Source organism: Lathyrus oleraceus, chromosome 2 (assembly GCF_024323335.1).
Source record: "Lathyrus oleraceus cultivar Zhongwan6 chromosome 2, CAAS_Psat_ZW6_1.0, whole genome shotgun sequence".
In the NCBI taxonomy this organism is placed as follows: domain Eukaryota; kingdom Viridiplantae; phylum Streptophyta; class Magnoliopsida; order Fabales; family Fabaceae; genus Lathyrus; species Lathyrus oleraceus.
In genome coordinates, this window is record NC_066580.1 from 486,062,234 (window position 1) to 486,134,322 (window position 72,089).

The 72,089-nt window shown below is 37.2% G+C and overlaps 2 protein-coding genes and 1 pseudogene across 4 annotated transcripts; all 3 read right to left on the reverse strand.

Annotated features, from left to right (window-relative positions):
* Positions 1 to 10,245: 10,245 nt before the first annotated feature.
* LOC127120774 (probable membrane-associated kinase regulator 2) lies at positions 10,246 to 12,113 on the reverse strand. The gene is made up of 2 exons (XM_051051315.1): positions 10,727 to 12,113; positions 10,246 to 10,599 (listed from the first exon to the last, which is right to left on the reverse strand). Exons 1-2 carry the CDS (start codon positions 11,802 to 11,804, stop codon positions 10,550 to 10,552), a joined length of 1,128 nt encoding a protein of 375 aa, XP_050907272.1. The 5' UTR covers positions 11,805 to 12,113; the 3' UTR covers positions 10,246 to 10,549.
* Positions 12,114 to 37,021: 24,908 nt separating this feature from the next.
* On the reverse strand, positions 37,022 to 43,326 carry LOC127120775 (uncharacterized). Of its 3 annotated transcripts, none has more exons than XM_051051318.1 (16): positions 42,842 to 43,326; positions 42,099 to 42,220; positions 41,908 to 41,996; positions 41,791 to 41,826; positions 41,574 to 41,667; positions 41,208 to 41,250; positions 41,008 to 41,108; positions 40,546 to 40,610; positions 39,929 to 40,425; positions 39,770 to 39,857; positions 39,473 to 39,661; positions 38,794 to 39,362; positions 38,347 to 38,485; positions 38,154 to 38,222; positions 37,938 to 38,069; positions 37,022 to 37,661 (listed from the first exon to the last, which is right to left on the reverse strand). In XM_051051318.1, the coding sequence occupies exons 1-16, from the start codon at positions 43,051 to 43,053 to the stop codon at positions 37,548 to 37,550; spliced, it is 2,559 nt and encodes an 852-aa protein (XP_050907275.1). In that variant the 5' UTR covers positions 43,054 to 43,326; the 3' UTR covers positions 37,022 to 37,547. The 3 variants fall into 3 exon arrangements, with proteins under 3 accessions (XP_050907275.1, XP_050907273.1, XP_050907274.1); XM_051051316.1 differs by having other exon boundaries at positions 41,208 to 41,256; XM_051051317.1 differs by having other exon boundaries at positions 39,473 to 39,658; positions 41,208 to 41,256; positions 42,842 to 43,325.
* Positions 43,327 to 63,420: 20,094 nt separating this feature from the next.
* LOC127124395 (uncharacterized) lies at positions 63,421 to 63,520 on the reverse strand (annotated as a pseudogene).
* Between the last annotated feature and the right edge of the window lie 8,569 nt (positions 63,521 to 72,089).

The following is a 72,089-nucleotide window of genomic DNA, read 5'->3' on the forward strand; positions in this document are numbered from 1 at the left end:
AAATTTCTCCATTTAGTGATCCTTACGAATGGGCATGATCAGTGATAGAATCGTTACCTCTTGTGGCGATTCAAACCTTTGGTGCGGATCTCTGATAATGATCAAAACCTTTGATACAGATCCACGGGGCGATCACGAACGTTGAACGATGACAACGTCTCTACTCAGTCCACACGAACGGATTCCTTCAATCGCAGTGCTAGCTGTTATGAATGAAGGCTTTGAGTGAGAGAAAGAGGGAAACAAAATTCCAAGTCTCTACTTGAATTTCTGTCTGAGTGGATTGGAGTGACAATGCTTCTACCCAAGGGGTTCTATTTATAGAACCACTTGTGTGGGCTTCAAGCTAAAAAGCCCACTTAAGTGTATTTTGCCCATATCTCATAATATGCCAAAATCACTTAAGTATTTGGTACCTTACCATATTTCGTTTCCACTTAAGTGCACCGTACCTTACAATGTTCCTTAGTTACTCTATTTCTCATCAATCTGTCCTTTGTGTGCGACCCTATAGGTTTTCGCGACGTTGGCAATTATATTAAATCACGCATTTAACATAATAAACAGTGAGCGGTATCTAGCAACACATCACTGCTACCCAAGCCACGAAAATGTCATGTGATCTGACAAAACCTCCTGTGATAATAATTATGTGTATAATTACCCCTTTGCCCTTATGTCTATATTGAACACAAGGTATAGACCGTGTCACACTTGTCCAGTTCAATATTGGGCCCATAGACATTTATCCTGTTACGCAGGATTGGCAAATTCCATCTAGGACACTCATGTCCCTCAGCATGCTTCGTGGAGTACCCATCAACTGTCTTTATGGTTATCCAGTTACGGACAACGTTGGATCAACAATAAAGCACTCGACTCTACATCTAGGATCCATAGTGGTTTCAGGTCGAAGAGTGGTATACACCATTATCACCATGAGAATAACTTATGACACTTTGCATAACTTTCTATATAGTATTCTCATAGCGGGTCAATCCGGTATAAATATTACTCCTAATATTCATACCTATGTTTAAGACTTGACAACTTTTTATCCATGATCCATGAGATGTGATCATCAGTCTACAAACATAATAGTCTTAATGCTTTAATGTTATCCCACTTCACACTAAAGCTCGACTACGGATACTTTAAGAATAATGTCCTTATGTTTAATGTGTTCTCATGATTAAGTCACACTTAATACATTAAACGGACTATCTATTCCAGGGACTTTATTAATCAACCATAATAAAGAAAATGCCTTTAAATAATTCGATACAAGTACCAAAAGTATTGGCCTCTAGGGCTTACACCAACAGACAGTTCAACAGGCTGTTGAAAAAGATGGATATAAGATCCAAGGCTAATGTCAAGAACATCTCATCTGACATCAGTAAATCCAACAATGCTGGAAGAAGAGAAAGGTCAGATGATATGCCCAAAGAAGGAAAAGAAGTAAAGTGTTATGAATGTGATGGGTATGGACACATCAGAACTGAATGTGGAACCTACCTCAAGAAGTAGAAGATGAGTCTTATTGCCACTTGGTCTGATGAGAGTGAAATAGGAGAATCTGCAAATTTGGTAACTGCCTTGACTGGAAGATGGGGTTTTGATGAAGACTCAAGTGATGATGAAGTAACCTTTGAAGAGTTGGCCACTACCTACAGAAAGTTGTGTCACAAAAGTGTAGAGTTGTGTAAACAGGTTGAAAGCCAGAAGAAGGAAATAATTCAACTTGAGAATGAAAAGGTAGAACACTTGAAAACCATCTTCAAATTAAAAACAGAAGCAGTGGTTCTGAATGCCAAGCTAGATGAAAGTCAACAAGTTGAAAGCCAGAAGATAGTGCAGTTGGAGAATGAGAAGGCAGACCATGTGGAAACCATCTCCAAGTTAAAATCTGAAGCTATGTTCTTGAATTCTAAACTAGAAGAGATGACCAAGTATGTAAGAATGTTAAACAATGGATCTGACTCCCTAGACAATATTCTCCAAACTGGAAAAATAACAGGAGATAAATCTGGCATTGGGTATAATTAATCTAAGCCTGAGTGTAGTTACACTAGTTGCAAACCTCAAGCCAAATCTAAATGCAGCCATAGTAAAAGCAAACATGTGATGTCACCTCATATGTCACAACATCAGAAGAGAAGACAACAGAAAGGGAAACACCAAAGATGAAGATGCCATTACTGTGGGAAATTTGGTCACCTGAAGCCCTTCTGCTATAAGCTGTATGGTTATCCTAGCCCTGTTCATCATCAGACTCACTATCAACCCAGACCCAAACAGCACAAGCCTGTCAACAAGAAGCAATGGGTTCTTAAGACTAATGTTACAAGTCTAATAGCTCACATTCCCCTCAGAGTCTCAGCCAAAGAAGAGTGGTATTTTGATAGTGGATGTTCCAGACACATGACTGTAAACAAAGACCTGATAACTGGACTTCATCCTCATGCCATAAGCTATGTAACCTTTGGTGATGGAGCAAAGGGTGAAATCAAGGGGATAGGCAAGCTTGATTGTCCTGGAGTGCCTAAACTTGACAAGGTCTTACTGGTTAAGGGCTTGACTGCAAATCTCATAAGCATCAGTCAACTATGTGATCAAGGTCTGAATGTTAACTTCACCAAAACTGAATGTCTGATTACTAACAAAGACAGTGAAGTGATTATGAAAGGAATCAGGACCAAAGACAATTGTTACATGTGGAGCTCTTAACTTGATTATTCCTTAAAATGTACCTCAGTCAAGGAGAAAGGGATGAAGATGATTATATCTGCTAGAGAAACTCCCAAATTAAAAGTCTGTGGGAAATGTCAGACAAGGATGTCACACCAGAAACTCAGACTTAACATCACTTCCAAAGGAGAAAAGCTCATGATGGCTCAAATAGATAGGAAGTTGGATCAGATGGTTGAACATGTTGATAGTCATATACAGTCTGAAGTTCGAAAGAGCTTTGTTGGACTTGGGCTACCAGTCAAGCAGATAGAAGGGCCTATGTGTCTATCTCAAAGCAAAAGTGCCAAGAACAATGTTGAGAAGATTGGGATGGAGAGTGAAAAGACACCTGCTCCTACACATTTGACAGATGAAAATGGTGGTTATGTTGAATATATATCAGATGGAAGTAGCTGTTCTCAACAGGGTTGGTTGAAACTACTGATGATTGCTTACAATGTCACACACGATGTCATGACACTGTACTATGACAACCTGAATGCTACAACTATGTCCAAAAATCCTATTCAGCACAGTTGGACCAGACACATTAATTTCTGTCATCACTCCATTAGAGAATTTGTGGAAGACAAACTCATAGCTCTAAAGCATGAAATACAATTAGCTGACAAATTTGCAAGGGATTTGGATGATAATCAACTTGAATATGTAAGAGGGAAATTGGGGATTTGGATTATTGTGAAGTTATGGCAATTAATGTGGAGTGGAAAAGGTAATAAAAATATTGTCTGCCCAATTAAAAGAAAGAGCCACATTAATGATGAATCATTACCTAGTATTGGAACTAGTATCTATGTCATTTCCACATGCTACCTAAACACAACCATTTCCATCTTCATTCAACTTCTCAACAAACCTCTACTAGGGTAAAAAGATTTTTCTCAAAAGTTCAACAACATGTCTCAACATCCCTCATCCTCTGGTTCAAAACCCACTCATCATGCAAGGATTCCCTCCATGGAGTTTCTAGATGAAGACGTGTTGGACGTTACTCCTCTCTGTGTGATACCAGGTGACGCCCCAGGTCCTTCTTCCATGGCTGGAAGTAAGCAAGGTAACATCCTTGATAAATCTCCTCATCCAGATGACATGCACTATGCTGATCATGCCATTAGGAACCTAGTAACTAGGATTCTAAATGAAGGGCATGCAGTCAAGGGTGTTTCTACCCCTCTGTCTAGAAGGGACCCCTCACCTGAGGTGGAACCCCAAGCTGAGAAAGATGATGACTCATCTAGATCAGAGAAAGAAGGGACTGCTGAAGGATTATGTTCTCTAGGTAAAACCTTACCTAGTAAGAAACCAGCAGATGAGTCTCATAAAACTGCTGAGGATGTTATTGATCTGGAGGAAGAAAGTTCTAAGGAAGAAGATGACACCTTGGTTCATCATGTAAAACCAAGTGTTGCTAGGAAGTTGAAAACCAGAAAAGGGAAGACTGTGGCTGAAATGATGACAGGCAGAACTATGAAGAAGACTGCTGGTATAGGACCCTCAAAATCATGGGGTAAAGTTGAGGTTAAAAAGAGGAAGGTAAGAGAAAGCTCTGACTCTGAAGAGGATGTCGAAGACGATGTCCCAGACATCTTCCCTGCTAAAAGGCAGGCTGTTAAAAAGTCCCCAGCCAAAGTGGGAGCTGTGCACTTATACAATATCTCTTTTCATCTAGAAGATGGTGCTGCAAAATGGAAGTTTGTCATTCAGAGGAGGGTAGCTGTTGAAAGAGAGCTGGGAAAGGAGGCTGTTGAGGTGAAGGAAGTCATGGAATTAATTAAGGCTGTTGGTCTTATGAAAACTGTTGTTGGTTTACCCTAATGTTATGAGGGGTTAGTAAAAGAATTTGTTGTGAATATCCTTGAGGATATTTCTGAAAAGAGTAGCATGGAATTCTGCAAAGTTTTTGTAAGAGGTAGATGTGTGAGATTCTCCCCAACCATAATCAACAAGTTCATAGGATGAGGAACTGATGGAGGAGTGGATTTAGAGGCTACAGACAATGAAGTCTGTAGGACTATTACTGTTGGCCAAGTTAAGGAATAGCCTAGTAGAAATCACCTATCAGCTGGCAAGTTAACTGTCAAATATGCCATCTTACATAAGATTGGTTCAGCCAACTGGGTGCCCACTAATCATATCTCTACCATCTCTATTGGTCTTGGAAGAATCATTTATGCTATTGGAACCAGGATAAACTTTGACTTTGGAAGGTTTATGTTTGATCAAATTGTCAGACATGCCTCCACTAATGCAGTGAAGTTGCCCATTGCCTTCCCATCTATCATCTGTGGAATCATCTTGAGCCAGCAACCAGGCATTCTCAACACAAGTGACATTCCAAGCAGAAGAAAGTCTCCACTATCCATTCACTACAAGTTGTTTGAGGGAAGTCATGTCAATGACGTTGTCATGACATCTGCCAGAAAGGAGCCTGCATCTCAAGGTAGCCTGATTGATCAATTAAAGGAAACCTGCAAGGAACTGGATAATGGTATAAGGGTTGCCAAGGAAAGAAAATAGGCTTTGGAGGTTCTTATTGGTAGCTTAGAGAATGAAGAGATGGAGAAGACTGGTGAGACCAAGGATTCAGATGCCAATACCTCAAGTGAGAGGTCCAATGCTCAATCTAGTGGCAACTCTGATTTTGAAGGTGAAGATGATACTTCTTCCTCTGATTAAATGGTAATGGTTCCCCCTGCGTTGGAGACTGTGTAGTGTGGGATGTGATGAAGACTGGGTTGGATTGGCTGTTCTGTGTGCTGTTATGAAGACTAGTTCCCCTGCTGTTTTGATGCTGAAGAATTTTCTTTTGGTCTTAATGTGTGTAATTTGTGGCAGTCCTTACTGATGCCTTTATGTAATGTTTTGGGCTCTTAATGAGTTCCATGGATTTCTCATTATCTCAGCTATCACAGCTATGTATAATGTTGGTTTGTATCTCCTAACATTTATGTTTTAACATTTTATATGTTATCACATCTGTTGTGACATTCTCTGCTAGGCTAATTGACATTTATTTTGTCTAATTGGTCACCTTTGGTCAATTTTGACTAAAAAGGGGGAGAAGTGTTGATGTGGAAGTAGTTAAAGATGAGGAGTTGTGTGGAGATGTATGTGCTGATGTAGCTGAACAGATGAACAACTATTATTGAAGGAGATGTATGTGCTGATGTAGCTGAACAGATGAACAACTATTATTGAAGGAGATGTATGTGCTGATGTAGCTGAACAGATGAACAACTATTATTGAAGGAGATGTATGTTTGATAAAGGAGATGTGTTTGATGTAAGACAGAATGTTGTTCTGTTTATAGATGTCAAAGGGGATGTCTGATGTGATGCACATGTGATGTTGAAGCAGATGTCAGAATGATATTCTGATTGTTACAGGTGTTGTGGTTACAGGTGCTGTTATTACCAAAGGAGATGTTTGTGATGCACAGATTTAGGGGGAGAAGAAGTACCCTTGTGCATTTGTGTGTTTTACTAGTTGCATCTATAACTAGTAATTCTGTTTGTGTAGCACAAATTTAGGGGGAGAAGTAGCACCCTTGTGCTTGTGTGTATTACTAGTAGTTATAGCTAGTAATTGTGTTTGCTTCTGCTGTTGCTTAAACTGCTGTTATGTTGTTTAACTGCTGATGTGTTTTCTCTTGTGAACAAAATGGACAGATATATGTTTTAGCCAAAATTTGCCAAATGGGGAGTTTGTTGGTTCTAAGTGTTGGCAACAATTTTGGTAAAACAAAGAGTGTTCACAAGATGTTGCATGTGATGTCTTAACATAAGATATATGTGTACCTGCTGGAGTTTAAATGGAAAACATAATTATGCAGGATTGTTTCAGAATGTCATACACCATGTCATGGCATCTGATATTGTGTACCTGTTAGAGTTTTAAAAATATAATTATGCAGGGTTGTTTCATGATGTCATACACAATGTCATGGCATCTGATATGGTTGTACCTGCTGGAAATTATAAATGGATTTATGGAATTATGCAGGATTGTTCCAGGATGTCAGACCCAATGTCATGACATCTTGTACACAGAACATTCAGAGTGAATGTTATGTGTTTTGTGATTGCACATTTAATGGCAATCTATGTATGATTGAAGATCTGATTTGCAGGCGCATTCAATCATTGATTACAACCTGATTTACTTATTTTCCAAGGAGATATAACCAGTTGTCATAAGAAGATTTAATTGGAAAATAGTTTTAGGGTTTTCAAGATGTCCAAGCCCAGCTGAATGCTTCTATAAATAGGACATGGAAAACCTGATTTGGAACACAACCAATACTGAGCGAAATACTAAGAGAAAGCTAGGGTTTGTGTCTTGTTTAGTCGTGAGACTTGTAAGCCATTCAAGTCATCCATAGATGATTGAATTGGTCTGATTTGTGGTTGTAATTTGTCACTCAAAGCTTTTAAGCAAGAGTGTGTGTCTACTTGATCAAAGTTGTTAAGCAAGATCAAGTGTGTGTCTTCTTGATCATAGCTGTTAAGCAAGATCAAGAGTGTGTCTACTTGATTAAAACTGTGAAGTAAAATCAAGTGTGTGTTATTGAAAAGTGTTTTCTTTTCACAAGGAATTGTTGTTTAAAATCACATGTGTGATTGTAGGGAAGTGAGTGGGTTCTCATATCTAAGAGTGCTTAGGTAGAAATTGCACGGGTAGAGATTAGGTGAGAAAGACTGTAACTTGTTGAAGTGTACGAAGAGTCTTTGAACTGATTCTATTTTAGTGAATTTCCTTCCTGGCTTGGTAGCCCCCAGATGTAGGTGAGTTGGACCGAACTGGGTTAACAATTGCTTGTGTCTCTTGCATTACTATTCTCTATCTTTATCCTGTTTGCATTACTCAGATATTAGTGTCGTGACATTACCTTCGACATCTCATATCTGATACCAGAATTTCACGAATCATATAACTTCCAACAAATAAAAATATTCTTTTCTCCTCCATTGAATACTTCAGTATAACCAAGTGAATGTTGTTACAGAACCAAGTTGGGAGTTTTCAAGATCCTTTAGTAGAACAAAGATTCAGACAAGGGAGTTTTAGTAGGGTTGAGTGAAGATTGTTGTGGAGCGCAAGCTTGGAGTAGAACTCTGGGTCTAGCAAGGAAATTGGCTCAAGATCAAGTGAAGATCTTGTGAATTCGATAACTTTTAGTGTTTTGTCTTAATAGAAAGGAAATCTAGATTTAGACTTGTGTTTACATAGCATTTTGCCTTAAAGTGTTTCATGTTGTCTGATTATCCGTTGTAACAAAAACTCTTATATGTTAATTTTCAAAATAGTGGAAGACTTAATGAATTTTTAGTGGTCCACCATTGAAGACTGAACTAAGTCTAGAGTGAGGACGAATGCTCTATCTCACCTGATATACAAATCTCTCTTTCTCTATCTCTTTTACATTTGCATGACTTAGGACTTATTAATTTCTAGAATCTCATATTGATAGATTTTTATCTGCATATAATGATTTATTGTGTAAGTGTAGGTCTGTCATAGATATAGTAATTTGAATCTTCTTTCTAGAGATTATGTATGTATGAACTCTTAATGTCATATTGTTTGTTTGATTAATCAAATTTAATTTGAACCTTGTGTGTATATTGAATTATGTTAATCGATGCATTTCTTGTTTAAATAACTTCATCTTTCTCAATCATTATTATTTATGATAATCAGAGTTAATTGTGAAATATGTTCAAAGGTATCTTTTATAAAATTATGTTCTCTCTTTCGCTTCCGTCTGTAAACATCATTTCTATTTGAAAAACTATATTCTCTCTTTCACTTCCGTCTGTAAACATCATTTCTATTTATAAAAGTCAGATTTTTTTTTTTAAATTGAAATTTTTTAATAAAAGGATCCATTGATTTTCGAAGATCAACACTCAATCCACTTCTCTTATTAGACTTACAAGCTTCATACCATTTAATCCTTGGTCCTCATGAGAGTGGTCATAATCTTTTGATTCATTGTAGAGACTTCAATTTAACCATGATTCAACCTTAACAACAAAATGTATATGGCGAGTAAATTGGGGCAGATCAACTACTGTTTGCAGAATTTACAAAATTCAACTCTCTCTTCTGGGGTTGTCAACTAAAAAACCTGTTTGTCACAAAGGATCAATTTGCCACTTTCAACGTGCGTTATTAGACTAATATGACCGACGCAAAATCTATGTATATCTCTTTAAATCCTTTTTGTATGATTCTTAACACAACTACTCATGATTTTCTAAGAATTTGTTATAACTACAACAATAATTAAGTTAAAACCGCATTAGGATACAATATCACATGTTGAAAACGTTCATGTTCAATATTGGAGATATTTTACATCAACCATCAACTATCCTAACATCACAACAACCATGAGAAAACAATACAGTGTAGGTTAAATCACTAATAAACCAAAAACACAATCAATTCAACTATCAAAAGTCACATTATGTCCTCATCTTCTCAATCATTCCCCATCACTTATACTCAAACGTGCTTCACTTTAAGACTATATGAAGTATAACATGTTCTGGATTTATTGTATAATTAATCTTCAATAATGAATGGGTTTTCATATAGGTCTAAAACTTCAACAAATGGGCCCCAAAAAACCAACATGTAATTTTTGTGGGACCAAGTCCAAATGTGACACAAAAAGACAAATTGAATATCCTAAGTTGTCTCGGGCACAAAGTATCATTGCACCGAAATTAATAATATCTCCAATCTTTAATAGTAATAAAAATAAGAAAAAAATCACTTTTTATCCAATGTATTTGAACTTTATAGTGGATGAGATGCATTGATTATTTAATGAGTCTAAAAAATAATTTTCTCTTATAAATAAGATCAGAAAAAATTCATTGATTCAAGAAAGAATCAATGGTCCAGATACATTAATTTTTCAATTAACCTAAGAAATACTATTGGTATTTTTTTTATATTAAACACCAAGAGTAATTAATTAATCAAAGAAAAAGAAAAACAACATTTTTTCACTTTCACCAATGACACATGTGATGATGGCACTCTTGCATTTTCCACTCCAATGTAAAATTCCATTTCAAACCTCTTAGGTCAGATACACTTTTTTCTCTCTTTCATCTATCCAAAAAGAAAACCACACTTTCACTGCTGATGTCTCCATCTTTCTTTCCCACTTCTCTGACCACATTTTCACTTTCTCTTAAGTAACTATGATTCTCCATATTATTAATAAAAAGTTTTAACTTTATCAAATCAACACCAATTATTATTTATACTTGAATAAAACTTCCTCCATTATCTTGTTTCTCTCTCTACCAACATCATGACCAACTAACAATGTCCAAAAAAACCAATAAACCTAATAAAAAAACATATGAAATTAATGAATTGAATGATGCTACCAAAACAATTTCCACTTATAGTTTATTATGTACTTACACTATTGAATATTGGGCTATAGGTAACACTACACATAGATATGAAAAAACAAAAGAAGAATAGGAACCGTACATTAAAATTAAATTACATTACATAACCGAAAAGATATGATTCTTCCTTCACTTTATTGAAAAGAAGAGCTTTACAATTTACACTACCAAGGTAAACTAAAAAAAGAAGCATTCAACAAAAGAAAGAGCTTTTTCTTCATGCTACATGCCCATAACTCTCTACTTTGACTATTTCTCTCCACAATGTTGTGCAAAATCTAAATCTAAATCTTCTAAAGAAAATGCTAAAGGCTAAAACATTTTCCTTTATCTTCAACCTGAAAGACATTTCTCACTAGATTTTCCTTGACAATTCTTGTGATAGTTGAGAAGAAGATTCACACTCTATTTCAACAAAAAAAAAAATCTCTTTTTAATTCATTTCTACAAAAATTTATTTAAAAATAATAATTACAAGTATTAAGTTTATAAAAAAAAAAAGAAAAAAAAAAGATGAATCTGTTTTATTTACCTCTGGAGGCATTGAAGGATCTTTTGCAGTGTAAAATGGCTCCTTGAATCCCATCTTGTTGCTGTAACAGTGAATCATCACGGCGTTTAGACGACACTAACGCCGGCGGTGAAGCTGCCACTGCCGCTGACGCTGAACGGCTCTTTCCTAAATGTTTGTACACAACTCTAAGCCCTGCCGGAATATTCCCCTGTTTCAGGCTCTGATTCTGAGTACTCTTTGCACTGTTTTCTTCACTTTCAGGAACGGTTTCCCCTTCCTTTGCCACTTCACCTTCAACCTTGTTGTCAGTAGAAGCAGAACCAAACTTTCCTTCTTTTTCACCATGACTGTACCTACGAGAAACTCTAATGTATAGAGGCTTCACCATTTTTAAATACTTGTGCATAACTACTTCCTTGGAGAAACGTTTCTCTTCCAAAGGTGATAATGCTTGATGTTCTACTTTCTGGTTCGATTGGGTTTTGTTGTTGTTGACGTTTCCTTTGGAACTGTTGTCTCTAGTGAAAAGTGAAACAATAGGAACTTCTTCAATTTTGAATTTGATTCTATTTGGTTTTTGTTTCTTCTGTGTTATCACAGAATCGGTTTTTGGTTTCTTAAGTCCAGACATGAAGACGCGAAACTTTGTTGCAGATTTAAGCAATGAAGCAGTGAACTGAGGTTTGGAGTTAGGTTCGGAAGGGTTGTTGAGAAGGAAAGAAGAAGGTTTCAACTCAACTATCTGTATATCCTCCGAAGGAGACAGTGAAAGATTTGCATCATTTCGTTCTTTGCTTGAAGGGGAAAGTGTTATCTTAAACTCACCACCACCGTCAGATTCTTCATCTTCGTCTTCATGTGATTCGTTGTTAGGGTTTGTTTGTTCAGAAAGATGATCTTCTTCGTCTGGTGCAGTAAACTCTAAGTCGAAAAAAGGACCTTCGTCTTCGTTGTCGTCGTTATCATCGTCGCTTTCAGTGGTTGCGTTATCGTTTTGAGATACGGCGGAGAGGATGGTGGTGGTGGTTTCAGAGGAAGGAGAGAGTCCAACAAGACCAGCAGCTCGCCAGTATTTGAGTAAGGTAAAAGCTTCCATAGTTGGGAGAGCCAGTATAGTAAAATGGGTATGCAATAGTGAAAGAGAGAGAGAGAGAGAGAAGAAAGGGTTTAGTTGATTACGAAAGTAAATAGAATTGAATAATGGAAGAGTATGGTGTGTTTTGTCTGTTAGTTTGGTTGCAGGATAGTCATGTGAAAGAGGTCAGATAAATACGGAGAGAGTAAATATTGCAGAGAGAAGCAGAGGAGAGTAGAGAGAGTAGTGTGTAGTGTAGCTTTCATTATTGTGAAAATTCAATGCCTCTAAACAAAACGCTATTTTTTCCGTGAGAGGAATCTGACATCTGTTTTATGCACTCCAACAAAAGAAAATACAAATCCTATACTTATGAACACGTTACTTTCTGCATTTCTTTACTTGTACTGTATTTTTATATGGGTGTTTACATATTTTGATACTATTATAAATAAATATTCAATTTTATTAATATCAAAATAAATTGTCAAGTTTAAATGTTAATTAAAACGATGATGGCAGTGGATTTGAGTTCATAGTTCTTTGACTTGCGGAATATAATAAAGTGAATCTCTTTGCCTATGGAGGTAAAAAAAAAATTATATATTGTAAACATTAGTGATGGATCCATCAATTTTAAAGGTCGTGATATTTACGGATAATTTGAGTTTGAACAATTTTTTCATAACTTTCAAACAATTACGTGGGAGTAAATAGAGGATTAGTTCTTCTTTATAAATTGGAGAGAGAATTTCCTCCTTTTTAAGAAAATCAAAATTCGTTTCTAATTGGCATATCATATGTTTTATATCGACAAGATGGGTCAAACAATAGACATACGTTTAGGTTAAGCAACGCAAGCCACAATCAGGTGACTTGAAGTCGCGCTCGTCCAATTATTTTAACGACCATTTCACAAATTTTTTGGGTTGCTTAGACCATGAGTTGCTCCTTTTTAGATCCAAAGCAATTATCACACTCCACGACCTCTCAAGCATGAGGCTTGTAATTGTGAAATGATTAAATTGGACATGTAATGATTTCTCAAAAGCATACGACGATGAGTCCCTCAAGTCCTACTCAGGGAGAGTTCCTCCGGCATTGTTTGGGGCAAGTCCCTTAAGCATTGTTTATGGAGGATTTCTCAAGCATTGCTCTGAATGAGTCCCACAAGCGTTTCTTGGGAAAGTACCTCAAGCGTTTTCTTTGAGAAACATGTGCGACATTTAATGCTTAAGCATGATGACTTTTGTCTTGGGAGTGTACAGACATTATGAACTAGGTATTACTTATGGCAGAGATTGTCTTACTTTCTAACTGTAGGCACACACATATGTAAGGGCAATGTTAGCCTACGTGAAGCAAATTTCTCATCCACGCTATCATCATGTTTTCTATATCCTTCCAAAGTAATTTTTTCTCCGCGTTTTCTATATCCTCCCAAAGCAAATTTTTTATTGGTTCTCCAATTTCAACCCCACCTTCCATTTTTTATCTTCCCAAGTGAAAGTATTGAATTTCTCCTTTTCTCTCGTCCTTTATTTTTTTCAGAATGTAATTTATTAGGGATTTAGATGAGAGTGACAATGCTATTGAGCCCTTAATAATATGGAGCATGTAAAGAGGTAGAGACACCGTGTTATAAACGTTAAGCGTCCTAATGGGACAAGGGATTACAAACTTTTTGAATTAGGGATGTTTGGAAATTATGATAGTAGTTTTGATTCTAGTAGTGATCATGACCACTTTTCCCATATTCTTTCCTAAAAAAATCAGGACCATTGATGGTGTCTAGCTCTTTAAAACGCTTGGGATTTGAAGATTATAAGATTGTCTATACAATCCAGGAAAAACGGATTCCTATTGTAAGGACATAAACATGTCCGATTCGGGCGACAAGTTCGACGAAAATTTAGAGCCTTATTCTCAAGAAGAACGGGTTAACTTAGTTGCATATGTCAGCCTGTCAAATGAGTTTTTCAGCCTACACATCCATGTTGTTCATGAATTGGGGGCATTTATTCCTTTTACACTCTTCGAGTATGAGGTCCTTATGACCATAAATGTCGTCCTTTCTCACATATCCCCCAACAGACAAGCCTTTATAAAATTGTTCGAGATGATTTATGGTCGCTTGAAAGTCACACCCACTATAAGTGTTTTCCTTTCCTTCTATGGTACTAAGGCAACAACCAAAAGAGGTTGGGTGACACTCAACGCCTTTCTACGAATGGCCCTCTTCACCTCCACTAGAATAAATTCAAGAACTAGAAGAGTATGTTCATAAGGGTGAAGGGGTGAGATAACACTTCTATGGTGATATTCAGAGATGAAGGCGACTATATCTTTCCTCTATATTGGTCTGACAACTTTATGGCCATAAACGACTTCAATCATGATTATTTGATTGTCATATAGATGGAAATAGTTGAGATCTTGGAAGAATTCACCATTGTGAACTCCCGGGAAATAGTGGAACTTGACCGCTATGATGACTAGGAGAAGAAAATTGATGATCACTTGCGTAAGTTTATTTTTGTTTAGGCGTTTATGATCATGTTGTTTTCTCGATCTAATATTCATTATTATTTGGCATAATTAGTCACTAAGTCCTTTAACTTAATTTAATGTTTCGCTTTAGTCCCTTAATAAAAAAACATTACACTTTGGTCCCTTAAAATTAGTTCTGTTAGCATTATTGGTCCCTTCCGTTAATTTTTCTAAAAAAAACGTTAAATGTTACCAACCTGGCATGACAACTCAGCAAAATTATGATATTTTTCATGACTTCTTTATTATGATCATCTTTAACATAAATGATGAGATTTTTCATTACTTTTCTATCAAAATATCTTTCATAATTAAATTTTACCATTACTCCTCAATTTATCATCATCTCCAACCCATAATTATTATTTTTTTATGAAATTTGATTTGGTCACATTATCATATTTTTTTCAATCCAGAATATTTCTTAACAAATTTCTTCATCCATTAAAATCATCTATTGTCTTCCACCAATTAAGAACCACAATAAATCCATAATAAATCAAGAATTTATCATTGTTCTTCATAAACTCTAAGAATAAAAAAAACTATGATCCATCTTTTTTTCACATTGTTTACGCTGAAAAATGGTAAACAACCGCTGATCTTCGACTACGGGTTACTTGCTGGATCAACCAGTGAATCCTAGGACATAGTGCCAAATAGCCGTTTAGTTTTTTGTTTCTCTTGTTTTCATGTGATCATTTTCGATCGAAATGAGTTTTCAAACACTACTTGTAAGAAAAAAGGTTAAATGTCGACTTCGACTAACAAAACAGTTTAAAGGAAATGATAGGAAAAAACTGGAAATGTTGAATAAAGTGATTCAAATGACACTGAAGTTAAATGAAATGACTAGAAACTTTGAATTTAAAATAAAGAAATGGTAATTCATTTGATCTTACATTCTCTCAATAATTCGCCTATTTCTCTATACGCTGATACTTTGAGTTTTTACTGACATTTTTGTAATACAATGAACACCTCTAATTCAACATAATGAATTCCTATATATACAAATATGAAATAACTACTCCTAACGTTTATATCTTCAGACTCCACCACGTAAAGTCCTGCATGCAGCACGTTTCTGTGATTTCTCCATGTGTCTCTTTAGAAGGAAACCTGCAGGCATTTATTGATATTTGAACGTAACATTACGCGTCCAAATAATCACCATGCCGACCACTTTGCCATTATCACGAGGACTGAGCAGTCGATATTTCCACATGGTTGAAATATCTCTTATACCATTCGTAAAATTTACCAAGTCCAGATCCTGGTCGAACCAAAACGTCTTCGACTCTGCCCCTATTTGTCGAGGGTTTTCTCCTGTCGAAAATCTCAGTTAACAAATTACCCCAAAAAAAGGTCTCTTTCGACGTTTCTAGGAGATATGGGCATTTTTTATCTTTCCAAACGCTAGTCACCTAGTGGACTGATGTCACATTCATCATGACATTTTTCTCAACGTCACCTCAAAAACGTGCATTTCCCACTTCCCATATCACTACTCATCATGGTGTTGAATTTGTAGGGTAGTGTAGCTACGTGTAGTCACTCACCTCGGTTTCTTATCTATGGAAACACCATGTGCTACCTTTCTTGCTTCAACTGCTAAGTTGAGAAGACTTAATAGTCTCAACTTTTTCTACTATAAATACCTCAACTTCACCTTTTCACCGTCTTTCCAACATTTTCCATGAACTTTGCTTTGAAACGGTTTCTTTTCTCCAAAATCTTCCAAAAAAACTCACAGTTCACCAACAATGGCACCTCCGAATAAGAATATCAAAGCCTTCAAGGAACCTGTTCCGCTAGCCTACACGTTGCACAATGCCACAGTGATTAGGAATAAAGAGTATGTTCTAGAACCTCCTAACTTCAAATCTACAAATATCGGTTACTCATTCCTTTATCAATTTCTGGAGAAAAAAAACATGCTTTCATGGGTCCTATGCTTGACCCTGTAGAGGGTCTTACTAAGTCTACAGACTTCTTTCCTGCTTACCATGGGACGAAACCCATAGTTAGTGTTAAATAACCTATGAGCTTAGAGTACCAAACCAATGCTCTACGAGTTTTTCGCTCAGCTCCCCCAACCAAAAATGATGACTATATCTCATGGCTAGATAAGATAGAAGCGAAAATGAGTGAAATCTGGAAATAAATGGGTATCTTCGACCTAATCCAACTGTCGAGGATTGGCCCTTCGTACTTCCAAATCCTCTTGGTCGCTTCCTTTTACTATTGGGAGAGTACGACTAACACCTTTCAACTTCCTGATGGCGATAGCTTCGATCCTAATGAGCAGGACGAAGATAACATTGAATTCAACAGTAATCATGCTGGCTTCACAAGGTACACTAAGGATTACCATGTCACTGAAACCACCGAAGCCACTACTGAAGAGCATATCTCCTTCTTGGCTTTATGGCTCTCTAGATGCGTGTTTTATTGCAAATAACTGAAGGTGGAAAAGAGATATTTAACCTTTGCCAACCAGCTACATGAAGGAAACAATGTATGTCTAAGCCAACTGATATTAGGATCTTTATATGCATCCCTAGGAGATGCCACTGAAGCCTTAAGAAACATCAAACCAAAAGATAACATATCACTTGTTGGACCATTTTGGTTACTTCAGTTGTAGCTTAACTCCACCTTTGAAACTTTGTTAAAAACCAAATTCCCTGACAATACAGATCCCATCATTAGCGATCGACGGGTCGAAGGCACCCGATTCCATCTTTTAACTCCCTCCGACAAAATCAGGTCAGATCGAGAACCTTTCTGCCTCTACGCCGTGATGTTTTCCAAACATTATAGTTTTACTGAAAACATGGCCCCTTTCTCAAAGAGGACCCATGGACTAGAGTGGTTTAGTCGACCACTTCCAGGCAAAGGCCAAAAGGAGAAAGAATCCAAGAAGATTTGGGCATCAGTTCTAATGTTGCGACTCCTTTCTATCTGTCTTGAACCATCCAAGGATCATATGAGGATCCTCAACTATCAACCTAACTTGGTGTCCCGACAATTTGGTATCACCCAAACCATTCCTCGACCATTCTATCAAAAGAATAGTGAGATGTGTCTTAGCATCATCGATTATTCTTAAGATGACTACCTCTAGAGGCTAGTTAGGCATGTTTACCGTCAACCTACTCTTATCCTCTTTGGCTTTGAGCCCACTTACTATTTAACTCAAGACTTTAACAATTGGTAGAGAGCCTATCATGGCAAAGAATTTATGGATGCTGCGATCATAAAAATGAGAGTCTGAAGTCTGCGCAACGAGTAACTCCGACTATTCTGGATTTATACAGTTTCAAAGGCCACCTTCATGTCGACATTAGACATGTCAGGGTCGAAACTCCCATACACGAGGGTGAGAGAAGCAGAGAATCTCTCCAACATCTTCTTTGTCTTCTACTTTCCATTCTTTAACCTAATATTTGGTTATGTTTGATCCCATCCGTCGAACACAGGAAAATGACGAGGGACATTGCCAACGCTCAATTGGCACTCACCCAGTTGAAGGTTGAGGCAACCTTTTCCCATCCTGCTTAGGTATGTATTCCGATGTCGAACACAATTGTTCGACATTTAATATCTTATGCCTTTTTATTAATCTGACCTTGTTTTCCCTGCCTTCCTGGCATACAAGTTGCTGATACCGTTGTAAAGGGAGGATCTGTCGCAACAGCTACTAAACCTGTTGCAGCGGACAACTCATCCCCACAGCCTCCTCCACACGAGAAGAAGACCAAGGGCACCGGTGCAAAGAAAATCCCAGCTAGTCCCAAAGTGGCTCTGACTCCCAAAGCAAGCTTAGGAAAGAAAACTACTGCTGGTAAAGCTGTGAAAGCGACTCCATTCGCTAGGAAATTAGCATCAAATGAGAGCGCCAACTCTAGTCCTGAAGGAGAGACTTCAAAGGTAATTTTAACCTCTATATATTACTCATATTTTCTATATGTCAAATATTTACAAATATTTTTCCTTAAGGACAAACCGGCAGCGTAACATGCACTTGCATCGACTGCTAAACCAACACTAACCAAAAGTTCGCCAGCACATCAACCCTCTATCACCGCAATTTCTGGAGACGAAGTTGACAAGCCCTTAGAGGTTGAAGACAACACTTCTCACCAATCAACCGATAAAGCATCTCTTGTTGATTCTTCTTCTTCGACATCAATTGATGAAGAAAAAATCTACATGGACATGGACGAGGTTTCTCCAGAAATAACTTTAGATAAGGGAGTTCCTCAATAGACAAACCCTCATGTAAATCCTCAACCCTTATAAGAGATCTAGACACAAGATAACATTGTTGATGTTTCCAAAAGTGTCGAATATCCTACTATCGTAACTGCTCCTAGCATGGAAAAGAATAATCCCGACGCATTAACCGCCAAGAATAAAACTCTGCTAGCCAATCCTTTGTACCAAGAAGAAATGGATGCACTGAACAAAAATTGATCCCAAGGCCTATGTGAGAATGATGCTTAGGAGTCGCTGCAACTCCATTACAGATGCTCCAATTCTTCGACCGTATTTGGCAGTGCAACTGGGCCTGAGCCTATTTCCGATACTCTGAAGCAACTAAAATCCCTTGTCGAGGATGTCAACCTTTTTGAAGCTTTGGAAAAGGACTTCATATATGGAAGTAGCGTTAAAACTCTTATGAAGAAAATGGACGTTCCTGATGCTCCTGCCGAAGTGGTCAACTTTATAGTTACTTTTGGCCCTCCTTTTGACCATATTTAGGCCGACTTTCAATGCAAGCATGATGCCAAGACCAAGATGGCGCCCATAGCGACCGAGAGATCTAAATCATGGAATTCATCCAGTGAATCCGACCAGCATGCAAAAGAACTTGAAGAGAGCCTTCGCCAGGAAAACAATGTTATCACTACCCTGGATACTTGCTAGCTGGAAGAAAGAAATATAAGCTTTTCAGAAAAAGGTGCAAGCCGATGAGGCAGAAAAAACCAACCTCCGGAGAGTCATCCAAATCTAACTGGACGAAGAGACTCAAAGAGGTATTCAATACTTGGAAACAGTTGTCGCTCTAGATAACGAGCTTTCAACCTATGCTTCAATTATTTCTCAAGTTGATCGTCGACTCAACTCTGCCAAAGTTCAATACGAGTGACTCAAACCTAATTTCCCTTTCTATGATAGTAGCTTAATTTGATTTTTATTGATTTGTCTTTCGCCGCTTGTGGTGATGTTTTGATGTTAAAACAATAATGTATTCCTTTCATGGCACTTTGACAATGTTAAAGGCTATCGATTCTCTAAAGCCTTATTGATTTCATGAAATTTACTTATTATTCTGCATCTATGTGTATTTCCTGCAGAATAGGCCAATACCACTTTAAGTATTATCCATTTATTCATAGGGTTCGACTCTCAAGATTCAACTCTTCTATCTCATATGCATTGTTCGAGAATGTTTGCAGAATTTTAAAAGGTCTTTCCTAATTTTGGGACCATATTCCTAATAACCTATCTCTTCGATCCATAGGCAATATGACCTTCCAAACTAAGTCACCATCATTAAAAGTTTTGGACTTAACTTTTTTGTTGTAAGCTTTAGCAACCCTCTCCTTTTGTCTTATTAAGACATCTAGAGCCGCTAGCCTATCCTCATCTAACTAAGTCATCTCGTTAAACATCATTTCCCAATAACACTCGGTTGGGATCTCAGATTTCCTTTGAATCCTGACCGACTGCAGGTAGATTTCCAATGGCAATATTGCTCATGCCCATAAACAAGTCGAAAAGGTGTATAATTGGTTGACTCTTTAGGAGTATTTCGACATGCCGATAGAACTTGGTTTAAAGTTTTATGCCAATTCTTTGTCTTTTGTCCCGCGTGCTTCTTAATCAGACCAAACAATATCTTATTGGTCGCTTCGACCTGACCGTTGGCCTGAGCACAATATGATATCGAGGTTACAAGTTTGAAACCCATAACAGAGGCGAACTCCACCATTTTATGCCTTGTAAAAACTGAGCCTTAGTCAGTGGTAGTGTCAGGTATCCCAAATTTGTATATGATATGGTTTTGGATGAAACTTATCACCTCCTCTTGGTCGACATTAGGTAAAGGGACAACCTTTATCCACTTAGTGAAATAATCTACTCCTACTAAAATATACATATGCCCTTTTGTCGGTGAGGGTTTGATTTCACCAATTATGTCTAAAGCCCACCCTCTGAAATGTCATGGCTTTACTATTGAATGCAACTCACTAGCAATACATGAATGCTTCTGACACTCTTGGCAACCTTTAGCGAAGTATATGCAATATTTCAACATAATTGGCCAGTATACACCTAGTCGACACAACAACCACTTCATCTTATGACCATCCTGATACGAACCACATGATCCCTTATGTACGTCAGATATTGCTAAGTAAGCTTCATTTTCTCCTAGGCATTTAAGGAAATGTCCTTCAGGATCATTTTTTAGTAACTCATTACCCATCACTACATAGCTCAAAGCTCTATACTTAATCTTTCTATCGGTTGTTCCTGTTGGGTTTTGCAAGTATCCAACTATGGGTTTTCACCAGTCTTTATCTGACATTAAGTTAATGGCTAAAACTTCATAGTTCATACCTCTTTCAATTTCCAAATCCTCCAGATCTTGTGAATCTTCGTGTTCTTATGCCCCCTGATGTTTTGACATTGACAAAGTGTCTAGAACGTTTTCTTCTGAGACTAACTTTTCTTTAATCTCAACTAAATCTTCCAACCTCTCCCTCTAAATTTTATACCCAGAGGCTATTTAAGCCAAATCATTAGCCTCATGATTCTCCAATTGAGGTATATGATCGACCGATACATGGTCAAATCGTTTCAAAAGATTATTAGCTTTGACAAAGTATAACATCAAGTTATCTTTAATGCATTTGTACTCCTTCTTTAACTTTCAAATTACCAGCTTAAAGTCTCCTTTTATTTCGACTTCTCTTACCCCTAAGTCCAATAAAATTTGAAGGCATGTTATCAAGGCTTCATATTTGACTTCATTATTAGAACATGCCCCCTGAATTTTGTATTTGAACTTGATGGGTATATTCCATGGGGAAAGGATATAGGTGCCTATTTTGGAGTCATCTTTATGTTTGGAACCATCAAAGTATAACTTTCATGGTCTGGTCCCTACATATGCCTCCATTCTCTTGACCACTGAATGGTCGACAATGAAGTCTGCAACAATTTGTCCCTTTACTACTTTCAAAAGACAATATGTTAATGAATATTCAGTGAGCGCTAAATCCCACTTCCCATATTCGACTATGCAGAATGGGCTTTGATAGCATGTGCTTAATAATATCAAAATGAGAATAAACATAAACTTCGACTGGCTTAATGTAATGCTTCAATTTAGTAAACGAGAAGTAAAGGCACAAACATAATTTCTCAATTGAGTTATACCTAGTTTTCACATCTATAAGGATTCGACTGAGGTAATATATGTCTCTTTTGCCGCCATTATCATCCTCTTGTGCTAACATACTGCGTATTGTCAAATCCGACGTGGTTATGTACAATTTCATGCTCCTATTTATACTTGGAGGTAACAGTACTGAAGGCTTCCTTAAATATTGCTTGCTATTGTCAAAATCCAATTGATGTTCGACCCCTTAATTAAGTTGCTATCTTTCTTGAGTCGAAGGAGTGGCGAGAATGACCTGATTTTACCACTTAGGTTGGAGATAAATCTTCTTAAGAAATTGATTTTTCCTAACAAAGATTGGAGTTTTTTCTCTGCCGAAGGAGGCTTGAGATCTATAGTTGGTTTTGTCTTGTTCTAATTGATCTCTATGCCTTTTCTGTGCACCACAAATCCTAAGAAATCCCATGGCCGTTATTATGAACTTGCTCTTGAGCAACCTTTCAATTTCTCCCTTGATCTTCGACATTATTTCTTGCATGAATCTCCTTGGTAGTTGCTTCACCGACTTCTTCCCCGACCGAATTGGTAGTTTTAATTCTACCATCTCTCAACTTAAACATGTCATCTCATTGTAGTCTCATGCAAAGCAGTCTTTGTATTCTTTGAGCAACTCAACCAACTGCTTCTTCATGTTCGAATTAATCTTGGCATTAATGTATGTTGGTCGTTTCACTGCTCCTTCACCCAAATCTATTTCTTCTATAGGATCTTGGGTTTGAATTTTTTTATTAGTTTCAAGCGGGTCTTTATCAAACCCCAAAGGCTCGTTGGCATATATATAGTCGAGCCTCCGACTTTTTGAAGTTGTTGTCCGGCCCATAGGGCCATCTCCGATGTTTTTGGAGCTTTCAACATTGGCCTCAAAAGTCATATCCTGAGCAATTTCAGCCTCTAGGGCTGATTTTATTCTGTTTTCAGCCATGTAGGCCAAAATCCGAGCCAATTATTTTGACTCAGCAATCATCTTCATTGACCATTGTCCACCCTATAGGAGGCAGACTTCTATCTTCGGCGGACTTTCTCTCTACCTGCTCTTTGTTCCAGATAAACCCATAATTTTGGTGTAAGTTCAAAGAGTAAGTAGAGTGTTTCTTATAGGTATGCACCTCCTCTGCAGCATAACACGGTGGTATCTTCACCAGATTCTTATCAAAATGTCTCTTTTCGACCTTGCCTATTTTAGCTCTGTAATAACTCTAGTCGGCCTCTATATTCTCAACAATTCCATCCTTTCTCCATATGGCAACCCTTTGGTGCAGCGTTGAACGCACTGCTCCAAACCCATGGATCCACTCACGTCCAAGCAAAAAATTGTAGTTCGCGTTGGACTTGATGACCATAAACAAAGTTGGCCTGGATGTCAAACCAACTGATAGATCCACCTGGATCACGTCTAGGATATTGCTGGTTTTGCCCTCATAGTTGGACAACACCATGTTATGGGACCTGAGATCTTCGTCAGTTTTCCCCATCTTCTTAAAAATTGAATACGGCATCAAGTTGACCGCCCCACCCCCATTGACAAACACCTTGTTAACAACCTTGGAGTCCACCTTTCCCCTAATGAAGAGTGGCTTCAGATGATACATCATGCTAGGATCAGGCCTCTCAAAAACTGCATGATATTCTACGACCATGCCATTATTCATGACATAGTAACAAAAAGGCTTCTGGTTGGCAGTCTCGTCTTGAACAAAATATTCCCCGACCTTAGAAAATTTCGACACCCGATCAGATTTGGCCGACAACGCCGACATTATTCCACAATTAATCTAAAGGTCATCTTCAGATTCGTCGCCGAAGTTATCCTCGACAATCACGTCATCTGACCCTGGAGTGTACTTTGGCTCTTTCTGTCTAGGTCGGAGAGAATAGAAAGGCACATAGGCATCCTCATAATGAATAGAAATATTAGGATCTTCATCTTCAGGGTGTGGAGTGTAATGAGGCTCCTCCCCCTCGAGCTGAGGGGTGTAATCTACAGCTTCACCCTATGACTGATGGGAGTGTTCAGGAGTTGCTTCTCTAACCATGAGTCCTTCTTTGATTGTGGGAGGTTTCGAAGTCATTTTTGGGATGTACTACAGTCGTTCCTCTTTGTTGAATCCCTTAGAGTATAGTTTCCCATTAGGCCTCGATGCTGGCGCTTTGCGCTTCACCGCTTAGACCTCACGCTCATTTGTCGCAACTTCTCTTTTAGCCTTCTTCCTCCTCTGGTGACACCTCCACTTCATACGCGTCATAGGGTTCTTGCCTTTGTAGGTCAGAGGGACCTAGAATTTTCCCTTAGTCTCTTTCTGGGCCTTGTCATTGGGCATTCTTGCCTTGGGATTGACCTCCTTCCATTTCAAATGATTCACCCCCTTTTTGTCGAGGGGCTTCACCCACTTATCTTTGGGTGCGCTAGTAGGTGGTCTGAAGTTTTTATTTTGAGGCTGTTGAAACTACCGTGTATATTCCTTGTTGCTACGGGATATGCCTCTATTGTTAGGACCAAATCTAGTTGTTCGACCTCCTCCCCGTCCACGTCTGAGGTTAACCCATCGAGTGCTTTCTAGTTTCTTTGTCGCTTCTTCGTCGAACACAACTCTATAACATGGGCACATCATGGTTTTAGAGTCATTGAGCTTGCAACATTCAAGGAAGTCAATTAATTCCTCTTCAAACTTGGATAGACCTTTTGGCAGTCATAATCAACAATGGTGGAGATCTTCTCTCTCTTGTCGACATCCATGTTAGAGTCGTAAGCAGCTTCCACCATCAATATCTCTATGGGCTCAACATAACGGGCCTCCTCCATCTGCACGGGGTCTGAGTCAACTTTCATCGATGAATTTGGCTTCTCGCCAAAATTCAATCTTCCATCATTCAGAGCTTTCTGGACCAGATCCTAAAAAGCACACATTGAGAAGTTTTATGACCCAGAAAGTTATGATACTTACAAAAACCTTTCTTATTCCTTTGCTCAAAAGGAGGAATTTTCAAACCAGGGGGTACTAAAATTTGACCATATTTGACTAACAAATCAAAATTTTCATCATATTTTGTAATGTCGAAAGTGTAATATCTGGTGGCGAACTTTTCATTTTTGTTACTTTCGACAGGATTTTTCCCTTTCGATGGTTTTAGCAATTTACAGACATAAGGAGGTCCAAGATTCAATTCAACCACATTTACCTCACCTTCTTCAGAATAATCATCACCTATGTCAGGGACATGATCGTCCGCCTCTATGTAAGCAACTCTTTCTTTTTTTATGGAATTTACTTGTTCTGGATTTCTCAGCTTTTAGGCGCTTAACCTGGAGAACCCTATCTGCAAGTTGGGTCATGTCTCTCAGGTACTGAGTATCTAATTTCTTTCTAATTGAGTAGTCTAAACCGCCAGCCATTTCGACCAACTTATGCTCAGGCACCTGGGTGAAGCACCTCGACTTTAAAAGTCTGAACATATTCAAACGGTAATCTATCGACTCAGGGACTTTGCGCCTAACACTTGCCAACTCTTTCATAATAATTTTCGATTGTCCCATATAAAATTGTTCATGGAATAACCTTTCTAACTGACTCCATGATTGGATAGAATGGGGAGGGAGAGTGGTGAACCAAGTAAAGGCATTTTTTGTTAGAGAATTTGGGAAGTATTTAATTTAAAATTCTCATTATTCGCTATGCCGCCTGCCTCGGTTTGATATCGTGCGACATGTTTGACTGTCGATTCGTTAATGTCTCCAGTGAACTTGGTGAACTTCGGGACTTTCCATCCCTTGGGTAACTCTGACTGTCGAATGTATTATGACAAAGGATATATGAAATTTGGCCGATGGAGTCCCACATTAAGGTCATTCTTGGCCAAAATTTGTTCGACCATATTTGTCATGTTGTTTTGTCCTACAAAATTATTTTTGTTAGACGTACCTAAGTACTTGGTCAGCATTCTGATTTATCTGCACAATTAGAGGCCTAGGGTTGGTATGTTTTATTTGTTCTACTTCTTCCCCATTAAGGGGGGGATCTTGCTGCAACCCTTGGTTGTGGCTCACAGTGGTCTATGCTAACTCATTCTTAGGAGTTTTGACCACTATAACATTGAATATTTGTGGATCATGTCGCCTTTGCACCAGGGGTGTGCCAAAGAAATCAACGATACACCTCATTTGACTTGCCAAGATCTCATATGTTTGGTTTGTATTTGCAATCAACGGGTTACAAGTAGTTCCCATTTGTTGGGTGAGAGTATTCACTAACTCAAAATTACTCTCGTTCATTTTTTGCCTCATAGCCATCATAGAGGTCGTATTCAAATATGATGTATTTTGGGGGATGTAATTTATCCCTCCTGGTCTAGCCATATTATTAATGGTCGATGCTGAGGCATTATAAGGGTTGTACAATGGCGTCTTGGACATCACGTTGTCACTAAAGGTTGACATACTTGGTTGTAAGTTTGCCATCGCAGATGTTGGCATACCATAAGGGTAATCTCTGCTAGGTGGTGGCATCGAGAAACCAAATAAAGGTCTCACAATCGCGAGTTTATTAAGAGAGTTCCCTGAATGCGGTGGGGGTGTAGCCCCCTGCGATGACATCGTTGCGATTGCCGCTGTTGATACCACCAGAGCAGTCGTTCTAACCGGTGTTGAGAGAACTGGCTCCTCAACCGTCGAGACAGTCGGTTGTTGTGTTACACTTTGGGAATTATTTTGGGGATTAACGTTATCTATGGGAGGACGAGACATTCTAGACAAAGCTTTACCACTCCTTAATTGCATACAAAATACCCATAAAGTATTCTTTAAAGAAAAAGGAAAAACAGAATACTATTTAACAAAGGAAAACAACAAGGAAACTGCAAGAATTAGGAACTTAGCACATGTCCCACCGGATGTGCCAATTATTTTATGTTGAAAAATGGTAAACAACCGCTGGTCTCCGACTACGGGTTACTTGCATGATCAACTAGTGAATCCTAGGACATGGTGTCAAATAATCGTTTAGTTTTTTGTTTCTCTTTTTTTCATGTGATCATTTTTGACTTGTTCGAAATGAGTTTTCAAACACTTGTAAGAAAAAGGTTAAAATATTGACTTAGACTAACTGAATGTTTAAAGGAAATGATAGTAAAAAATTGGAAATGTTGAATAAAGTGATTTAAATAACACCGAAGTAAAATGAAATGACTAGAAACTTTGCATTGAAAATAAAGAAATGGTAATTCATTTGATCTTACATTCTCTCAACAATTCTTTTGTTTCTCTATATGCTGGTACTTTGAGTTTTTAGTGAGATTTTTGTAATACAATGAACACCCCGAATTCAACATAATGAACTCCTATATATACAAGTATGAAATAACTTCTCCTAACGTTTCTATCTTCAGACTCCGCCACATAAAGTCTTGCATGCAACACGTTTCTGTGCTTTCTCCATGTGTCTCTTCAGAAGCAAACCTGCAGGCATTTATTGATATTTGAACGTAACATTACATGCCCAAATAAACACTATGTCGACCACTTTTCCACTATCGCGAGGACTGAGCGGTCGATACTTCCACATGGTTGAAATATCTCTTATAACATCCGAAATTTTTACCAAGTCCAGATCCTGGTCGAACTAAGACGTTTTCGACTCTACCCCTATTTGCTGAGGTTTTACTCCTGTCGAAAATCTCAACTAACACATGCATTTTGAAAGAAGCAAAAACTAAAAAATAAAAAAATCTCTCTTCCACACTTAGACCACCACCACCCTCAAATCCCTCAGGCCACCTTCACAGAAATCAATCCTTCCTTTTTCCTCAACCCAAAAACTTTTCACCTCGAAATCCGTATACAACAATACCAAACACAACAAACACTCGGTAACAGACAACAAAAAGCAACATTAGAGAATAAAAAGCGACACCATTATCGGACCAACACTATACAACCTCCAAGTTTCACTACCACCACACCAAATCACAACTCAGGAAATAACAACATCACAAATCTGAAAAGAAACGAACCAAAAAAAGAAGAGGAGAAGATTTTTTTCCAGATTCCATAATCACTTTCGACACCTTCTCTTACACGCGAAAACCGTACTAGCGCCGAAAATAGAGACCCACCCCCGTCGCGCGTTTTACGGACTCCCTCAACACCTCTCAGTCGCATCTTAGTCTTCTTCGCCACTCCAAGTATAATAATCACATCATTTCACATTCCAACAGTTGTTCTGTTTTTTTTAAATAAAAAAATAAAAAATAATTGAAGATTTGTTGTACTATGTTAGGGAGAGAAGAAGAAAGAAGGAGAAAGAGAAGAAAGAAGGAGAAAGAGAAAGAAGGTGACATCTATAGGTTTCATTAGAGAGCCATTAGGGTTTTTTCCAAATAATGAATATAAATGAAAATAAGTGAAGAAAATATGAAATATATTAAGAAAATGTGAAATATATTAAAAATGAAAATAAGTGAATTAATAAAATTAAAAAATTCCAAACAAAAAATCATGTTAGATTTTAAAAAGATAATAGTAGTGCCACGTAGACAAGTTAACATTTTTTTGTAAAAAAATTAACGAAAGAGACTGCTTAGGCTAACGACACTGTTTTAAAGGACTGCATTATAACATTTTTTAATTAAGGGATCAAAGTGAAACAATAAATTAAGTTAATGAACCAAAAGATAAATTAAGTCTTATTACTTTTATTTTTGCAGAGAAAATGGCTCATATAAGTGTTTCCGAGTGGAAAGCACTTCACGCGAAGAAGAAGAATGGTCAAGGCGAAAACTGGCTAGATTACCCTAAAAACCATTATGGTGTTCTTTTGATCAAGGGAGAAAAGAGGCATGCAGAGAGGGAGACAATCCTTTATCCCCGACCTATCATGACTTTAAAAATGGGAAAGGTTAATACAATTTCCTCCCCCTACCCAAGCCACAAAATAGATGTGTTTAACCTTTAAAACCATCATTCTAGAGGACCATGGCGGAAAAGATCATGAAGGATCACCCGTAAGGGTAGACATCTGTAAGGCTTCTCTAAAGGGTGCAAAGCCGCTTGTAAGAACAAGATTTGGTTTTGCATCTGACCTTTAGTTTTGACGATAACAATGTATTATTTCTTAGAGAACAATTTTATACATAAATGGTTTTTATCTAGTGTGTAACTTTTGTTAACAGGTTCTGACTCTGAAGCATTAACGTTTGACGCCATCAAATTCTAGAATCAACATACTCTGACTCTGAAGAGATACAAGTGTTTTACAAGATGTTGTCAATTTCTAGAAAGCTCTTAGACAACGGTTCTGATGAACATTTGTGTTAAAGCTTCTGACTATGACTCTAATTGAAGAGCCTCTGAAGGATTGTCATCCTTCAAGGTTATGTGCTCAAGTTTCGAAGATTCTGAAGAGCAAGATTTGAAGACTCTGAATACCAAGTTCTGAGGAACTGTGTCAAGACTCTGCAGACCAAGATTCTGAAGATTTTGACAACTAGTCTCTTGATCCTTCTAAGCATGCTTCAACATCATTTCATCATAAGCCTTTGAAGATTAGAAGATAAGATCAAAAGGTTTTGCATCAGAAAAATAGTACATAGTACACGATCATCATTCCCTCCACTATGCTGATTTTGTGGGATAAGGACAATACTATTGTACCATTTTGTCTCATATATGCAAACCGTTACACAAAGAGACAACTACAATTTGCTATTCCAATTATACCCTCCAACGAATCTTTTAACTGCCTAAAAAAGAGACTTGGAAGAATTGAAGAAGTCACTAGCGCTTACACTATTGAACATACACATGCTCTCTGATATAGTAAATATTTTATTTGTATAGTATTTGTAAACACACAAGAGTTGTTGATCATTATTGTGTGAGATATTCATTGTATTTAACGTGTGTTAATATACTTTCTTGGAAGCATTCTTTGTAAACACAAACTTGTAAATCTCAAAGTTGTTTGAGTGGTTTCCTTGAGTGACTAGGTTTTAGTCATATACTCAAGAAGACAAAGATGGTTTGTCTTTGTGGTGTATGTAATCCGGTTTTGATTGTAGTGGATTAAATCCTTATTGAGAAGGTGAAATCACCTTGGTAGGGTGGACTAGAGGTAACTTTGTTAACAGCGAACCAGTATAAAAATAACTTTGTTATTTTTCTTGTTCGTGTTATTGGTTTATTGAGTTGGTTTTGAAAAAGTTTTTGTTTTTAGAAACCAAATTCAAACCTCTATTTCTTGTGTTTCTTGCCACCTTCAACGCTCTCCCTCTAGAACGAGGATTTTTACTTTAAAAATTAAATGGACCATCACTTCAACTTTATTGCTGACTTCCCTAATGATCAATGGATAACGAGTCAATTATAGATTACGCATATGTCTAGTTAGGTGGATGAGGCGCTCACTGAGGTCCAAGAATGAATTGTGGGTTTTAGAAAAAATGTTGTTTGAAAAACTTTTATAAATATTTTAAGAGTTTAAAACCATTTTAAAAAATGTTTATAAGTTTAGCAACAAAAATTAAGAATGTAGAAAATATAATGCAGAAAATAAATAGTTAAAGGATAGAGAAGTAACACCAGAAACTATAGAGGTTCAGTCAAAAAGAAAAGACATGATGATCTCCCTGAGATTTGTTATTGAGAGTAACTAGTAAATCCTAATAGCTTTTAGTAGGTTGAACTTTCGAACCCCCTTATACAAGAAAAAATGAAGTTTTTGGCTAACTTCCAACCAAACAACGGAATAAAGCGGTTAGTCTTCCTTCCAAACGGCAGATTAAATCGGTTGGTTTTCTTTCCAAACAGAAACTTGAAGCGGTTAGTCACCAAGCTAAACCGAGATTTTACACAGACTTATCTCGAACCTAGTTGAGCTTTTTAACTAGACTAAACTCACTAATCAAACTAAGTTTTTTATCGGGCTGACCACTAACATATGTGATTTTATATTGGGCTTATCTCGAACCTAAGCACACTTTTAACCGGGATGAGCTTACGAACTAAATCTGAGTTTTTACCAAGATAATCATGAACCAATAAACGATATTATACAAGGCTAAGCTCGAATCGATGAAAGTTTATAAGAAGGTTGAGCTTACGAACCAAAACGACGACTTATACTCTAAATCCCCAAATCAAAGCTTTTAAAGGGTTTATCTTTGAACCCAAATAAAAAATCCCTTATGGATAAGTTGTTCAACCAAGATAAATATAATTCTTGATAAATTTACAACAATACCCCTTCATAATACAAAATTTCTCACTATACAAAAGAACTTTCTGAAAAGTGCTACGACTAAAAACATGTGAGAGAAAGTTTAAAAATATTTTAGTGAGATAGATGAGTGAGATAGTCAACTCACATTTCTTGATGTAAAAATAAGAAGTGAGTGACCTCTATTTATAGACTAGAGAATGGTACAAAAAAGGAATTTTACTTGGGCCAAAATTAATGAGCCAGTGGATTGACATCTTATTTCAATCGGTTGGATGACCTAAAAATAATCGATTAGAAAAGTAAAAAAGGAAAGAAAAGATCCAGAGAGGATGTCGTTCATTAAGACGTTGTCCCAAACAATTAATGACAACTTTTGCACAAAACCAATCAATTGGGTATAAGTTTCAATCGACTAGAGATATGTGTTAAGTGTTGGAGGATCCAAGCCTAAAAAGTGTTGAAACTCATGAATCATTAGTAATGGCGTTGCAAAAGTGTAATGAAAATGACACACAAACACTAAAAGACCAATAAATATTATCGTCAATAGTGTGATGCTACCTGTCACCTATTTCGTTTTCCACATACAGCCTTCAGATAACTTAGAATATAAGTAGACCAAACAAGCGACCCTAGTTGTACTCATGGATCCACTCAAAGTCATCAAAATATTGCAGGTAGATGACATCCACATAAGTGACACTCTTATTCACAAAAATGGCAGTGCCAACCAAATACAACAAGTACGCTCTCATGTTATATGTTATATGTTGCACAATCTTCTCGTCATCATTAGGTTCTTGTTGTGCTCTAAGTAGCTCATTTGTGTACACCTTCTCCAGGAATCGAAACCTAGCATGAGCCCCTCGGGTGGATTCAAACTCCTTCATGGCAGCCTCTGGGTCAACTCCCGGATAGTATACCATTAACTCTAGTGCATCATCTTTGCTAATCTTCCCATGATCTAAAAGTTTTCCACTAATCGGGAGATGCAGCAGACACAAGACATCGTCCGATGTGATAGACATATGTGGTAGATGAAATGATGATGTCTCAGTATGCCACCTCTCTACAAACACATTAAGCATACCATGATTAACTGTAATATAACCGGTCTTGCACAAGCCTCTCATCCCAGATAGCCACAAAATATTCTGAAAACACGACTCATTAGGATGTTGCAACCTAGTAATCTTCTGCTCGTGGTTGATGAATTTCAGCGAATCATGGTCCTGTAGAAAAATAAATCATCGTCAATTTTTTTTAATGTTATAACAAACATGATTTAAAAAGAAAGCTTAAATGCACTTTTGGTTCTCCTACTTTAACAATTTTTAACTTTTAATTCCCCAATTCTAAAAACCAATTTTTGGTTGGTCCTCCTCTCATTTTGCATACGTATTCCTGATGACTGAAATATAAAATAATTTTTTAATAATGTGGCAATAATGACTTGGATAATTTACTATTTAATATCATTTTACATAATAAATTAATTTATTAATAATTTTAATTTTTTTAGAAATTTATTAATATAAATTTCAAAATAAATGTGTTTGGGCCTAACTTAAGGCCCATTCAATCACAAATTCCTTCCAACCCACGTGTATACACAACTTATAGTTTGGACAAGCTATTTAAACACTAATTAAAACTATAACAAAAACAATGTGTGATTTATTTTAACTTGATACCGACCTTCTAATAACTTTGCTTATACCTCGAACAAATCACTTTGGATCTTAAATGTTTATTCAAAGGTTACTAGTGTGTTGTTTAACATTGCTTATAAACATGATGTCTATGATTATCCATCAAATCCTCATTTACAACCACAATTAAAGGTTTTCCAAGCTACGAACGTCTCAAATATCTAATTACACTCATAATGATATAGATGTAAGGTTTCTCAACAATTCAAAGTATAATGAAGTTGGATTTGGTTTTGAGGATGATTGGATGGTTCTTGTTCTTACTACTAATACAACTACTGGTTCTTGTTTGGATGAGTTTGTTCTTTGTTGTGTGATTCCCATCATCAACTACATACCTTGAGTGCTTTATTTCTAGCTTTTTAAAGATTCATTATGGATAATGTATGAAGTTTAATTACTCATTAATGTATGAAGTTTAATTACACATTATTTACTTCTGAGATTAATTCATAATACAAATATGCATGGATTAAAAAAGTTGTTTGCAAGAGATCTGAACATTTAATTTTAATCTATTCTCTACAGGTAGATTAAAAAACTTGTCTTTCATTTGAAGTTTGTTGATATTGTTTTGAAGCATGTGATCAAGTAATTTATGGTGAAACTAGTGCAATAAACTTTCATATATCTTATCCATAAAAAATGATGAAACTAGTGGAATCATGAACCATCACCATAAGCAGCTGCAACATTTTCATTATCGTGGAACCTGCAACATCTTCAAAACGACTATATATAGCAAACATATGAGGGGACTTGCAACATCTTCATTATCATATAGCAATAACTCATCTTAGTACAATACTCCAAGTAAGTAACATCACAACTTTTCATTCCAGATAGATATATCAATTGAAAAAGGATGAGAATATAGTGGTTTTTCATATGAAGTTACGTTAATTTTGTCCCATATCATTTTATTTTGAAAATCTTTTAGTGTTATAAAGCATATTTATGTATTAAACTCTGAATAGAAAAGACATTATGAAATTAATTATTATTAATTTATTTATTAAAAAATATTAATTAATAAATTATCATCCTCAAATTATATTACGAGGATAAAAGTGTGTTTAAGTCTAAAAAGGATAAATTTAACTAATTTTACTTTTCAGTCCCAAACAAATATGACATGATGGTTCAGATAAATCTAACAGCCCTCCTTCGAACTCCTCGAATGCCTAAATAGATGAATCTTGTTGCCTTCGGGAAGATGGAGATAGGAATGCATGAGTAGGTGACACTCGGCTCTAGGGAAAACTAATTTTACTTCTCAGTCCTAGACATGTCTGACAGGATGGTTCAGATAAGTCTAACAACCCTCCTTCGAATCCCTCGAATGCCTAAATAGATGAATCTTGTCGCCTCCGGGAAGATGGAGATAGGGATGCATGAGTAAGTGACACTCGTCTCCTACGGAAAACTAATTTTACTTCTCAGTCCCAAACATGTCTGACAGGATGGTTCAGATAAGTCTAACGGGCGGGCCTCCTTCGAACCCCTTGAATGCCTAAATAGATGAATCTTGTCGCCTCCGGGAAGATGGAGATAGAGATGCATGAGTAGGTGACACTCGTCTCCTACGGAAAGAAGAAGGCAGAGATACATGAGCTCAGAAGCAAAAGGAGGATATACATGAGTTTCAGAAGCTAACGCCTCTACATCAACCGAGTTAGAGGTAAAACGAGCTTGCGATGGCTGACTATCTCTACATCAACCGAGCTAGAGGTAAAAGGAGTATGTGATGGCTGACTATTTTTTCTCCGAATAGATGAATGATGTGTAATATTGTCCTGTCTCAGTTGGTCTTGCCTATCCGCCATAATGCATGTAAGTAAACCATACAAGCGTTACACAGTGAGTACAAGCATGAATCTAACTAATTTTACCTCTCAGTCTCAGACATGTCTGACAGTAAGGTTCATATAAGTCTAACGGTCCTCCTTCGAACCCCTGAGGTGCCTCAGGTACCTCTAATGTTTGAGGTACCTCTGGTGACTCGAGTACCTCTACTTCCTCGAATGCTTGAATAGGTGAATCTTGTTGCCTCCGGAAAGATGGAGACATGGATGCATGAGTAAGTGACACTCGTCTCCTACGGAAAGAAGAAGGCGGGGATACATGAGTCCAGAAGCAAAAGACGGAGATACATGAGCTCAGAAGCAAAAGGCGGATATATATGAGCTCCAGAAGCTGACGCCTCTACATCAACCGAGCTAAAGGTAAAAAGAACCTGTGATGGCTGACTATTTTTCCTCTGAACAGATGCATGTTGTGTAATCTTGTCCTTTCTCAGTTGGTCTTGTCTATCCGTCATAATGCCCGTAAGTAAACCATACAAGCGTTACACAATGAGTACAAGCAAAAAAAAAAATGCAAACAAAAAAACTCTAGAGACATATCTCCGGTTTTTTTAAATCACAACATTGAAAATTTTTAAAGATGTATTTTCAAAATTTTCTACAGCTCTCATCAGCATCAACGACGCTAATGTAGTCCTCCAAATAAACAAAAATAGTACATGGTCAATAAAACTACCTATCAAACACGTTTATCTTAATGTATAAACTATCAAAGATGTATAACCTATATATTTCATAACATAAACATTATTTTATAAAAGTTTATACAAAAACTCAAAAATATTTCGAAAATAAAAAAATTACAAACGGTAAATTTACTTCGGTGTTGAATGAGTTATTTGATGGACTTGATGTTGATGAAAGAAACTTGAAAGTATGTTGATTTATTTTTAAATAATGTCATTTGAGAGAGTTTCATGGAAGAAAGTGTTTTTTTGAGAAATGAGGAATGAGAAAGGGTTATGTCACGTTATTTTGATTAAACAACATCAAAAAATGCATTTTTATGATATATACGAAAATGTATCTCTATAATACTTTTTCACATTGACTTAGAGTTTGATTCAGAAATATTAATTTGAAATGTGTCGAATGTATCTTCGAATTCTAAAGATATTATTGTATTTTCAAAATATGTACAAATAAAGTATATGTATGGTGTTAAAAAATCCCCTAAAATTTTCACGGAAGAGGATCATGGCCTTGTGAATCAACTCTCATATGTTTTGGGACTGAGTACATAAATGGTTGAAAACTGAAACTATCCTAAAAGGTATCCATTATATTTTTACTTCTACAAAAGAGAAGTGCTTGATAAAGTTTTTTCTTCTCTTTCTCTTGAACTTTAGACTTTTCATTTGAAAGAAAATTACAATAAGCATGTCTTTGAAGTGCGTGAATTGGACGCTAAATTATAATTTTGATATATGATTTATATAATTTTTTTATTTTAATTTAAATAATTTGATCTCCTCCCACGTTTTTCATAGAAAATTAATAAGATATTTGTTTTGTAACTTATATTTTTGTCTATAATATTTTAAAATAGATTTATATACGAAAACATGTTATTTAAAAAATAAAAATATCATTAATTATAAATGTAAAAATATGATAGATGGACCAAAATTGTTTAAATTTAAAATTGAGAAATTAATTTTATAAATCATGTAAAATAGAGATTATAACTGTGATCAAGCCTTTTTATAAAAAGATATTTTTTAAAATATTAAGAAAAAAATTAATTCATTTTTTGTAAATTAAAAGATTCATTTTAATATTTTGTAATATACATTATTGAATATTAAAATAAATGATGTATTTGTTTCAAGATTTAAAAAATATAACTGAATATATATATATATATATATATATATATATATATATATATATATATATATATATATATATATATATATATATATATATATATATATATATATATATATATTAAAAGATTCATTTTAATATTTTGTAATATACATTATTGAATATTAAAATAAATGATGTATTTGTTTCAAGATTTAAAAAATATAACTGAATATATATATATATATATATATATATATATATATATATATATATATATATTTAAAGAAAACTGAAATAAATGACAATAACTGCTTGTCTTCTACACTCAATTTAATGGGAAAAGAAATCAGCAAATGGTGAGGGTTTTGGATAATAGTAATATGTATGTGGTCCAAAATGTGAAACTCTTTTAACTATTTTGTAAAATTTCTCATCTTTTTTGTATGAGCAAAGTTTGTAGAAACTATCTATAATTATAATGAGTCATTTACTAAAGAAGGATGGTATTTCTTAGGAACGTATAATCTTATGAAAAAAATATAAAATGAATTAGAAAATGGATAAATGTCTCACTAATGTTTTGATCAGTAGAAAACAAAAGAGAATTGGATTATTTCCATCAGAACTTTAATATTGAATTGCAGACCTGTTTATTATATTTTGTACATAGTAGAAACTGCCCTTTCTTGTTTAAAAGGCTTGGTGGGTAATAGTTATAATACAACACAAGTTACACTATTAACTACAACATTATTTATTGTTCATAGCCTACGGGTAAAAATCCCAAACGTGAGCAATATTTGTGCTCAAGTATGAAACCAAAAAATACTAGTTGAAAGTTGAAACTATACACACTTATAATTATATTCTCTCTCTTACGAAATATAAACAAAAATGGTCAAAGTTAAACATTTGATTCAAATTTGGATCAAATACATAAACTTTCTTTAACCTATTTTTGCTTATATTTCGTTAAGAGTATATATCACTGGCAAAGTACACTATATATAGATATCTGGCAAACTACTGATTGTCCTGTGAAAGACTCTGGTGGAAAAGGCCTATAATGAGACACTCACAAAGTCCAACCAGAAAGATGCGACTAGGAATCTTTTTAAAACTCCTATCCGTAATTTTCATAGGAAATAAGATAATTGCTCTTTCTTCCTTGAACCACCTTCCCCATAAAGGTCATTCCACTGCTTCAAGTCATTCATTCCAGCCCCTTCGGCTGCAAAGCTTGCGGCAACCTGCATTCCAATTAGGCACTCAAACTAAGCAATATCTTCTATATACATATTAGATGCAAAAGAAACCTAAGACCTCAACATCCCCAACATTTTATAGCGTCATTTGCTTGTTGAGATCTTATGTTTAACTAACTGTTATTGTGAGAAAAAATTGAAATCTTAAAAGTGACATGGCATAATAAGATCTGCCTAATGGTCAGATAAGAACCCAAAGTGAATTGCATCATTGTCATCAATGCGGGAGAATTAAAGATAAAGAATCCTAAGAAATTTTACCTGACTCTTTGCCACTTTGAAGTCCTGCATATTCAAAGGCCTAAGGGTAATAACTCTTTCCTGTTTAACTTCCTTCTCTGCATCATGACCATCTTGGCTATTTTGTCCTTCGGCGTCTTTCTTCTTTTTTTCCTGCCGAAAACAAATATAGCAGTCAGCGTGATCATCATATAATCAAAGCATTCTAGTAAATCTTTACAGAAATTGCCAAGTTACCAAATCCTTTTTTATCTCTTGCTGAATTAACTCTCTAACAGGTCTATAAGCAGCGGTTGTACATAAGTTCTGCATTTATCAATTAATGAAAATAAAAAATGCGTTAATCAGAAACTCAAAATAACAAAAGCATCTGTAGGTTGTAACTCGATAGTCAAGTTACGTCCACAGGAAAAAAATAATAGAGAAAAACCTTTAGATCGCTTCCGCTGAATCCTTCTGTCATAGTTGCGAGTTCCTTAAAATCAAGTCCACCATCCACTTTCTCTTTAGCCAAAAGGGTCCTCAATATATTCTCCCTGTTCTCCACAGATGGTAGCGCAACCATAATCCTGATAGCCAAAGATGAATAATATATTAAATAAAAACAATCAAAATACTATTGAATATAAGGGTATTCAGATTGTTGGGCACCCACAAACATGACATCAAAGCAATATACTTTTAATTTGATCGCTCAAGTGTTTTTTCCCCACAATTTACATATACAACAAAAGATTATAAAAAACGGGTCCAGGTGATTCAGTGAATCCACATGAATTCAAACTAATAGCAGAGAATGGTTGGAATAGTGTGGTAGCACTCTTCGGGTAATAAGAGCATGTGAATTTCATTGAACAAGTAGAACTAGTAGAGGTACCTCCTTTCAAATCGTCTAATAATTGCTTCATCCAAGTCAAAGGGCCTATTGGTTGCAGCAAGGACAAGGATGCGATCGGATGGTTTTGAGGTAAGTCCATCCCAATTGGTCATAAATTCATTCTTTATTTTCCGCATGGCTTCATGTTCCCCGACCCTTGTCCGCTGCCCAAGCATACTATCCACCTCATCAACAAATATAATAGTTGGGGAGACCTTGGCTGCCAGTGTGAATAAAGCACGGACATTTTTCTCGTCTTCACCAAACCATTTAGAGGTGATGGTAGACATGGATACATTAATGAAACTTGCTCCAGCCTCATTTGCAATGGCCTTTGCCAGCATTGTTTTTCCTGTTCCAGGCGGCCCAAATAGCAATATTCCTCTACAAGGCTTTAAAAGGCCTCCATCAAAAAGGTCTGGCCTTCGAAGGGGAAGCATTACAAGTTCTTGAAGTGACTCTTTCGTCTCCTCTAAGGCACCAATGTCGGAGAATGTTACCCCAATTTCGTTTGCTGGTATTACTTCAGGCCTTATTCGCTTCTCAAACTCATTATCGGGAGGAGCTTCCTGCAAGAGACAAGGTTGTTGTGTTTGAATAAGCCAATTGCAGCATGATTTCAATATTATTAAAATTATATCCTAATCTATCGAACAATTAAAAAACAGAGAAGGCTTACAGCTTTGGTTGCAGGAACTGAATTTTCACCATCAGTTTTGCCCACTGAAGTTAGTATTTCTGTTTCAGCCTTTATACCAGGAGCAGGATTTTCAGTTTTTATACCAGGAGCAGGATTTTCAGTTTTTATACCAGGAGCAGGATTTTCAGACTTTTCTGCTGGTTTCGTAACAGCTGCTTCCTCTCTCTGCTTTATTCAGTACGATACATATATAGACAAAAAGGACACAGATCATATCAGTACCTGGTAGATATTATTCGCAACTAAATGAACACAATCGCGACAAGAATGCACAACCTCAGATGTTACTGCTTGAGCTTCTAGTTTTAATGTATCTCTTCCACTGAGTTTTCCCTCGTGGAATATACCCAGAGCATGGGACAAGCTGTTTCATAAATAATAAAGTCAGTACATCAAAGTAAAAATAGTTCATGCAGTTAAAGTTACCAGTCACACCTATTGCATGGAATAACCAGTTTCCCATTTCTGTAATCAGGCTCTTTGTTATTCATTAAATGATAAGAAATTGCTGATACAACAATCTCTTCTATATAGTTACTGAGAACCATTGTGTCTGCCACACAGATGGAATCCAGGTCATGACAATCAAGATCATTGGCTGCAAGCACTTCCATGATATGGTTCTTGTTATCCTGAATCTGTATCTTCTTCATATCCTCTTCAAATTGAGACTTCCAGCTGACAAGACGAGACTCATCTTCTGGTGGGCTGATTTCTATGTTGTAAGGGAAGAGGGGGCTAAGCATCTCATCCACTTCTTTGCATTCATTACCAGAATCCAAAACCCTTGAACCAAGAATCAAAATTGGTCCAGATAATTTCGTTAACATTGTCTGGAATAGTTTACATATCCTCTGTGATCTACACAACAGCTTATCAACATCCCGCAGATATAGAACAATGGGATAGGTTTTTGACACATAAACTAGAGCCTGCAAGTGAATTTTCCACTCATCAAATCAATGTATTTTGTAGATATGTAAAGCCTTCCAATCCAAAATACAATTTTACGCTGATGCTGAAATATGTCATATTATCAAAAGTAGCAATACCTTGTAAAGAGTCTGTATAAGAAGCTTTTCATCAAAAGACCAATTGGCCATGTGCTTCCCAGGTGCTGAAGGAATATTGAAGGACACAGGGAATCAGAAGAGCAAACAATGTACAGAAACAAGGAGTATGACTTAATTCGTAATAGTTCTCATTCAAAAAGGTTATGAATCTAACATGTGCTACACCAATTCTATAAACTATCAAACTGTGATGCCACATTAGAAATCATCTTTTTTTATAAAAAAAAAAAAATAGGGAGAGGAGAAATTATTATTAAAACAAGTGGTACTAATGACAATTTTACAATCGTCCCCGAGCGGATTTGAACTTTGCTTCTTGAGACTACACATAATGTCAAACTCTTACGGCCGTGTTAACACCTCAGCAGATGGTAACATAACAAGTAAATCAAGAAAAAACACAATCGTAATTGATCTTTTAAAATGATTTATTAAAGCAACCTGAGCTTGTAGGATTGCTTTGCGAACCAAGGCTGCTAATATTTGCAGAGGCTGATGCATTCCTACGAAGCTTAGTAGGAGTATGAGATCCTTCCGCCTCCCTGCATAAACAAGGGAAAATTTCCGAATATTATTATATAAATAAAGTGGAAGGAAAATAAATGTATTCTCATAGTTAACTGATAAAGTAGTGTTCTTACATTCGTTTAAGGTCTACGCCACTCCTTTGCTTTTGCATTCTACCTGCAACTAAAAGCTTTAAGTCAGGGATATGATTCTATAAGATGTTTAATAACAAAATGCGCATCAAATAGAGTGCTTATGTATCAATATAGAGTGAGGCAATCAGCATATATTAGAATTTGATAAATGTCAAGAACCAAAGCTAAAGCTACTTGTACCCATCTATCCTATCTAGAATCTAGAACATGTAACAATATATAAAACTTATTCATGAAACTCAAACAAGATAGAATATGTGTGTATTACAAGATTAATTGAGCATATTTTTATTATGAAGTAATAAAGTTCTCCATACTGAGTAGAAAATGCTCATCGATTTGTACCTTTAATCTCTTCTTTTGGTGGAAAGATTGAAAATGAACCAAATAGGTCAGATAGCCGAGCCAAAGTTGTGTCTGAAGTAGATCTTTTGAAAGACTACAATCAGAAACAATGGAAATAGAACACCAGTAGCCAGAGTGTTAGGTCAAGAGAGAACACTGTGTAAATATATGATGTTTAGAATGAAAAGCAATACAAGATAAAATAGGAAAAGCTTACAGTTTCGTTGATGGAAGAGCCATATCTACTTTGAATCTACAAAGATAACAAACCAACCATTATGTACATAACAAACCAGAGAAAGCTTTAAACTACACCAAAACTTTTCCCCCTCACCTTCAAAGAAAAGTCAGTTACATCGAACAGAAGCAACTTGGCCTCAAAGTAGTGAGCTAAAGCCTTAGCAAGCACCTGTTGGTAAAGTTCTGCAAAACATGAAATGGAGAACTTTTGAATTAGCCAAAGGAATTATTAGAAACATAAAAGCTTATCAATCCGTTGTCGTAAAATAGTCGATTCAGACTAACCGGCTGGCCCTGAGAGCAGAATAGTCCGGCTTGCAGGAGCGAGATTCCGTGTATATTTAGAAACCTCTGCATGCTTTAAATGGACATAGGCAGCACTTGTCAGCAACACCCGTGTCTTCTCACTGTCATCATATATACAATGAAAAAGAAATCATATATCAGAACCAAGATTAAATCGAATCAATTTTTTAAAAAAAGTAGCAGCATCATAAAATGTCAAAGCATCCAGTAAATTTATAGTTTCAATGCTCTCAATCCATTAACAAAATATGCTGTGTTAGAAACAACAAATTTCTGAAACTGAAAAATTCGCAAAACTGGACATATACTCGAGATTTAACAACACCTAACCACGGAGTTTTGAGTTATATGATACTAATACAAAAACATTACCATACCAACCGTGCAATGAATAAAAACAGAAAAATATAAAAAACTGTCCCCGTCCGTTTACGGACGCGACAAAACAGTATCGGCACCTGCCAATCTCGATATCGTTATTCACCGTTTTTATGTCATAGAACGAATTGTGTGATTACGCGACCGCAACGCCACCTATATTTAAAACCTATAACTATTATAACAGATTTTCAAGAAACTGAACAAATACAATGCCGCTAATTACCAAAAAAACAAATACAATGCGCAAATAATACAATTTAATAAAGTAATAATTAAATAAAATACCTGTAACATTTGAAATTAGAAAAATGAAAGGAGAAAAATGAAGAAAAGTAAAATACCTGAGATAATAAGGGAAATTGTCAAAAGTGACATTGCTTTCTCTGCCATCAACAACAAGTCGAAGCATTTCGTGTTCGATTTTCTCGGGTGTGATGGCGTTTGTGGCGAAAGCATTAGCTCCCCATTTGGTTTGTCCAGAAGCCAAACCAAGGCCGACTCCAACTCCAACACCAACGCTAAGCGCTGATATCAACAAACCTTTCTGTTCCATTGTTATCAGAAAAAATAACCGTAAAAAGTGAATCTATCTGAAAAAACTAATAATGAAAATTTAGAGAGAGAGGGAAGAAGGATCCCTATCCTTTGTTATCATGGTTTGTGTGCATTGGGGATTGGGAATTGAAATATCTGGGAATGGTGGCGAGTAAGGGAATGGTAATGTCATGAGGAGTTCCCGCATTTTCTGGTGTGGCCTTTCTTGTTAAAGGACGGAGACTAGTGCTGACTCATACATTACTTCTTACGTGTCACTCTTTTGACGGTTTGTTTTTTGGTTTGGCAGTTTTCTCACATGCGAAGGGGAGGATATTTCTATTTGCCATTTTTTCAACTTCAATTCAACGTCTATTTTTGTTTCTATATTTTCTCTTGCACAAGTTTTACTTTAAGGGATTAACAATTTTTTAACGTAAGACTAATCAACTTTGTCAACAATATAATTATATTTTTTTAAATTTATCTTTAACATTTATTTTAGTATTGATATATTGTCATGATAAAATTCAAACACAAAACACCTACTTTTTTTATTTAATACTCGCACATTTTTAGCCAACGGATTAAAGAAAAAATAAATAGAATTTTGATAGAAAATGTCATCAATTCTAAATAATTATATGATTTTTTTTATCATTTATATCAATATTTATTCTAAATAATTATATGATTTTTTTTTATCATTTATATCAATATTTCTCCCTTTTTAAGTCTTATGTTCATGTATGACATATCAAATTTTGAGTTGAAACTATAATTTATCACTTTTAAAAGTCAAGTTGGACAAATGACTTAAAATATAAGAAGGGAGTGAATTGTGATATTTAAAATTCGTGATTAATCTTAATATTTTTTCGTTTAAGATTATATTAGTAATTGCAGCGAAAAAATAAATAATGAAGGTAAATTACAAATAAATAAAAGGATAGAGTTAGAAACATTGCACTAGAGATTTATACAAGTTTGGTTAAACGTTGATCTAGTCATGTCTCTAAGAGGTCTTCTTGAGAGTATCGTTATAAACTTTGAGCTTTTGAAGGTTATGTCGATGAGCCTTCAATACACTTATCCCCAGTCAAATGACAACTTTTACCCTGAGTACGTTATTAAACCGTTTAGAGATTTATGGCTGATCTCAACAACCAAAACAAATCTTTTTTCGGCAAAGCTCAATAAATCAATATCAGAGATTTATGGTTGATCTCAAGAACCAAACTCAATATCTTAAAGGTATCGCACCCTTAAGAATATAAAAGACTAGCACAACCATTTACAAAATTATCTATCTCACAAGTAAAGTTTCCCTCAGTAGCACTAAGGCAATTAGAAGTGAATAGAAAATATTTTCCAAAAGGAGCGAAAGAAATATGAAAACATTGGAAAGTGGTGTAGTTTGAAGTGAGGAAGACATTCTCTTATATAGTTGTTGGAAACACCAAGACAGAAAACGATCCATGGACTGAATTTTTATATAATCAATTAACAAAATATTTTAATCGATTAGACGTCTTAAATATAATCGATTATAAAGTCCAATTAAGAAAGTTTAGATATAGAGTCATTGCAAATCATTAATGTGTTACCTCTGCTGATTGTATAATTGATTATCATCCTTCTAATCGATTGTACAAGTGCCCTAATCAATTGGATAAATTAAAATGTTTTGCCAATCGATTGACGCATCTTTCCAACCAATTAGATGGATAGGAAAATATTTGGATAGCATTTTAATCACTTGGTCCTAGTTTAGAAAATCATTTTCAAGGTAGAAAAATATTTTAAAGTGTGTGTATGAGTTGCGTTACTACTCTTAAGCTACTACCTTACTTTTACAATTAACGATTCACTCGGACTGATAGACAGATATGGCATGGCGAGCTTTTCCATCTTTTACCAGAGTTGCTTCAAGACTTTGCTAGATAGTATTTGAATGTATAAGCACTTGATCTTTAGTTCTATCAGGGTCGGCCATGTGCATGTGCAGCATGTCCTGCAACATAGGGGCCCAAATATTAAAGGACCCAATTTTTTGAAATTTTTAATTTTTTTCATCAATATTAATAAAAATAAATAAAATGTTATTAAAAAAACTCAATAATCGAAAAAAATATTATGATAAAAATTCAATACATACAAAAATCAAGATTTATCAAAACTTAAAATAACTATAATTAAATTTATTTTTAATTAATATATAATTGTATTTTTAATATATATTTTTTAATTATTATAATTGTATTTTAAAAATAAATTGGGCCCATTTTTATAATTAGAACGGGGCCTCCGATATAATTGGGTCGGCCTGAGTTCTATTATAAGATGATTTTGTTATCATCGTTGTTAAAGGATATTTTCATTCGATATTATCATGAGTTGTCATTATCAAAACTCCAGATGATGATCTTGGTTTAGCTACAAGCACATAGATCCCCATTCTTCCCATTTTTTTATGACAATGCATCTCTCGGGAGAGGTGGAAAGAAAAATAGTACATGTATATATTTGGAGTGGTTAAACTCCCTCTAAGTTAGATAAAGAGTGTACTCTACTCCCCTTGAGAGTATATTTTCCCCCTTTATCGAAATCAAAAGGAAAAATATTTTAATAGATGTAGACACAAGCACATAGATTCACACGTATTAATTCATGCAAGATTGGTTTATGAAAAAGAAGTTTTCTTTAGGAAGTCGTTTAATAAAAATGTCTGCGAGTTGATTGTATGGGTCTACAAAGTCGAGTATACATTCCCCTTTTCCTACACGATCTCTAATAAAGTGGTGTCTAATGTAACACCCTAAAATCCGACTCTTAATTAAAGAATAAAACCATCATTTTAGGATACTACTCAAACATAACATGCATATTTTCCAATTAATTTCAAAGCTCGCTATGGAATTCAAAATAATTAACATAAATTTTCAATATCTCTTCAAATGAAGTACTTAACGAATTTTACAAAATTCAACCATTAACTCAAAATAATTTAAACGACATGTTCTCCAATGTTACAAATCAGAGTTATAGTTTCAACTAAATGGCAATAAGACAATAAAGAAAACAAAGATAGCTCCATAGTCCTCTTCCAACTCATAACATCACTTACTCCTCCTAAGTATCTATGCGACATTGTACATAACAACATAAAACAAACAACAAATGAGTGAGAATATGTTCAAATATTTTAACGGTGTAAAAGAATGCAAGACTAGCTTAAATCACATAATCAACACACATTCAGTTTACACAACAACACAACAATTCAACTCACATGAGCCTTTATGTATGTAATGTGACTCACAACTCGACTATATGCATGTGGTACCAATTTGAACATCAAAGGTTTTTATTGATCTCATCCACTCAACAATGGTTCCTCATTTGAACCGGGTCCCCACTTTTGAACCCCGAGTCCCCGCTTCTGAACCTCGGACTAGTCACTAGTCCCCACTTCTGAACTCGTGATTCGCCTCTTTCAACACACTGTCACAAAAATGATGCATGATATACAAAGTAATGCAACAACTAAATCATGCAGAACTGGTAGATAACCAATCACAACTTTGCTTTCATCCTTCAAAGAAGTGAACATCATAAACACCTGAGCGTCGTCCTTCAAGGACTCTTTCACTTGATTAGCAGACAAAAACATCATATCTTCACCTTCTTCGAACTATAGAAACAACATGGACTTGTCAAAACAGTTTATTTGAATACAGTTGAACTCCAACTAGTTCATTCCTAGGATAACATCAAGTTGACTTAACAGTAAAAAGACTAAGTCAATACCAAAATCCTTACCATATATAGTCAAAGTGAAATTCAAACAAACCCACGAAGTAGTCATTGAATCATTAGTTAGGGTATCAATAACCATACTCTCAACCATAGAAGACACATCTAGATTCAACTTTCTAGCACAAGCAAGAGATATGAACGATTGCGTCACACCCATATCAATCATGGAAATCAGAGAAAAACCATTAATAAAGCACATACCTCGAATCAAGTTATTAGATCTAGTTGTCTCCGCTCCACTCAAAACAAAAACTTTCCCTCCAGACTGAACTTTCTTTGGTTTCTAACATTGGGTGCCAATGTGGCCTAATTCTCCATAATTGAAGCAAGTCATAACATTTCTCTTACAATCAGCAATATGGTACCCTGGGTTCATACACTTGAAACATTTTTTATCGGAACTCTTGCATTCATTAGCACGATGACCCATCCCTCAGCAACCAAAACATTTGACAGAAGCATGAGTGTCTCCTCCACTTGTCTCTTTCTCACCTGAAGCCTTCTTCTTCCCTTTATTAGCTAGATCCCCATAAGGTTTTCCACGGTTTTGATTTCCAGTTTTCTTCTCACTAATACTCTTATAGTAAGCAGATCTAGCATGACTACCTTCATCGTATATTCTACACTTAATAACTAGCACAAAGAAGTGACGAATCTCTTAGTACCTGATGAATTGTTTGATCTCTAGACGCAAGCCACTCTCAAACTTGATACACTTAGAACCCTTAGCTTCTACCCCATTGTAATGCAGGTAGAACCTAAACAACTCCTCAAACTTAGCAGCATAATCAAAAAATGTCATGTTTCCTTGTTTCAGCTCAAGAAACTCGATCTCGTTCCTGCTACGAACATTAACAGAAAAGTACTTCTCAAGGAACTCAGTCTTGAAATTTTCCTAAGTGACATCGGTACCTGCAATTTCAAGCCTATGACGAGCATTCTCCCGACAATACTCCACTTCATCAGCCAACATATAAGTACCAAACAAGACCTTTTACGCGTTGGTGCAAGCCATCACCCTAAAGATCTTCTAAATCTCTTGCAACAAAACCCAAGCACCCTATGGTTCGTACCTCCCTTTTAAAAGTCATCGGATTGTTCCTTTGAAACTTACTCAGTCCATGGAATTCATCTACCATCTCATGTTGGTTTTGCAATGCTTGATTCTCCTGGCCCATCATGTGAGCCATAGCCTCCGAAGCATCAACGATTGTGCTTTCATCCATTTCGTTGAATTTGTAATAAACAAGCCTTAGAAGACACATACATCGATAATGTTTATACACATGTCTCATACTAGGGAACATATAACATCAAAAAACCTGATCGAATGGACCGACATGCTCTGATACCACTATGTAACACCCTAAAACCCGACTCTTAATTAAAGAATAAAAACATCATTTTAGGATGCTACTCAAACATAATATGCATATTTTCCAATTAATTTCAAAGCTCGCAGCAGAATTCAAAATAATTAACATAAACTTTCAATATCTCTTCAAATTAAGTACTTAACTAAATTAACAAAATTCAATAATTAACTCAAAATAATTTAAACAACATGTTCCCCGATGTTATAGATCAGAGTAATAGTTCTAACTAAATAATGATAAAATAATAAAGAAAACGAAAAGAGCTTCATAGTCCTCTTCCAACTCATAACAGCATTTACTCCTCATAAGTATTTGTACGGTAATGTACATAGCAACACAAAACAAACAACAAAGGAGTGAGAATATGCTCAAATATATTAATGGTGTAAAATAATGCAAGGGTAGATTAAATCACTAAATCAACAACATACATTCAATTTACACAACAACACAATAATTCAACTCACATAGCCTTTATGTATGCAACATTACTCACAACTCGATTCTATGCATGTGGTACCAATTTGGACATCAAAGATTTGTTAGTAATCTCGTCCACTCAATAATGGTTCATCATCCGAACCGGGTCCCCACTTATGAACCTCGGGTCCCCACTTCTGAATCTCGAAACTAGTCCTCACTTTTGAACCCGTGATCCACCTCTTTCAACATATTAACACAAAAATAGTGCATGATATATAAAGTAATGCAACAACAACACTTATGGTTTCACTTTTAACCATAAACAATATGTAATACATAATTCATAATAGTCTCCACTTCTAAACTACCCACCTTAACACAAACAATTATAATTACATTCACAACACATAATGATATTCGCAACATCACAACTCATAAACATAATCAAAGTTCACCACTTATAGTCATGCAAAATAATTCATTTATTATTTCATCATCAAAATAATGCACCTTAATTAATTAATTTCATCAAATACACCAAAACAACGATCAATCCTTGACCACACCATAAACGGGATCGTAATCCGGACTGAATGCCCAAAAATAGTCTCTGGCGGTCGTGACGACCAGCTCGTCACCCAGCTCATCACTACTCCCCCTCACAACTCGTCACCCATATGACGATCGACATGAGAAATCCCTCCTAGAGACCAAGACGGTCTCTCCTTCATCATGCTGACGACCGTTAGCTGCCTCAAACGCATGACGATCAGTTCATCACACTCGTGACGACCTTCACACTCGTGACAATCGTCACACTATTGCAAAAAATAGAATCTGCATTTTTCACTAGAAGTGTTCATTCGAAGCTTTTCGACCCTTAACTTCCTAAGTCGCACAGAAAATAACAGACACATATTATACAACAACTAAATTGTCATATATACATCGATTAACATCCAAATTCATCAATTAATCGGGAATTCAAGACTTAATTCATAAAACCAAATACACAATAATGATGATCATAACATCCAGATTCATATTAATTCATCAAACATTAAATTCAACAACACACGGGGCACGAATTTCATATCACATACATTGATATCGTAGACTTCACATGATTATATTAAAAAACTCATCAAACATATCAATGGAGAAAAATCTAGAGGAGGGTGAGGATTTCTCTCCATCCTTCATGCAGTAACACCTATATTAGAGTAGTCCCCCCTACCTGGATTTTCAGCAGCTAATCATGTTTGGTTATGGTGTTATTCTTCTTCCTCAAGCCTTTGTTCTTCTTCTCTCACTCTTGTCTCTTTTTATAATTTGCACAACTTCTACATATCAGTAACTCTGGTTTTCTATATATATCTCCTCGGTTTTTACTTATAATCGAGATAGAAATATTGTGCTATTACCTCGGTTTTACACAAAACCAAGATTTAATATTGGGCGCACCATCCAATTCTGAAAATAATAAAAAGACAGACGATGGGGATCGAACCCATGTACAAATAACTTTACTCCCTTGGTTATTTAAAAATCGAGGGGTAAAGTGACCACTTTTAATGACGCCTTTTATTACCTCATTTATGTAGCCGAGATTAAATGTATTTTGCATCTGAGGTTAAATGCGTTTTTTATAGCAGTGTGTTTAAACACTGTGAGTGCCTTAGATTTATTCTTAAGGAGGTAAAGTCAAGTGAATTTGGAATAGTCATCCACAAATTAAATATAATAGTTAAAACCTGTGGCATAGGCACTTCGAGAATCCCTCCATAAGTCACTGTAAATTAGTTGTAAAGGTTTAGTGCATGTCGTGGGTGATTGAAGTCTGTGAGCTTTTCCCATCCAACAGGTAGAATAAAACATGTTATTGTCTTTATTATGTAAAGGAATATTACAACTTTGTATAACGTGTTTCAAAGAGTGTAGATTGGGATGTCCCAACCTAAGGTTCTAAACATAGGTTAAACTAAAGTTTACATAGGCTGAAATAACACTATGTCTGAAGGCGAGAGAGACAAATTGGAACACTGAGCAAGCTTATAGATATTTGTTGATGGAAACTCATAGATATCATCATTTCCCATACGATCCTCTAGTAAAACAACATTAGAGACCTGAGATTTTACAAGACATTTGTTAGCTAAAAAAAGGAAATATATATTTTTATCTTTAGAGAATTGGTTGACACAGTAGGCACTAGAATAATATTATGGAGACTGAGTTGTATGTGAGGATGAAGATGAGAGGAAAATGAACTAGATTTAGCATAATGAATGTTCAAACCTTTGCAATTTCCTATAAAGATATGGCCATGAACTTCAAAGGGAGTAACCTATTGGATATTCTTAGCATCACTGGTAACATGGAATGAAGCGCCTGAGTCAGGAAACTATAAAGTGGAGTTGGATATATAAGGCAAGGTGTTGGCAACAAATGTTTAGGAGGCAGTGTGAAGATGGTAGTGGGCCTTGAATATGAAGGAGGTCTAGCCCACACATCTGCAGGACCTTTATTGTAGTAATTAGGGGCACCATATTGTGGATTCTTATTGAAACTGTGACCACCAAGAGAAGATTGGAACCGATAGTTAAACCTATACTAACAAGTTAAGGAAGAGTGGCCAAACTTGGAGCATACTTGGCACTAAATGTTGTTGAAGTACCTTCCTCCATAACCTCTACCGAATTTGACTCCACGGTTAGCCTTGCCATTCCGAAGAGAATGATAATTTGGCTCCACTTTGGGATAAACAACTTGAGTTAATGAAGAATCAACACCAGTAGTTTAAGAACCATTCATATGAGTTGATCAAGGTACCACATGAGTTAGGGTAAGGAAAATAAGACCAGGTGTTAACATTGCACCAGAGTTGGATTGAGACTTGTTCCAATCCCACGCTTTTAATTCTTTTACAATAACATCTCAGTTGAATTCAACTTTATTAGTGACAGGACAATAGATCTTATAAGCGCCTGTATTATGGTATTAGGGATGTCAATTTGTATTTGTTAATGGGGATCCCTGTGGGGATTATCTGTGCGGAGTTCCGAAGTTGAGATTTTTTTCCCGTGGGAACGGGGATGGAAGGAAAAGTTTCCCCGATAACACTTTGGGTTGGGGAAGTATCCTCTGCCCTGCGGATTCCCCGACCCCGAAAATATTATTTAACTTTTTTATATAATTATATAATTTTGCATGTTTTTTTCTTCACAAAAATAATAATTAATATATTAGAAAATGAAAAGTTATCATTTTATCATTTTCTTTTGTTTCATTGTATAATGTATTATTTTATTATTCAAATACCCAATCCTAAAAAAGTGCATCCATTACATACGGTGTACATATCATCTCCTCTTCATATTTTCTCAATTCTCTTTGCCTTATCCATTCCTCAACTCCTTTGTTCTAATTATCATCGTCAGAACAACCACTATCCTTTCTTTATTTCTTTATTGTTCTTATGTTAATTACTCTTCAATTTTAATGTACTTCAATTAGTAACTTGTTTTTCTTTCAATTAGTAAATTAGTGGTTATATTTTTGTAACTGCAAATATTTTTGTATTTTTTTTGTTATTGATACAAGATGTATTTTTATATTTAAAAAAGGAAAGATACAAAAAAAAATTAAAAGGAAAAAACAATGAAATACTAGTGTTATAGTTTTGATCAAAAAATATAGAATTTTTTTTAAGACTCGATCTTTGTTGATCTCTGATTCTTCGTGGGGATCTGTGGGGATGGGGATGGGGAATAATATTCCCCAGTGGTAGGGAACGGGGACGGGAATGGGGAAAACATTGGGGGGCGGGGAGGGGAGTGGGAAACATCCTTCGCACATTCTCTTCCCTATTGACACCCTTATATGGTACCCTACAAGCAACATGACTCTAGTTCTGTCATCCAACTTCCTTCTTTTAGCATCTAGTACATGCTTATAACAAACATAACCAAACACCTTTAGATGACTCACACTTTGCTTATCTCTATTCCACTTCTCAAAAGGAACAATTTTCTTTAGCTTTTTAGTTGGACATCTGTTGAGCATATATGTTGCAGTGACAACAGCTTCCCCCACAAGATGTGAGGGAGCTTCTCCGTCTTCATCATGCTCCTTGTCATATCAAACAAAATTTTGTTTCTTCTTTAAGCAAGACCATTGTGTTGAGGAGTGTCTATGAGTGTAGGGAGCAGTAACCTCATGCTCAATTTCATTCTCCTCACAAAACCTTCTGAACTTTGTAGAGTTGTACTCACCTCCACGATCAATTCTGAAAATTTTTAACTTCTGACCATTCTGTTTTTCAGCCTTCACCTTGAACTTCTGAAACTTAGCAAACACCTCATGCTTAAACTTGATATGTGTTACTGTATACATGCGTTTTCGACGCCATAAGATTTGGTATGCAGAATGGGTCTTTCGACAAATGACGACATGGGATAAACGGTTTGGTTGATAAGTGTTGTTTGACACTTCGACAAAATTGAAGCTTCGACATTTCAACAAGATATCTGCAGATGGAAAGGCACCTTTGACAGACATGGAGGATGTTGTAATCTTTCGACCATTCGACAAAGTCTGGAGAGAGACGTCATTTCGACGTAAAGTGTAAATATTCAAATTCAAAAGAGTTGTGATGTTTGGCAGAAGACGCGTGGAAGCATCTGGCGAAAAGAAGAAAGCCATTTGTCACAGTTTTAGGATTTGGTCGTTAGTAACAGTTATGTTATTTGTATATAAATAGGGTAGTTGTTATCGAAAAAGGGTGTGAAAATTTACTTGTACAAAATTCCTGAAAATACTCAAAGTACCCGTGTGAGAGAAAAGAGTCATATTTGGAACATGTATGTGTAAACAAACACCAATTCCTTCAAAGTTTATTTTATAAAGTTTAAAGTTCTTTGCAAATTTCTTTTACGTTTTCCAGTCAATTATCTTTCTGCACTTTCTTTTCGACACTTTATGTTTTCGTCAGTTACTTTCTGCCATTTATCTTATCTTGTCAAATTTACATCTGTTTAAACGTTTTAATCAACATCTTTCGACATAAAATATTTAGAGAACCAAAAATGAAAGATATGAAAGTCGTTCTAGATATCTTCAAAGTCATTTAGATCTGCACATGTCCTAGGATTTGTGTGGTTGATCCTGCAAGTAACCCAATTCTACAAGTTTTGGTAAACCAGAGGTTGTTCGCCAAAATTCACAGCGAACAAATTGGCACGCCCAGTGGGACAGTGCAGAAATCTAGGAACTTAGATAATCGTTAGTCAAAGTTTTTCTTCGTTGTATGAGACTAAGAAGCGGTAAATTAGCCGTATCCGACATAGAAATACCTAAAAGAACAAGAGTAAGGAAAATGGCGAATCAGCCAAATAATCCAAATAATTCTAATCCAAATGAAGCCATCCCAGTATCCAACCCTGTCCCTTCGACAGAAGGCAATGTAAGATCAGTCCCTGTGTCAGAGGCTGTACCTTCGTCAACAGGGTCAATGCCAGCGGTTTCAATATCGCAAAACGCGCCTAGTTCGTCCTTCAGGGCACAACAAATGCCCGTTGGGACACCCCCTCCTATGGGAAACACTTCTAGGCCTTTTGTGACAAATTTCACCATGCCTCTGCCTGGTAGGGAACAACCATTTGGAATGCCAACTTCAGTAATGGCAAATCTACACAATTCTCCGGTAGTATATTCTGATTCTATGGCCAATATGTCTTCAAACTCGACACAGAGAACAAGTGGTTCATAACCCAGTGGTAGCGGTCCAGGAAGAGCCTACGATAAACCAAATACCGTTGGACAATCCTCAAACAAACGTCAGAAACCAAGAGGATGCAGTCGAACAGCCTCGTGTCGAAATCCCTGTTCCACAAGAGCCTAGAAGGATAGTAATCCAGAGAGGCCAAGACGCGGATGCTGTATTGCAACAACGGATACGGTATAATAATCCGCATGTCGAAAACAATTTGGCAGCCATGGTCGAAACGATAATGGCACAAAATGGGATGAACATGGGATTACAAAGGCCTAGTTACGCATCCCCACTGTCGGAATATATTCTGCAAGAAGAACTGCCACCAAGGTGGAAAGTTCCTAAGTTCACAAAGTTCTCAGGGGACACTAGTGAGTCCACCATAGAACATGTGGCACGTTATCTGATCGAGGCAGGGGAAATAGCCCGTAATGAAAATTTGAAAATAAAATATTTCCCTAGTTCCTTAACAAAAAACGCGTTTACTTGGTTTACATCTTTGCCTGCAAACTCAGTATATACGTGGACCCAATTAGAAAGGCTGTTCCATGAACAATTCTACATGGGACAAACAAAAATAAGTCTGAAAGAATTAGCCAGTGTTAAGAGAAAACACTCAGAACCAATAAATGATTATTTAAATAGGTTCAGATTGCTAAAGGCTAGATGTTTCACCCCGGTGCCAAAACATGAGTTGGTCGAAATGGCCGCAGGGGGACTAGATTATTCTATAAGGAAGAAACTAGATACCCAGTATCTGAGGGATATGGCACAATTAGCAGATAGAGTGAGACAGGTCGAAAGGTTAAGGGACGAAAAATTCAGAGCAAATAAGAATAAAAAAGAAAGGGTGGCCTACGTAGGGGTTCGCCAAGATGATGAGTACGACGAAAACGAACCAAGTAACTTCGACGAACAAGAGATTGACCTAGCAGAACTAAAGCAAGGCCCACCTTATTCGTGCAAAGTGCTAACTCCGTTGAACGGAAACCCAGTCGAAACCAACGATAAGTTCCCCAAAAGGACTTATACGTTCGACATCACCAAATGTGACGAAATTTTCGATCTGTTGGTTAAAGATGGTCAATTAATAAAACCGCCAGGCGCTAAAGAATCGCCTATGGAACAACAGAAAAAGAGAGGTTTTTGTAAATACCATAATTTTCTGGGCCATAAAACGTCTCGTTGTTTCCTTTTCAGGGATCTCGTTCAAAATGCTATCCGTGACGGAAGGCTGAAGTTTGGTGACAAACCAAAACAACAGATGAGGATCGATTCGAATCCCATGCAGACAGTCGAAGCCCACTACGCTGAACCATCCATCGTGAACATGGTGGAGGTCGAAGTTGCTCCTGATGGCAATTTGGAAATGGTGGAGGCCCCTGGAATTTTCGACACAAATATCAACATGGTCGAGATTGCTGATGATCTCGCAAGCCAGAACGAAGTTGAAGTTACTGAAGGCTTCGACAACCAGAAAAGAATGGAAACTACTGAAGGTTTCGACAAGAAGGACGGTGACGATACTGTCGAAGATGTGAAGTTTCGACAAGATGGGAATTGGGACCGCTTGGGACAGCCAAGTGGGAAGTATGATTATCTTGTGAAGTACAATGCGCCGGTAAGCTCTCAGATCGACATCAACATAATCCAACCAAGCGGTTGGGGAGATGTTTCCTCAGACAACAATGAAGAAACAGTTGAGGCAATTGAGCATCCCCCTAATACGAAAAAGAAGGTTACTGAAGACCTCATTATTGAAAACAAGGCTACTAAAGGCCTTGATCTTGATCAAACAAAGACAGGTGATGTCGTAAACTGCGTCAACACTATGGGGCCTTTCAGTGAAGAAGTCACAAAGATCAAAGCGGAAGCTGTTAATGGTCCTTTGAAGCCCGTGGTCAATGGAATTCTGCGTAGGGTGATGGAAGACCCCAGAAGGAATTGGAACAAATGTTGTTGCAAACATGGCCCCAAGAACATATCTTGGTGCTGCTGCCCAGAGAAAGAGTTCGACCAAACACCAAAAGGCGTCGAAGGTGAAGAGGAGAGACTCATTAGAAAGATGAACGAATTAAGCATCGCTGACGAACGAAATGTTGGGGTAAACATGGTGGAAATATCTCAGAGGGACCAGGCCGAAGTGGACGAAGATCATCGTCGAAAGGAGGACCAGAGGCTGGCGTATCCTAAAGAGGAGGAAAATTTAATAGAATTCATCAAGAGGTGCCAAAGGATGAAAACCGAAGTAATGCTATGCCCACGCTGCAGTGCAATCTTCGACAGGAAGGCAGCAACCAACCTGGAAGTAGTGGATAGAGCCAAGAGGAAAGAGAATTGGGGAACAGTAAGATATGACCCAAGGAGAAGTGATCACCACCAGTGGAGGCATGGAGAAAGACGCCATAACACCTATAAACCATCTAACAAAGCAACGGACGACAAATGGGTTCAACCCATTAGAGATGCCTAGGGGCAGAAGAAATGGGGAAAGTTTGAGGTTCAGAGAGGCGCTTCAATGGAAGGCAAGAAGGAAATAGAAAAGCACAAGCCAAGACCATATCCTTCGGAGAATTACAAAGGCAAAAACCCCATGTCCAGATCCCAATGGAGGAGATTCCAGAGGCAGAAAAGGGCAGAGAAAGAGGCTGCAGAAAAGAGCGTGAATGGAAAAGACACTGACAGCAAAGATAAAGCAGAGTCTAGTAACAATCGCCAGATGAGGAGCAGAAAAGAGGTTTCCCTCCAGATCAATCCTGGCGGCCTTGTCGAACCTGTGGCGTCGAAAGAGAAGATGCAGGAGGACGACGAAATAACGGACAATTTCGAATCTGACTCAGAATCATCCTTCAATGTGATCTGCAACGTGCTCTCTGTTCTCCCTAGAGACTATGATAGAGTTATGGAGGTCGAAGACGAAGAAGACGAGATGGAAGAGGAAACAATGGCACACATGCCCGTTTGCTACTACGTTATGAATAATGGATGCGTCGAAGAGCAGAACGCTTTCTTCGAAAGACCAGATGACTCCATGAAAGTGCATTTGAAGCCTTTGTTTATAAAAGGAAAGGTGGAGAATGTTGGTGTGAATAAGATACTGGTGGATGGGGGAGCAGCAGTGAATTTGATGCCCCATTTCATGCTGAAGAAGATAGGGAAAGACGACTCAGACGCGAAACCCCACAACATGGTGCTGTCGAATTATGAAGGAAAAGTAGGAACCACCATGGGCGTTATCCAGGTGAATCTGACTGTTGGAACCATAACAAGGCCAACGATGTTTATGGTCATTGCTTCAAGGGCGAACTACAACCTACTGCTAGGAAGGGAGTGGATTCATGGCGTAGGAGTCGTACCCTCTTCAATGCATCAGCGAATAGCCATATGGAGGCCAGACAGGATCGTCGAAAACATTGAGGCTGATCAAAGCTACTTCAGGACAGAGATAAACAATGTCAACAGTCAAAGCTTCGACAAGAACCTGGCTCACATACCTCCATGCAGTCCAGCCGAATTCGACTTAAAGGCGACAGATAATGCCTACTGCTCCATGTACCTTCATCCTACACATGGTTTCCAGTGGGATAAAGAAGTAATTGGCGAAACTTACATGTGGGGAACTACTCATATAGCGCCAACGGGATGGGGAAGCGAATTTGACGATGACGAGTAAACAATCAGCGCTCGAAAAGATTACGGCTTACATAGCTGAAAACAAACTCAAAGAGGCCCTTGAGGCTGAAGTAAAATACATGGTTGTCGAAGCCAGCAAAGAAAACTCCAACAAACAATGTCCCCAAAAAGACGTTGTAGAAGATCATGATAACAACCAAATGGGCGAATGACAACACCAAAAGCTTGACGCCATTTATGACGACGAACCTCTAAGGTTCGAAAAAGATCCAATGTCAACTAACGAGAAGATGGTGGCGCAGGATCCATTAGAAGAAATAAACTTAGGAGTGGGGGCAGAGAATAGACCAACCTACATAAGCGCAAAAATGGACCCTCAGTTCAAGGTCGAAATAGTCCAGTTGCTGAAAGAGTTCAAAGACTGTTTCGTATGGGATTATGACGAGATGCCTGGTCTTGACAGAAGTTTGGTCGAAATGCAGTTGCCGATAATGGAAGGAAAGAAGCCAGTAAAGCAGACTCCCTGTCGAAAATAAAAGAAGAGGTCGAAAGACTTCTAAAATGCAAGTTCATCCGCACAACCAGGTATGTCGAATGGATTGCAAATATTGTTCCAGTAATTAAGAAAAATGGCAAACTTAGGGTATGCATTGATTTTCGAGACCTAAACTCGGCTACCCCAAAGGATGAATATCCTATGCCAGTGGCAGAAATGCTCATAGATTCTGCAGCCGGTCATGAGTACTTAAGTATGTTAGACGGATACTCTGGCTATAACCAAATTTTTATCGCTGAAGAAGATGTTCCTAAAACGGCTTTCCGTTGTCCTGGAGCAATAGGAACGTACGAATGGGTAGTAATGCCTTTTGGGTTAAAGAACGCTGGAGCAACTTACCAACGTGCTATGAATTCCATTTTTCACGACTTTATTGAGACTTTCATGCAAGTGTATATTGACGATATTGTGATTAAGTCTGTTTCAGGGAAAAGTCATATAGATCATCTTCGACAATCCTTTGAAAGGATGAGGAAGTTTGGTTTGAAAATGAACCCACTTAAATGTGCTTTTGGTGTGCAGGCGGGTGATTTCTTAGGTTTTGTGGTCCACAAGAAGGGGATCGAAATAAATGAAAACAAAGCCAAGGCCATAATGGAGGCGAAAGCGCCATCAACCAAAAAGGGGTTGCAGTCTCTGCTAGGGAAAATCAACTTTCTCAGAAGATTCATCTCCAACCTCAGTGGGAAGACACAAGCTTTCTCTCCTCTACTTCGACTAAAGAAGGAAGACTTCGCATGGGGGCAAGAACAGCAAGCGGCCTTCGACAAAATCAAGGAATACCTGGCTAGTCCCCCAATCCTGATGTCTCCTTGCAGAAAAAGAAGTATGAGATTGTACATTTCGGCATCAGACAAAACATTAGGAAGTATGTTGTGTCAAGAAGATGAGAATGGCGTCGAAAGAGCCATTTATTATCTCAGTAGAGTCCTGAATGATGCTGAAACCAGATATAGTATTATAGAAAAGCTATGTCTATGTGTATACTTCTCTTGTATGAAATTGAAGCATTATATAAAACCTGTTGATGTATATATTTCCTCCCATTTCGACGTAATAAAGTATATGTTATCTAAATCTATTTTACATAGTCGAATTGGAAAATGGGCTTTGGCATTAACAGAATACTCCTTGAAATATCTGCCGTTAAAAGCTGTGAAAGGACAAGTGGTCGCTGATTTCATAGTCGACCACTCTATAAACGAAGATGTGGAATATGTCGAATTAGAACCTTGGAAACTGTATTTCGACGGTTCCAGTCATAAAAATGGAACTGGCGTTGGGATGTTGATTATTTCCTGACAGAATTCCAACAAAATTCAAGTACAAAGTTGAAAGTCTGTGTTCAAATAATGAAGCAGAATATGAAGCTTTGATCGCTGGACTCGAAATCCTGTTGAAATTGGGGGTAACAAGAGTCGAAATAATGGGCGATTCCGAACTGGTAATAAAGCAGTTGACGAAAGAGTATAAGTGCGTGAAAGAAAATTTAATCATGTACTTTGTAATAGCCAATAGACTTCTCAAGGAGTTCGACAATGTGGTCTTCAGGCACATTCCCAGGTTGGAGAACCAGGAAGCGAACGATCTCACTCAACTAGCATCTGGATATAAAGTGTCGAAGGAAAAGTTAGAAGAAGCCATTGAAGTCAGAGGAAGAGTCGTATCCACCAAGTTGTCCCCATCAGATCTGGAGTCAATAAGATTAGGATACGGTGACGAAGAAAACTTTGAGATATTCAACATAGATGATTCAGGAATTACAGACTGGAGAAGGCCTATCAAGAATTATCTACAAGACCCAAATCAGAAAGCAGAAAGAAAGATAAAATACAGAGCTTTGAGTTATGTACTTTTGGGAAATGAATTGTTCAAAAAGACTGCAGAAGGAGTCTTGTTGAAATGCTTAGGTGAAGACGAAGCCTACATAGCCTTGTCGAACGTACACAGTGGAGTGTGTGGCGCACACCAAGCAGGTCACAAAATGAAGTGGTTATTATTTCGACAAGGAATGTATTGGCCAACAATGCTGAAGGACTGTGTCGAATTTGCAAAAGGATGTCAGGACTGTCAAGTACATGCAGGCATACCTCATGTTCCTGCAAGTGAGCTGCATTCAATTATAAAGCCCTGGCCATTTAGAGGATGGGCTTTAGACTTGATTGGGGAAATTCGACCAGCCTCTTCAAAAGGACAAAGGTACATTTTGGTTGGGATAGACTATTTCACTAAATGGATTGAAGCTATACCATTGGTAAATGTGGATCAAGAAGCAGTCATAGACTTTATCCAAAAATACATAATTTACAGATTTGGGATACCTGAAACAATAACAACAGATCAAGGATCTGTGTTCACTGGTAAAAACATGCAGAAATTTGCACAAGAAACAGGTCTTAAACTCCTTACTTCGACACCTGATAACATGAAATTATATCACATTTTAGGACTTAATTCAATTAGATTATATTATCATTTACTTTAATTTATCTCATTTTATCAGATATTATGCGGTATTTCCTTTCTATTTATGTCAGGTATCCATTTCGAAGCAAAAGTGAAAAAGGGAAGAAAAGGAGGTGTAAAAAGGAATAAAAAGGAAACAAATAACAAAGACCAAGCCCAGCCCAAAGAAAGCGCACGTTATGCCTGTGACGGGCGTCACAAAGGTTGTGACGAGCGTCACACTAAGCACACTCTTGTGACGAGCGTCACACATGGTGTGACGGACGTCACACCATTCCCCTGTATTTTTGGCACTAGGAACTCAACTGACCACGTTGAAAGCTATTTCCACGCACGCTTAACCCTCGGAACGAAAAGACCGCGCATACGGAAACCCTTGGAAAGCAGTTACACCAGCAGCTGTATAAATAGCAGCTAATTGGGAAAGCTCTCGGTTCGGAGATTTTCCACGCCTTTTGCCGTTTTCTCATTTTTCTTCTTCCAGCAGTTTAGGCTTATATTTTTATAGTGTTACTTTGCAGAATTTTTATTGTTTTACCTTTTTGCAATTCTATTTTCCTTTCTAGCATTCAATTAATTTTTTTCGCAGAATAGTTTCTACACCGGAAACTATTGTGCAACTTTTACCGGATCTAACCTTACGTTAGAATCTAGTTTTTATTTCCTTGGTTTAATTTATTGTTTAATTGAAGAATCCGAGAACAAATCCTACCGGCTTGTGGTGGAGTGTTCAAGACTATTGTTTAACGCATTCAGGTTCTTTAATCATTATTTAATGCTTTGTTTTATTAACTATTTATATTATCTGCCTGGGATGAGTCTGTTTGTGCATGATATGTATTTCTGTTTGTTTAGCATGTCTGGCTAATTCGCCTAGATATCGGTATGTAAAGTAAGCGAAATAAGGGATCAAGACTAAGTCGGTCTAATTAAACTTAAAATTAAAATCAATCTTTTTACGGTCTCAATTTACAGGTTTAATAACAAGATTTTTTACAAAAGTAAAAGACATAAAGAAGTTAAAATCAATAGAGCGAGAGTTTGAGGTTTTAACTGGACAGTGTAAATTAGGCATTAATTCTAGATCAGGGCGAGAGCAAGTTTTAGAGTTAATTAAATTCTGACCTTTTCCAAAAAGTATTTTTAAAGATTGAATGTGAGGACGAGAGTTAAGCATTCGGGTTTAATTGTATAACCTAAGTCAATAGAGCGAGAGTTTGAGATAAGGGTGTTTAAAACGGTCAGTGTTTTCTTAAAAAGAGTTTCTGCAACTTTATTACTTTCAAAAAGTGGTTTTTGACTTAATTATAAGTGACAGCTACATTAACATAAAACCATGGTTTATTCAACAGAGCGAGAGTTTGAGATAAAACCTTTAATCAATAAAGTTAACTGAAACGATTTATTTTAAAAACCAAGAAACCGACAAAGAATTGAGTCCCTAATTACGACGAACTACATACCGATATCCGTTTTATTAATATTTAATCTAGATCTTAGTTTAGTTTTTAGCTTCGCCCCCAAACAATCAACCATTATTCACCTTAGCTTTACGAAGTAACCTTAGAAAACGGTATATCGATTCATAAGTCCCTGTGGGATCGATATCTTTTAAAACTACGCGATAGAACTGTGCACTTGCAGTTTGTACCCCAAATTCGACTCATAAAGTCGAGCGATCAAGTTTTTGGCGCCGTTGCCGGGGACTTTTATTTAATCGATATCGTAACTCTTCCGTTACGCTGTAGAGACTAAGGTTTCTTTTTCTTCTATTCTTTCTTTCGTTGATTTGTATGCCACGCACTCGCTCACAAGGCGAACCGCTCTATTTACGAATCAACGATATCGAGCTATATCTCCGAGTCTTACGACGAATTCGGGAATATCGTGCTGCAAACAATCTCCCTCCTATAGAACTTCCTGATTTCAAAAACCTTTTTCCTTCGATAACCGAGATGGCAGAACCAGCTCGTGCTCTTAGAGATTACGCCGCTCCATCGCAAGATGAGCCGCATTCAAGTATTGCTCCACCCGCAATCGAAGCAAACAACTTCGAACTTAAACCTTCGCTGTTGCAGGCTGTGCAACAGAACCAATTCTCTGGAAATCCTACCGAGGATCCAAACCTTCATTTATCCGTATTTGTTCAATACGCTGATACTGTTAAAGCTAATGGTGTCACTTCAGAGGCAATTCGACTTCGTCTTTTTCCTTTCTCATTAAGAGATAGCGCTAGAAGATGGCTTCAATCTCTCCCTTCCAACTCAGTCACCACATGGAACGAGTTGAAGAAAGTTTTTCTTGCCCGATACTTTCCGCCAAGCAAAACAGCTATGTTAAGAGCCCAGATAAACGGATTTAAACAGAAAGACAACGAGTCTCTTTTCGAAGCATGGGAAAGATACAAAGACATGATGAGACTTTGCCCACACCATGGTTTGGAAGACTGGTTAGTAATTCACACATTTTATAATGGTCTCTTATACAACACAAGGTTAACAATAGACGCCGCTGCAGGTGGTGCATTAATGAACAAACCTTATGCTGATGCTTACCAGCTTATCGAGAGCATGGCCCAAAACCACTATCAGTGGGGAACCGAACGAACAACGGTGGAAAAACCTCAAACGAAAACTGGCATGTACGAGATAAGTAACCTTGATCACGTTAACGCAAAAGTGGATGCTTTGGTCCAGAAAATTGAAAGTTTAAACGTATCACCTCCAGCCGCCGTGGTTGCTATAACTCAGAATTGCGAGGTCTGTGGAATCCAAGGCCACACTCCTACGGACTGTCAACTCTTGACAGGAATCCAAGCAGAGCAAGTAAACTATGCTCAAGGAAGCCCCTACTCGAATACCTATAACTCAAATTGGAAGAACCATCCAAACTTTTCATATAAGAGTAATAATGCTTTGTACGCACCTGGACAGTCTCCAAATCAAGCCCCAGCTATACCTCCGGGATATCAGAAACCGAACCCATCCATGCCTAACAATAACGCCCCTAGGAAATCCAACTTGGAAATCATGATGGAAAACTTTATAGCTTCCCAACAACAAACCAATAAAGATTTCTTAAACCAGAATGTACACACTGGCGAACAACTTAAACAACTAGCAAGCAAAGTAGATGCCTTGGCTACCCATAACAAAATGCTGGAAACACAAATATCACAAGTAGCTCAACAACAAGCACCTACTGCTGCCCCAACTGGTACATTCCCTGGACAGCCCCAACCTAACCCGAGAAGCCACGCTCATGCAATTATATTAAGAAGTGGAACGGAAGTGGAAGGACCGTCTGATCCAAGGATAGAAAACCAAAACCCTAAGAAATCAACTGAGGAAAGTGAACCTAAGGAAAAGGAAGAGAGTAATAAGGAAACCCTAGAAAAGAAGGAACCTTATGTACCTCCACCACCTTACAAACCACCTATACCTTACCCTCAAAGGCTTGTTAAAACCAAAGATGCGGGCCAATTTAGAAAATTTGTTGATCTCCTTAAACAATTAAACGTTACAATTCCGTTCACCGAAGCTATTACGCAGATGCCCTCATATGCTAAATTCTTAAAAGAAATCCTTTCTAATAAGAGGAAACTTGAGGATAGCGAAACCGTTACACTCCCTGCCGAATGTAGCGCTATAATCCAAAACATGCCCCCTAAACTCAAGGATCCAGGTAGTTTCTCTATACCCTGTCACATAGGAAAATTTGTCATCGACAAAGCCTTATGCGATTTAGGAGCCGGAATTAGCGTTATGCCTTTATCCATATGTAAGAAACTGGAAATGGGAGAATTAAGACCAACCAAAATGTCTGTGCAACTAGCAGATCGTTCCATCAAATATCCTGTAGGAATCCTTGAAAACGTTCCCGTACGCATAGGTCAATTCTACATTCCCACTGATTTTACAATTATGGACATTAGAGAAGATGATATTACACCCATTATACTGGGAAGACCATTCTTAGCAACTGCCGGTGCAATCATAGACGTAAAACGAGGACGACTCACCTTCGAAGTAGGTGAAGAGAAAATTGAATTCATTCTTTCCCAATTCTTGAAAGCACCTGCAATAGAAGATACATGTTACTTCATGGATATCATCGATGAATGCATAAAAGAAGCAGAGTTAGGAGAAGACAAATCATCTGACTGCCTTGTAGAAGACAGATCTAACCAATGTTTGGCAATAACACCGGATCCTACGCAATGTCTTAACAAACCAACCCCTGATCTGAAAACACTTCCCAAAAATCTGAGATATGAATTCCTAGACTTAGAACTTGAACGACCTGTGATAGTTAATGCAGACCTAGGGAGACTCGAAACAGAAAAACTCTTACATATCTTAAGGAAGTATCCAACCGCACTAGGGTACCACATCACCGATCTTAAAGGAATAAGCCCTTCTATTTGTATGCACCGCATCATGTTAGAAGAAGACTGTAAAACCTCTAGGGAACACCAGAGAAGACTAAATCCGATCCTGAGTGAGGTAGTAAAGAAAGAAATAACCAAGTTATTGGAAGCAGGTATTATATATCCTATATCTGATAGCAAATGGGTTAGCCCTGTACACGTTGTACCAAAGAAAGGAGGCATAACCGTTATTGAAAACGAAAAAGGGGAAACCATAACTAAACGAATCGAATCAGGATGGAGAATGTGCATTGATTATAGGAAACTAAACAAAGCAACCCGAAAAGATCATTTCCCTTTACCATTCATTGACCAAATGTTAGAACGATTAGCAAAACATTCACATTTCTGTTATCTAGACGGTTATTCAGGCTTCTTTCAAATACCAATTCACCCTGATGACCAAGAAAAGACAACGTTCACATGCCCTTTTGGTACCTTCGCTTATAGACGAATGCCGTTTGGTCTGTGTAATGCCCCTGCAACCTTTCAAAGATGCATGATGGCAATTTTCGCCGACTTTCTCGAAAACATCATGGAAGTATTTATGGATGACTTTTCTGTATACGGACAAAGTTTCGAAGAATGCCTTGAAAACCTGGAAAGAGTTCTTGAGCGATGTGTAAAAGTAAACTTAGTACTTAATTGGGAAAAGTGCCACTTTATGGTACAAGAAGGAATTGTTTTAGGACACATCATCTCGAACAGAGGAATTGAAGTAGACAAAGCCAAAATAGAGGTAATCGAAAATCTTCAACCCCCAAGAACCGTGAGAGAAGTACGAAGTTTTTTAGGACACGCCGGTTTTTACCGACGATTCATCAAAGACTTCTCTAAGATAACTAAACCTTTAACCGGACTGTTGATGAAAGATGCTGAATTCATATTCGACGATAACTGTTTAAAAGCATTTCAAACGCTTAAGCAAGCATTGATCTCCGCACCCATAATGCAGACACCAGACTGGAATGAACCATTCGAAATAATGTGCGATGCCAGCGATTATGCTGTAGGTGCTGTGTTAGGACAACGAAAGGATAAAAAGCTTCACGTTATATATTACGCAAGCAGAACCCTGGACGAAGCGCAAATGAATTACGCCACTACCGAGAAAGAACTCCTAGCAGTGGTATTTGCGCTAGATAAATTTCGTTCTTACTTGGTTGGAGCTAAAATAATAGTTTACACTGATCACGCTGCTATCAAGTACCTTTTGACAAAAAAGGATGCTAAACCTAGACTCCTAAGATGGATCTTGTTGCTACAAGAATTCGACTTAGAAATCAAGGACAAAAAAGGAACTGAAAACGTAGTAGCAGACCACCTCTCTAGACTTGAGAACCTTGAACCGGAAAGAACAACAATTGATGATGATTTCTCGTATGACAAACTTATAGCTACTTTGGAAGAGAACAACTCCGACATGCAAGTAGAAACCACCTTAGCTATATCTGCCACACCATGGTACGCTGATCTCGTCAATTATTTAGCTGCCGGAATAGTTCCACCTACTCTATCTTACCAGCAGAAGAAACGATTCTTCTACGACATAAAACACTATTACTGGGATGATCCCTTACTTTTCAAAAGAGGCCCCGATGGTATTTTCCGTCGATGTATACCCGAAGAAGAGATAGAAAATATAATCCAACACTGCCACTCCGCTCCTTATGGTGGACACACAAGTACATCCAAGACCTGCTCTAAAATCCTACAAGCCGGCTTTTATTGGCCAACTATATGGAAGGACGTACATACAGCTATTAAGGAATGTGACAGATGTCAACGCACGGGAAACATATCTAGACGTGACGAGATGCCACAAAAAGGTATTTTGGAAGTAGAGATCTTCGACGTGTGGGGAATAGACTTCATGGGACCTTTTCCATCCTCTTTCGGTAACAAATACATACTCGTGGCAGTTGACTACGTATCAAAATGGATCGAAGCTGTAGCCTCCCCAACAAACGACACCCGAGTAGTAACTAGACTCTTTAAGAATATAATATTTCCGAGATTTGGCATCCCAAGAATAGTAATCAGTGATGGTGGATCGCACTTTATATCCAAGGTACTCGAAAAATTATTATTTAAATATGGAGTGAGACATAGGATAGCGACACCTTACCACCCTCAGACCAGTGGACAAGTGGAAGTATCTAACAGAGAAATCAAGCAAATACTAGAAAAAACGGTCGCCACTTCAAGGAAAGATTGGTCATTGAAATTACCAGAAGCTTTGTGGGCATACCGAACTGCTTATAAAACCCCCATAGGGACGACCCCATTTAAGCTCATTTATGGAAAATCCTGTCACCTCCCGGTAGAATTAGAACATAAAGCCTATTGGGCTATTAGAAATCTGAATCTAAACTATAAAGCCGCCGGTGAAAAGAGAATCCTTGACATAAACGAATTAGAAGAACTCAGAAGAGACGCCTATGAAAATGCCAGAATCTATAAAGAAAGAACAAAACAATGGCATGACAAGCGTATATCAAGGAAAATCTTCAAGCAAGGCGACGCAGTCCTTTTATTTAACTCTAGACTAAAGTTATTCCCGGGAAAACTACGATCCAGATGGTCAGGACCTTTTCATATCACTAACATCTTCCCCAGTGGAGCAATAGAAATCAAAGGCAAATCCACAGAACCGTTTACCGTAAACGGACAACGTCTAAAACACTATCATTATGCGGAAACCAATGGAGATTCGCAAATCCTACACTTAGACGAAATGCCCCCAGGACCTACAGATTATACTTAACAGTTTCTTTGTCGAGCTTGCGACATTTAAACAAAGCGCTTAGTGGGAGACAACCCACAATTATTTTCTTATTCTATTATTATCATTTTCCTATTTTTTTTTTCTTTTTCCTAAATTATTCTTTTAATTTCTGTTTAGTATTAATTCCTGATTTATTTTAATTCAAAAGAAAAAAAAATATATATAATAATAATTCTCTCTTCTTTCGGCATTTGGCCAAATCCTGACTAAAACTCATGTTTTCTTTTCTCTAGCTAACACTAACCAGATGGGACATTTTGATCGTATGAGTATCAAATTCAGAGGAATGGCTCAGAAACAAAAGTTTGAAGAACTAGCCACTAGAGAGATGCTACCTAGTTTATATGCTGATGATGGGGCTATGACTGCCCTTGGACTTAGACAGAGTGTCCTGTATTTGCTGAACCAGATAGGATGGGAGACATCCCCTATCCTGAGACATTTCACCACCTACCGGAGACTCACACTAGAATTCCTTAGCTCATTAATCTATCTACCCAGCCATGGAAAAGGAATTAGCAGAGGCTTTATCCAGTTCAGAATGTTCAATATGGAGTACCAATTTAATATTAGAGACTTTACCAATCTTTTGGGTTTTCCTACCTCCTTTGACACATTCACAGTAAGCCAGGAAGAACTTTTTGAACATAGAGAACTTGAACACTTTTGGGGTAAGCTGACTGGAAATGATGAGCCCGAAGAACATGAGTTTCTCTCTGGAAACATACACAACCCGGCTTTTCGCTATTTCCATAAGATCCTGACCCACACTTTATTTGGGAAGAAGCCAAATAGTACTTCAGTTTCACGTGATGAACTCTTCATCATATTTTGTGCTTCCCAGAACCGTCCAGTAAACGGTGCCACTTTTATGTTAGCTAATTTGGACCACCTTATCCAGGATGAGCGAGCACCCATTAGAATAGGCGGTTTGATAACTATGATAGGAAATGCCATTGGATTACGTCAGCCTATGCTTGACCTTAGCCCTTTTTGTGGCATTACCACTATGAGTATACCTTTCCTCTTCAACACTATGTTTATAGCGAACCTTGGGACTGATGAGTTTGAGCTTATTATTGATAACCAGGTTCTCTGCCTATTCACCATGCCCGATCCTAGGACTAGCATTCATAACCGCAGTAACTGGCTCTATAACCTGAACGAAACTCCCACTCCTGCTAGATCCACTGAATCCATCCAGGATTATGAGATTTGTGATGACTATGATACTTATGATGACCAGATCCCTCATGCTGAATCTGACCCTCAGACACCATCCGGCTATTATGATATTGACCCTCCTCCTCAGCCTGTTCAGACCGAAGAATCAGCCATATCCGACCTCCGGCATCATATGCCCGGAACTGATTATAACACCGCCATTGAAGCTTTGATGTCAGAACAGGACGCCCTCAGAGGAGAATTTACTAACATGAGACACGAAGTTCTAGGATACATGAGCAGTATGACGAATCAGTTCCACGAGTTGCTACATCATGTTAACTCTTTTGCTCCTCCGGCCAGAGATCGTACAGAGGGATAGAGTTTAGTCATTTTTCTAAGTTATTTAGTTTTAAGTTAGATTATTTATTAATGTTATTTGAATTCATGTTCACATTTATTTCTCTTTCATTTCATTGTTTTCCTTTCCTGTATTACATTATGATCATTTTATTGAAGCTGTTTATTTAATTTTATTATGCAAAAGCTATTATGCTCTACTGTTGCTACCTATGACTTATCATTATACAAAGCAGATTAAGCATGCACGATAAATTAAATTGCAGAATAAACCAATCATAAGCAAAACAAAACAAAATAAATAACAAAAATTAAATCCTTTACCAAAGTGATTCTGTGAAACGCTACTGAAGCCTTGCCAAAATGGAATGTGTGACGAGCGTCACACAAATCCATAACGGACGGCACGCCAAGTGCCTGTTACGAACGTCACACCCCTGTGACGAGCGTAACACCCTTCAGCCTAGTGAACGTTAAGGAGCCGTTGGAGACGAACGTTACACCTTTTTACTTTTTACCTTCCCCATTAATTTCCATTCAACCACACTTAATTACTTTTCAACCACTTCTTCTTTCCAACTTCCAACTTCTTCTCCTATAAATACCCACCAAATCTTCCTTCATTCACCACAAACCATTCTCTCCTATCAAATACATTTCTTTTCTTTCCAAATCACCCCTTCAAAATTCATTCATCACAATGGCGGGAAATCAGAATTTTGGAAATATCATCTTCCGATCCGAAGATGAAAATTATCAAAGGGAGCAATTCGAGCGTTTCCAACAGCGAGGCGTCGTTTCCACCAGGTACCCCGATTTAACTTGTTTACAACAATTAGGATTACTCCAAGGTATCGAATGGATGCTCCGTCAAGCCAACCTAACCTTCCTTTGCACTCATAATCAACCCACCTACCCATCCCTAACCTTAGAATTCTTAAGTTCATACGACTACACCACTCCCGCCGGTGAAGACGAATTTTTAACCGGTACCGCAACCTTCCGTATGTTCAACACCGAGTACTCCTTAACCCAAAACCAATTGAGTACCATGCTACAATTTCCCATAGAAGGTCTGCTACACCCCAGAATCCCTCCAAACTCAAACTGGAACACAGTTGGCGTTTTCGGCCTTTTTAAGAAAATTTCCGGTATAGATACCTACAACTGGGAAGAGCTCCTTCTCTCCCATATACATAACCCCACTATCCGGTACTTTATCCGCATCTTGCAAAACACAGTTTTTGGAAGACCAAACAACAGCAAGGTCAACTCAAAGGAGCTATTCTTCCTCCAGTGCGTCTTCGAACCAGATACTCAGGTAAACGCCGCCTCCTTTCTATTTCATCATATCCGAACCTTATGTGCTAGAGGCCGGCAACCTTTTATAATTGGTGGATTAATCACCACCATAGCACTTGGCCTAAACCTAGGGGATAAACTCCAAACTTTAGAATCTCTACCTCCCCTATCTATGGATATCAGCTACTGTCGATCCAGCCGCCTGATTAAGAACAGAGTAGGCGGAGGATATTATCTTATTGTGAACAACCAGGCAGTCCCAAGCGTTGTTCTACCAAATATCGCCCTAACTGATGTCACAAACCCCGACCGCCACCTCTATGATCTAAACGCTCCCGAAGCCACCGAGCCTTCACAAACAAACCCGCACACAGACGAGTTTGAAGCTATGGAGCAAGGTGATCATCCGCCTACACAACAGTCAGTCCCGCTCAACCCTTCCGGCAATACAACTGGCCCATCCTCCCAACGTCGTCGACGAAGAAGGCCTGCAACCAACGACGACATCATGGATGCTATTGAGGGTATGCAGGCACAGAATGTCGAGATGATGCAGATAATGCATCAAATGCAACAACAACAGGATGCTAGGAATGCCATAACCGACCAGCGGTTTACTGAGTTGTTCAGCAGGTTCGACAACTTAGACTTACGTCAGAGATCACCAGGTCCAAGAACCAGAGGCGGAAGACAACCTTAGTTGTAGTTTCTCTTTCCTTTCCATATTGTATTTCATTTCCTTAAAACATTGAGGACAATGTTTAGTTTAAGTATGGGGGGGAAACCGTGTTCTTCTTATTTCCATTTTTTTCAAGTATGTTATTTTCCCTTTCATTGTTATTTCCCTTTGTTTTATTAATTATTAAAAAAAAAAATATATATATATATATATATATATATATATATATATATATATATATATATATTAATATATATTTATTTTAAGTCAAGTCCATAGTGTGAAAA

Bases quoted from the DNA above. Each gene is read 5' to 3' on its own strand.
- LOC127120774 (XM_051051315.1), bottom strand. From the start codon at position 11,804: ATGGAAGCTTTTACCTTACTCAAATACTGGCGAGCTGCTGGTCTTGTT. The intron at 10,600-10,726 runs GTAAATAAAACA...TTGTTGAAATAG, and splicing joins ATCCTTCAATGCCTCCAGAG to AGTGTGAATCTTCTTCTCAA.
- LOC127120775 (XM_051051316.1), bottom strand. From the start codon at position 43,053: ATGGAACAGAAAGGTTTGTTGATATCAGCGCTTAGCGTTGGTGTTGGA. The intron at 41,257-41,573 runs GTACAAATCGAT...TAAAGCTTTTAG, and splicing joins ACCAAAAGAAGAGATTAAAG to TTGCAGGTAGAATGCAAAAG. The intron at 37,662-37,937 runs GTAAAATTTCTT...ATTGGAATGCAG, and splicing joins TCAAAGTGGCAAAGAGTCAG to GTTGCCGCAAGCTTTGCAGC.